This window comes from Schistocerca americana, chromosome 1 (assembly GCF_021461395.2).
Source record: "Schistocerca americana isolate TAMUIC-IGC-003095 chromosome 1, iqSchAmer2.1, whole genome shotgun sequence".
NCBI lineage: Eukaryota > Metazoa > Arthropoda > Insecta > Orthoptera > Acrididae > Schistocerca > Schistocerca americana.
In genome coordinates, this window is record NC_060119.1 from 166,567,632 (window position 1) to 166,639,720 (window position 72,089).

The window sequence follows — 72,089 nt, forward strand, 5'->3', positions numbered from 1 at the left end:
TGGAATAGACATCTTATTTAGTACTCCAGGAGTCAAAAAGGAGAACACAGAATTAATTCAAGTGGAGAGTTGCATGTCTGAACTAGAGACAGAAATGAAACCAAATGATGCAGAAATTGGATGCACTGAGAAGTCTGAAGAGGTCTCACGCAGCATCAACATCATAATGAAGTGAGGGAAGATAATTTGGTGGTTCATGTTGTTGGAGAAGTCTGCTTAGCAATGGGCACATAAGCAGTTGACACTCTAGATTAATGAATCTGCACTGACATAAGCAATATAGTAATGCACAGGAGAGGGGAATCTGATGATTTTCAACATGTACAAGTAATTTATGGTGAATCAGGATTAGGTAAGTACCTACCAGGGGCAAAACTTCAAAATGTTTTACGTGAGGCAGATGTAAGTGTGAGTGATATTGTGACTTCTGTCATGGGCACTTCTGAAGAAGGGATAAGTATGTGCAGTAGATGAGGTAGGGGTGTGTGTGTGTGTGTGTGTGTGTGTGTGTGTGTGTGTGTGTGTGTGAGCGCGCACGCGCAAGCGCACACGCGCGCACACACACACACACACACACAAAAACTGTGGAACAAAAGAAATGCGGTAATCTGAAATAACCCAACTGTGTTCCTAGAAAGCAGTATGTTGTTACTCTTAAGGCAAACTGAAGTGGATCAACACTGTTCACTTTCTCTTGGGATGTTATATGAAAGTGTCAAGAATTTGTCTATTTTTCTCAAGACTGTAGAGTGAAGGACATTCCTATTCCTAATAGGCAGCCACTGCACTGGGAGGCAACAGTGATAATGTGAGAATGTTTATTGGCTCAGAAGAAGGACTTTCTCGAAAAGACAGGCAATTTTCAGTATGTTGACAAGTCTGTAAAAAATATTCATTTTAAAAACAAAAAGTGGAAATAAACAGTTATGTTGTGTATGTTATACCACAACCTAGCAGATAATCTAGGTCACTGCATAAGTAGCAAGTACTTTATCCAGTTCTGAGCAGCAGTTGTCAGATGTTACCAAAAAATCCAGCACTTTGGAACAGCAGTACAATTTGTGAAACAAGAGGAAACATCATTCAAATTGCCGTTAAAAATAGCCATTGTTTTTGGAACACGAGAACAGCTACTATCTTTGTAGCAGGTGTTAGATGTGAGGTAAGAATCTCTCTGTAATGAGCAAACATACACACACCATGTTGATTGGGGTCCCGTAAGATTAGGGAAGGATGGGGAAGAAAGTTGGCTGTGCCCTTTCAAAGAAACCATCCCAGCATTTGCCTGAAGCAATTTAGGGAAATCATGGAAAACCTAAATCAGGATGTCCAGACACAGGTTTGAACCGTAGTCTTCCGGAATGCAAGTCCAGTGTGCTGACCACTACACCACTTTGCTCGGTCACACAGCATGTTATGGCAGAGGTTGCTGCTGTTCTTTTCTGTTTTTGAGCTCATTTCTGTCAACACCCAAAGTTAAAAAAACATTCCTTTCCATAAACTCCTCTACCACCCTCAAAAGAGATTTTTATGTTGTCATGTCTAGAGAACTTTTTGAGACCAAGGATGTCAGGAAGTATCACACATCCCATTCAGTATTGAGGCAGTGTGACATTGAGGAACTGATGTATGTTGTGGTGCCAGTGTAAAGCTCCATCCAACTGGAGCGTGGAAAGTTGTGGAAAAAGTCACATCTGCAGCATTTTGTGATAAGTATCTGAAGTCCCCATGTACATACGTTAAGCTGGTTAGTTGGTTTGTGGGATTGAAGGGACCAGACTACTAGAGCCATCGGTCTCTTTTTCCACAAACTTGAAACACCTACAAAGAATAAAAACAAACAATGGAGATGACAAGAAATGACAGAGAACAAGAAATGACAGAGAACAAGAAATGACAGAGAACAAGAAATGACAGAGAACAAGAAATGACAGAGAACAAGAAATGACAGAGAACAAGAAATGACAGAGAACAAGAAATGACAGAGGTCAAAAAAGACACAGAGACCCGAAAAAAGGAATTAAAATCGCACCGAGTGTGACAGTGGTTGGCCGACAATAGAAACAAAAATGGAAAAGCCAACCACCAAGAAATGCACTAAAAACCCCAGTCTAAAATCGTAGGCCAAAGGCCAGACTCAACACAAAAACAGGACGAACACTTACATCAAGCGATAAAAATCCCCTGCACGAATAAAACTCAAAATTAAGTCTGCCATCGCAACGTCATCTGATAAAAGTGCAGGAACGTATCAGGCAGCGCAAAGCCTGTCTGAGCGGAGTTAAAAGCGGGCAGTCCAACAAGATGTAGGCCACCATCAAAGCTGACCCGCAGTGACATAAAGGTGGGTCCTCGCAGCGCAATAAATACCTGTGTGTCATTCAAGTGTGGCCAATGCACAGCCGGCAGAGGACAACAGAGTCCTTGTGAGAGACCCGCAAGGAGGAGTGCCACGCACCGGTAGCCTCCTCGATGGCCCGAAGTTTGTTGGGTGAAGGAAGTGTGCGCCATTCTTCACCCCAGGTGCGAAGTACCTTCTGCCGCAAAACTGACCTGAGGTCATTCTTCGACAGGCCAATCTCCAAGGCTGGTGCACTGACAGCCTGTTTGGCCAGCGTGTCAACACGTCCATTTCCCGGGATGCCGACATGACCCGGGGTCCACACAAAGACCACAGAGTGGCCGCAATGGGCAAGAGTATGGAGGTACTCCTAGATAGCCATCACCACACGAGAGCGAGGGAAACACCGGTCGATAGCTCATAAACCACTCAGGGAGTCACTACAGATAACAAAGGTCTCACCTGAGCAGGAGCAGATATACTCCAGGGCGCGAGAGATGGTGACCAGCTCGGCAGTGAAAACAGTGCAGCCAGCCAGCAATGAGTGTTGTTCACAATGATCCCCTGGAGTAAGAGCATAACCAACAAGACCAGCAACCATCAAATCATCAGTATAGACAACATCAGAGCCTCGAAACGCGGCAAGGATTGAAAGAAAGCAGCAGCGGAGGGCCTCAGGAGGGACCGAGTCCATCGGGCCCTGTGCCAAATTGAGCCAAAGGCATGGGCAGGGCACGCACCACAGGGGTACACGCAGAGGGGCCTAGAAAAGAAGTGGAAGTGGGATAACCTCAAGCCCAGAGAGAAGAGCTCTGACGCGAACCGCAATCGTACACCCTGACCGGAGCCGCTGTTCCAGAAGATGGACGACAGACTGAGAGAACAGGAGATGGTAATTGGGATGCCCGGGCAAGCTGCAAACGTGTGAAGCATAAGCGGCCAGTAATCGGCGCTGGAATCGCAATGGAGGGACACCTGCCTCCACAAGTATGCTGTTGACAGGACTTGTCCGGAAAGCTCCACTGGCGAGTTGGATCCCACTGTGAAGGATGGAATCTAGGAACTGCAATGCAGAAGGGGATACCGAACCATAAGCCAGGCTCCCATAATCTAGACAGGACTGAATTAACGCCTGGTACAGCTGTAAAAGGGTAGACCGATCGGCACCCCAGCTGATGTGACTCAAGCAACGAAGAGTGTTAAGCGTGCCACCAGCACATCTGTTTAAGCTGCCGAATATGAGGGAGCCAAGTCAACCGGGTATCAAAAACCAATCCCAAAAACCGATGCGTCTCCACCACAGCAAGAGGTTCGCCGTCAAGATAAAGCTGTGGCTCAGGGTGAACAGTGCGTCGCTGGCAGAAATGCATAATGCAGGTCTTGGCAGCCAAAAACTTGAAGCCATGTGCTACAGCCCAAGACTGTGCCTTGCGGATAGCGCCCTGCAGCTGCCGTTCAGCAGCTGCCAGGACAGTGGAGCTAAAGTATAGGCATAAGTCGTCAGCATACAAGGAAGCTGAGACAGACGTTCACACCGCCACAGCAAGCCCATTAATTGCAATTAAAAAGAGGCAGACACTCAGGAGGAACTATGGGAGGCCCCAACTTGCACGCGGTAGGAATGAAGTGACAGACAATTTTGTATGAAAATCAGGAGCGGACCCCGAAGACCCCAACCATGAAGCGTAGAGAGGATGCGATGTCGCCATGTCGTATCGTATGCCTTCCGCATGTCAAGAAAGATGGCGACCAGATGCTGATGGCGGGCAAAGGCCGTACAGATGTCAGACTCCAGGCACACCAGATTATCAGTGACAGAGCGGCCCTTATGGAACCTACCCTGAGACGGAGCCAGAAGGCCCTGAGACTCTAGTAGCCAACTCAACCTCTGGCTCACCATGCGTTCAAGCAACTTGCAAAGAACATTGGTGAGGCTAATGGGGCGGTAGCTGTCCACCTCCAGTGGGTCCTTGCCAGGTTTCAACACGGGGATTACGAAGCTTTCCCACCATTGTGAAAGGAACTCACCCTCAACCCAGATACAGTTCAAAATGGTTCATATGGCTCTGAGCACTATGGGACTCAACATCTTAGATCATAAGTCCCCTAGAACTTAGAACTACTTAAACCTAACTAACCTAAGGACATCACACACACCCATGCCCGAGGCAGGATTCGAACCTGCGACCGTAGCAGTCCCGCGGTTCCGGACTGCAGCGCCAGAACCGTTAGACCACCGCGGCCGGCCCAGATACAGTTGAGAAGGTTTGGGAGGCATCACTGGCAGTCCACCGAGAGGTGTTTGAGCATCTGCATCCTCCCGAGTTCAGGAGAATGGGGTACCGCAAGGACCTGTCTTAAGTGTCTGCCTCTTTTTAATTGCAATTAATGGGCTCGCTGTGGCGGGGGGAACATCTGTCTCAGTTTCCTTGTATGCCGACTACTTATGCCTATACTTTTGCATCAGTGGATGCGATTTGGCTCGGGAGCCGTATCAGGGCAAGTGGTTAGGGCACTTTGGAATTCCCATCGACTGAATGGAGCATTGTACGATTCAGGGTGGCGCGTGTGAAATGAAAGGCTCCGACGTTCCAACCGCTCTTTCAGGGAGCGGAAGGCCAGTGGGTAATTCGCAGAAGCGGAACTCTGAGCAAAATGCTCTGCTAAGTGGTTTGCAATTGTGTCGGAATCAGTACAGACTGCTCCATTCAGTGAAAGTGCAGGTACGCCTAATCTTGGCCCAAACATGCGATGGAGAGGTACGGAGGCCAATACATACCTTTCCCAGCGTTGGCGAATAAGGCGGCGGGCTTGCGCACGGAGCTGTTTAAAGGCAATGAGGTGTACCAATGAGGGATGCTGCTTGTGACGCTGGAGTGCCTGCCTGCGACCTGTAATCGCCTCGGTGATCTCGGCTGACCACCAAGGCACAGTCCTCCGCCGAGGGGACCCAGAAGAACAGGGAATGGCAGATTCTCTGGCAGTAACAATGCTGGTGGTCACCAAGTGAACCACCGCATCAATGGCATCATTGGTAAGAGGCTCAATAGTGGCAATGGAGGTGAACAAGTCCCAGTCAGCCTTATTCATAGCCCATCTGCATGGGCGCCCAGAAGAGTGACATTGTGGCAGTGACAGAAAGATCGGAAAGTGGTCACTACCACACAAGTCATCATGCACACTCCATTGGACAGATGGTAATAGGCTAGGGCTGCAGATCGAAAGGTCAATGGCCGAGTACATGCCATACGCCACACTGAAATGTGTGAAGGCACCAGTATTTAAAAGAGAAAGGTCAAGTTGTGACAATACTTGCTCAACAATGCTGCCTCGGCCTGTTGCCACTGATCCACCCCACAGAGGGTTATGGGCATTGAAGTCACCCAGTAACAGAAAAGGTGGCGGCAATTGGGCTACCAGCGCAGCCAAGACATGCTGCGGGACATCACCATCCGGTGGAAGATAGAGACTGCAGACAGTAACAGCCTGAGGCATCCAACTTAACCGCCAACATGGAATTTGCTTCATCACCAAAAATCACCTGTAGTATAATTCATGTCTTCTTCTCCTCTTCCAAGTTTCTAAGACTGCACTGATGATGGCAACACATTTCCTTCCTTCCTCAACATGAAGAGCTTGCACTAACAGTAGCTGGTAGGATTTGCAGGCCAAATGTCACCTCATCACTCACGAGACAGTCATAGGGGATATTGCAAGTGCTCTGCTTGCATAGTGAATAGACTTTTGTGAACTCTGCTCAAAGGTTTCCCAAATAAAAAGCAAGAGGTCAATCTTGAGTCTTAGCTTTGCACTGAAAACCTCTCTCTTCAAGCTGGCAAAAGAAATGACAATTTACTTCTTTTTTCCCTGCGGTGGGGGCAAACCATTTAAAAATCTAATAAAACAGAAACTGGATTGTAATCACCAAGTTACTCATTGAACTACATCAGACACAAAAACTTTTTGTTGACTTGACACTATGCCCCTAGTTTTTGTTATTCAGTGATGGCTGTTTGCAGTTATAACATTACCCACTGCTTACCAGTGCTCTTACCTTATTATCATAAACTCAATGTCCAAAGAGAGTCTTTCAGCTCTAATAAGAAGTCAAAGTAGTAGACACCGACAAAAAAATAAAATATTTATTCCTTATATACATTTTCGAAGGATAATATACATTCAATATCAAGTATTAACTACAGTGCGTCAAATTTGCTTCCATTGTATTCTACAAAAACTCAAATATAAACAATCCAATACAGTACAGTACTTTGTTATTTTGGAAAGAAAGCAAATACTGTCCACTTGAATACCTTCTAATGCATGTATACAATGTTCATAAAACTTTTGTATCACAGACTGTTAATTATGAAAGGCAGATATGTTATAAAATACACGTATCATGGAAGAACAGTAACAATACAGGTTACACACACATCACAAATTCAAAACTAACACCCTGAAATTACACACAGCGAAAACAATTACTCGTCCAGTTGTCACAATAGGTAACATCAGGAAGATACAGTGCATATATTCTGTAAAAGCCAATTCTTCTAAAATTAAAATTGCTTTCTCTATGTGCGTAGGCCAGATTCATCAGCAACATCTTCAGATCACTTCCTGGTAAAGTAAAGGATATAGCCAATGAAGAGCTCGGTACTACCTCATCCCTCTAACTGTATATTTGTAATCGAAGTACTTGGAAACAAATAATTAACAAGTCAAGGAGGGGAGCAGGGTCAGAATGAAATGTAAATCACACTAGCCTTTAAACATATGTGGTGAAAGAGATCCTCAAGAACAAGCAGAAAACAAACAGGATTTACTATGTTGCACCAGGACACACAGCAACAGAATTTCTTGGTGCAGCAAGACGTGAATGTTCACTTACAAGCTAAGTATAGCAATATATCTGGACAATGATCCTGCAATTCAATTCTTCAGTAAAAATCTTTTGTCAAGTACAACCCACTCCTCCTTATGAATGGCGAATCCAAAAACCCAAAAGATAGTGAAAAAGGATTTTACATGATCAGACTGCCGATACTCCATTGATGGAAGCCTTTAAAATGTGGCACAAACTGGTACTTTTAGTGTACAATATTATGACTAGAGTATGCTAATTTACAAATGGAAAGCAAAGCTGCAATACAATAAAACTCAGTACAGTTTTATATATTTTCTGTAAATAACATAAATGAGAATCAAATGCATTTTTATTCAACTCTACCTTAAATTTGAAACTAGCTTTAAATGAAGAAGAAGAAGAAGAAGAAGAAGAAGCACGTTAACACCATCAGTTTCAAGGTGGTGGCATGTTCATTTCGTAAGGAAGAACGTGAGCTTAATTGACACCAGAGTATTTTTCTATAATGGTTCCACACCACTGAGAGCAACTGAAAAATGAGACATGCTCCAGGTGTAAGTAAAAAGTAAAACTGTCATCAACCTGAAGGTTGGTCTGAACACCACAGTACTTTATGAAGCATGGTCCTATTGGAGGTGATAAGTTGTTGCCTTCCTCAAACCTTTGAACTGACTTACAAATGTAAGGAGGCAATAAAAAAAAAGTAAAGAGAAGTTAAATGCAGGCTGAAGAACTGTATGGTTATGATACTCAGTGGTGCACAATTTCAAATCACATTATGAGAAAAATGTATTTCAACAGGAATACAAACTTTGAAGTAATTCCTTTTCATATATTTGCAAGTTCTCATTCACAATGACAAAAACTCTCGATTGCAGCATTGCAAATGTTAATGGTGATGCAAACCAAATATCACTCAAGTCATCACATTCATGTGATCCCAGAAACCAAAAAAAGAATGGCCAAAAGAGAAATTTTTGCAACAATATAGTGTCACAGCTAGAAATGCTGCTTTTAATTGCTATTCGGTGAGTATTATACGTCTATCAATGAGTCCAAAAATTCCATTACACACGACTATTCAGTTTCATACTGCACAACACGTTGAAATATTACAATACACGACTTAAAAATCTGCAAATTGCAGTATTGTCTTCTAATCGACCCAGAAACTTTTTTACATTTAAGACAGATGAGAAAATTACATACCACAAAATAAAAAAGAATATTTTAGTTTACATGTTTGTCGTCATTAACTTGTAGCATCAGACTAGTTCAGTTTAACAATGTAAGCTGGTTTACATTTAAGTGTTCACAAATTTGGCACATACAGCAACTAAAAAAATTAAATGACATTAAGCTGCATGTGAAGGTAAGCCGTTACCTATCCCAATAATCAATGTACCTGCAATGCCTACTACACATAGTGTAACTGTACTTATTTCAATATACCCAAAATAATGCAGCCACAGAAGAAACAAGGCAACCAAATAATTGACATCAGTACCAAAATATTACATAATAAATCCACTGTCTAAATGCCACAAATTAACGCCTGTGAGGTAAAAAATCTTGATCCATGATAAGAACAGAAATAAATTCAAATAATACCTTAAATAATAAAAGCATGGTTCTGTAAAGAAATCATTTTGCCCCTATCTTTATCTCTCTCCTTATAAGCAGGAAGTTAACTCTAAGCAACACACAACTGTGAATGAAGAACTTCAGTGAACACTAATAATTTAAAAGAACTACTATTTGTATCAGTAACATCAACCGTGACAACCATCAGTAAGCAGCAATGCCCAGCACAAAAGGATGGATTATGGCACTGGTGTGCACAAAATATCTAGTAAACTAATTGAGGCCATGTAAGAGAATGGCACGTCCACGTAATCCTGCTGCGACACCACCATGAGGCAATACATATCCACGGCCATCAGCTGCTCGTATCTGTAACAGGCACATATCCAAGTGTAAGCTTATACGACATCACAAATGCTGTTTGCAATCCAATTTGAAGAACATTTAAAATGGTCAGCCCAAAACACAGAACCATCAGGTTATAGTTAAAGGCATTGTTGTTGGTCATTTTTTAACTACTCCAGCTTTATTTGAAGTTGAAAAGCTTTATTCATAACTGTATCAAATTGGCTTTGGTCATTACATTTGCAGCATTACGGCATTTAAAATTACGGAATTTTTTAGGTGTCAGTTGTCTTATATACCAATAGTAGGGTTAAGTGACTGCCATACTAAATCTTTAGTGCAAAATAATTTGAATATATCTCTATAGGTTCCACTGCTTTCACAAAAACTGTAAAGACTCTGCAATTTGATAAATTTCATTATCTGCTACACCATCAATCACACAGTAGCAAAATGCACATTTTTAAAATGAATAATGGCTGAGTAGCAGTGAGTACTGCAACTAGCTGTTGTTATCCTCCAACTTAAAAGACTTTTCTGGGTATATTGTAATGGGAAGTTATGTACCACATGTTTAGTTGTTTGCTCTTATCTTCAAACAAAATGTCTAAAATTTACTTGCTACCTTCTTTTTTGTTGCCTTATCCCATGTCTTCAGGGGGTCTGCTTGTTATTCTGAATTTGGTATTGTCTGTGGAAGGGGGTGGCCATATACCTTCCACCCTGGGATGGAATTCGTGTACCCAACCTGTTTGTATCTAGCGTTAGCCTACGCAGAAGTGTGAGAACGTTTTTGAAATATTTGTGAATTGTGTAACATGCGCGCCAGCTGGATATTTGCATAGCTGGATGTGAGACACTGCCTAAAAATGACATACAGTGTGGCCAGCACAGTCATCATCATTAATCCGCTAGGCGAATTTGATCCAACATCTGTGTGCCTCTGTAAAGCCTGGAAGCGGCATGCTAAAGCACATGGTTAACCACATGGCTTCACAATTGCCTTGCTATATATTACCCAAACTGTGCTGCCTGACCATGCCTATGGATGCTTGTGTAATTCAGTACTGAAATTAAAGAAGACACATTTCACTAGCAGTAAATTTTTGGCTTGCCATTTTAGCGCAAGACTCAACTTGAATATGTTGCTGTTGCATCTCTATCACTGTAAATTTCTTTTTTCAAGTTGCACCCACCAGTAGCAAACATTACACCTTCTGCCAACATTTTTTGGTACTACTACACATGTACTTCTCAAATAATGTAAGCTGCTATAACCTGACATGATATATTGGACAGTATTTCTTAAACATCCTTCAGTGAGTCATGCATGGAACTTCAAGAACCCATACGTGATTGCTGTCAATCAAAGGCTTTTTTTTTGTGGGGGTGGCTGCATTTTTGACAGTGCGATTACCTGAAGCATCTTACCACCAGTTTTTGTGTACCACACTCACGGAACTGTTTGACCATCAGCTGAGTGCAGTAGCTTCTGGTTCCACTGTGATGGAGAATCAGCATATTTCAGTGTTGATTCATAAACACAGTTTACTGTTTTTGGATAATGGTGGATGAGACTAGCAAGACCTGTTGGCGAGGCTGTGTGTTTAACTGATGGAAACATATTAGAATTTTTTTTCTTTGGGGGCATCCCAAGAGTTGGTTACACTTTACTCAAATCACCAACAGAGTTGAACTGGTCACATTAATTAGTGCTCCCTTTCACAAAAAAAAAAAAAAAAAATAAAATAAAATCCTACAATACTCAATAAATCTGCACAACTACTGTGCAAAGGTTTTCCTTGACAAAGGCTGAGCACCTGTAGTGAATTGATTTAGATATGCCTTAAAAATGTAATTTCTGTGTGAAATTATTCATTCTCAGTACTTTTTGAACTAATTTTCAAAACAAAACATGAACAGGGCGTATCAATCTGCATCTACAGATACAAACATACTCCACAAGCCAGGGTATTGTGAATGGTGGTGGGTACCTTTTACTATTACAAGTAATTTACTTTTCTGGTCACACTTTTTTTCTGTTTTTCATGAGCAAAAAAACCTGTTACAGCTCGGAACTGAGTGCACAGCAAATCAAAGTTGTGAAAAATGGTACTGGGTGCTGCCACAACAAACTTTTGCCGTTGAATACAAGAGCGCTACATATGCACGCTTTGCAGGAGCGAGGCTAAATACTGGCACCAAAACTTCTACATTAGTAAAAATAAATAAAAAAGTAGAAGACGAGACTACTTTATTCTAGTTTCAATCATTGAATTTTAATAGAGCTTTCAACAAAGAAACATAAATTCAGTGTTGCTCATCTTCAAGTGTCAATATGGATGACACTACATCCCCGTGACAAGAGATGTCGCCTATGAATGTTGAATCGCACACACTTTGTGCTATAAGAATGTAAATGTTATGCCATGTAATTTTACATACTAACTGTTACCTCATTTAAATCCTGTCCACCTAACAAACTAGAGTGAGAAAACAGCAAACACAAAAGAAAATACATGTCATTTAATGTTTACATTTGTATTATTGTTATGCTGAATAGCGATATAGTCACGAATGTAGCATGACAACTGACTTCTCGCACTGATTTTTCAATCTTCTACGACTGGAAATTCTATGCAGACAATTTAAGTGGTTTTAAATGTCTGAAAGCGTAAATTAATCTACGAAATAAGTTTCGACTGCTAAACTTATCAGTCAAACACAACTATTGTAGCTCTACCTTGATCCATTCTATCTAATTTGTATCTTGTGTTAGAATGAACCAACTTTGTTTTGCTTTTGAAGTGTGGCCCATAACTTTCTCTCCCCTGAATTTCGAGTCTTTTTTTTTATGCGGCTTATACTCAGGCATTTTTTTTTTCCTCCTTCAGGTGCAGCTTAGATTCGGGTAAATATGGTAGAGTGAGGGAAAAAATGAATTTACGCCTCAAGGAAATGTACTCTGGTAGCATTAGAATCATTCTGCAGTCTGCTTCAAATGCCAGTTCTTTAAATTTTTGCAGTAGTGTTCCACACAAAGATCATTGTCTTCCCTCTAGGGATTCTCATCCGAGTTCACTAAGCATATCCATAACATTCGCGTGTTGATCGAACCAACTGGTAACAAATCTAACAGCCCGCTTCTGAATTGCTTCTATGCCTTCCTTTAGTCTGACCTGCCGGGAATCCTCAAAATTCTAGCAGTACCGAGGAATAGGTCGCTCTAGTGTTCTACACACAGTCTCCTCTTCTAATAAACATTAAGTTGACAATATGCCTTCCCTACTTCCATCCTTAGGTGCACATTCCATCTCATCTTTCTTTGCAGCATAATGCCTAGACATTTAATTAACGTGACTGTGCCAAGCAGCACACAACTAATGCTTTATTCAAACATTATGGGATGTTTTTCATACTCATCTGCATTAACTTAAGTTTAGAGAGAGCTGCCAGTCATCACAATGAATTTTGCAAAAGTCATCTTATATCCTCCAACTGTCACTCAATGACGACACCTTTCTGCCATTAAACTAACCCAATGAAGATGCAGTTTCCAACGGGTGTTGCAAGTAGAGTGAGGGATGGAAAGAGTATCAGAGATAAGCATCAGTTCAATGTGTGTGTTCAAGTGCTGGCCACACAGCTACACGAATGTAGAACATGCAGATACTGTGTGCGTTGGGGCTTCTACAATGATAAGACTCCTGCTGCTGTCGAAGAACACCATTGGAGCTTTCAGCCATATTGAATCCCTTATTACAGAGTGTTTACAAGACTTTTGAATTTTGTCATTTGTTAAATAACAATCATTATTTGCTATTCACTGATGAAGTCACATTGGAATCAACAACACACTTAATCATAAAGGGCCACAGGAAAATCCATGCACTACAGTGGAAAGCAACTTCCAAGTTCATTTTTCGAACAACGTTTGGTACAACACGGTCGGTAACATGTTGACAGGTCCAGCCATTTTCAAAAAGGGAGTGATGAGACAGAATTACATTTTTTTAAGAGAATTTGTACATTGTGGTAGTACAATTAACAGGCCACCAAGATTGCAAGATTTTACACGATTAGATTTTTGTTTAAGAGGTTGGATAGTCTGCGGTGTACAAACAAATGCTGACTATGTAAGATTAATTGCTTGGTCACATCATGGATGCTGCTGCCACCATTAGAGAATGTATAGAGGCACTACGACAAGCAGCTCACCATATTCTCCCAAGATTGCATTGAATTTATTATTGATTGTATGCGTATACATACAATTCATGGCAATATTTTCACACCAAACTATAAAAGAGATATGCAAAAGCTCTAGTCTCAATTGACCTTACAGAGTGATGTTCAAGAGAGGTTATCCATTCCAACGTTGCTGGAGAAGCATCAAACATATCCTCTCAGTCTCCACTGAAACATCTCTTGGGACACTCCTCAAAAATGTGGCCAATAATGGTCTGCTCTGAAGCTTCACACTCACGTAATGCAGAGTAGCTATTTATACATGGAGGACTTAGTTCTTCCAAATCAGATTCTGTTCCGTTTACACCAGGTTGTTCTATGTAGTTGCAAGCCTGATATAAGCGTAGCGTGTTCTACTTTGGAAACCATTCAGAGTGGGGCATATGTCCATATGAAGTTTTTTTTATTTCAAATTATTGTTCCTGTCATATTCCTGAACACTGACCATTCCTCCTGGGACATCCTGTACATGTAGATGTAGTAGGCAAATGCTGAATTTGTATAGTAAAATTACCTTGAGTAATGAGAGTAAATCACATAGCAGCCAAATTGTCCAACCATTTAGACTCAATGGTACAGATCTTATGGCGAAAAATCACAATTTGTGAACATAATTCAGAGTATAGTCCTTCCTTTACTTCAGGAACTCTGCAGTACTTAAATCTTTGAGGGAGGCAGTCTGTTCTGTGGTTGAACAAAGTAGGAAGCATGCTTTTTTCAACAATTATGAATCCAATTCCTTTTATGGAACATGGAAAAGATTTACTGAGTTTCCTGTTAGTTTTATATCCCTTTTTTCTTATCTCTACTCTGCCTTCTGTTTCTATCTGAAAGTGTTTCTTCTTTCTAAATAAACTTTGTAAACAGTTTGTATTATTTTGGTTGCAGTGAGATTTTTATGTATTAGTAAATCTGTCAAACCAGCAAAATCTATCTCATTTTAAATGCTTTTATGTGTACAGGCCACTTTATAGCAAAACAAAGTAAACTGCAAATTTATGAAAGAACCAAACTTAATAAAATAATATGAACTAAAATGTTCGCGTAAAAAAAATTTATGCCTAAACTGCAATTTTCAATACGCAACTACAGCACAATGAGTAATTCTGGTTGTTTTCTACAACTATCTTCTGATTAAATTATTTCTTTTGGAATATTGTTCTAGGAAAAACAGCAATCTATTAATATTTAAACTTATTTCGATGCACACTATCACAATCGTATTTAAGTTGTCTACTTTCATTTTTAAATGACCGGTTTTGATCTATCTTCTATCAGATAATCTTCAGATCTTACATTCCTTTATGACTACAGGAACTGTTGGTGGGGAGCAGCTGTGAGGCATGGAGAACACTGCCAGAACTCCAGTCTGCCTGGCCTACACATTTTTTGCCAGGCAGAATGAACTAGTGCCATTTCACATTTTATAAAGGTGACTATTTCATGACCCATGCTGGATCACTCCTTTGAATGCCTGGCTGTGGAACAGCAGACAATTCTTGTACCATTGCATATATTTTTCTCACTATAATTACAACTGTACAATTACAAATCATGGGCATGTGATGCAAGTTTTAGTAATGCAACCAGCAATTTTCATTCTCTATTACGATCATCTTGCAAGATTATCATTCACAAACTGGCTTGCTCATGACGAAGTTTCTGATCACACACTGTCAGTGTTGTTGGCACACATTTTGAATGCATTTCATTGTGTGACTACAGTTAATGATGATGTTCTTCATCACTTTTTTATGATTTGAACAATCTGAAGACAGTTGTAGAAAACAACTGAAACTAATTGTCATTCTATAATTGTACACTGAAAATTGTGGTCTAGGTAGAAACAGTTTTTTTGCATAATTTTTTTATGTTAATAAATTACATTAAGACTGCTGTCTCCTTCCTGACAATATCAGACTTCACTAACTTCATGTTGGTTAATGTCTCTAGCGAAGAATTTCACTTTCTTTTCCTCCTACATTATTCTGCAAAATACAAGCAGAAACATGCGCTCACACACATTAAGTCTAATAAAATGCAAGCTACAGTACATTAAGAAAAATAATTAAAAATCATGTGGAAGATAAATTTAGTTGCAGGCTTACTAGGCAGAAAGGGGTAGGCCTGCCACTTGTTAATAGATTAAAGAATTTACTCCAACAGTTATGGGGCTGTTAAGACAGGTATAAAACTTTTAAATATGATTAACACTTATATGATCTCATCTCATCACATTCTGTAAACCCCAATTCAGTTTTAGAATTGCTCTCTTATCCAAAACAAATAAGCACTTGTTTAAAATAATTTACCTTGGAATGTTTACATTGTAAGTACAATGAATTGGTGGGAAATAGATCAGAGTATAATGCCATGTTTTGAAGAGCAGTACCGCATATAAAGACAAATCATGGCACATCTGACAATCAAGAGTATGCTGTGGTAAGACTGTGTTGGTTTTACTAACCTCATCTTCTTGTTCCTCACCTCCACTCTTCCTCCAACAGACACATGGCTCTCTGACAACACTGATATATTATCCTGCAAGGGAATGGCAAATTGTGCAACAGTGTTTCCCTGGAAGTCTCCTTGGTTGATATATCATTTTGCTCACTTCCCTGGCTTACAATATGTCCTGAAACCCAGCAAAACCACATAGTCTTAGCCTCTTTTTGAAGCAAGAAAAAGTTGTCCATGGTGTTTAAGACCATTTTGTCTGCTGGATGAATCTGATGAACTTTGAGGAACAGAGAGAACTGAAGTAGGTGAAAACATTGCTCCATACATCAATTCTCATTTATTTCAGATTGTGTGATCTGGTACAACTCCTCATTGTACACTAAACTGATTAGGAAGGAGATTCTTAAAAACAATGTAGCTAAAATGTCTTACCAACAATTAGTTCACAAGAAATAAAGCACATTAATTAAAGACAAATAGCAAAACAAACCACCTATAGCTTGGAGGAAAATTAATCCCATAATTTGCCTAATATGATTTACATTACCTATTTGAACACAACTCCTCCTAAATTTGCCTTCATTCTCACGAACACTGTATTCCATCTAGCTCTGCAGTTCTAGCAGGCATATTCAAGGCCAAGAACTAAACAATTCTCTACATAAACCATATTCCATATATTCAGAAGAAAAGAGAGACATAAAAACAATAACAAAGCTCACACTCTGTTACAGGGTGCACACTGAAATGAAACTACCTACACTCTGTGACAGGGTGCATACTGAAATGAAACTACCTGCAAACTTCAGAAGAGAGCCATAGTGTAACGTAATAGGTTTACATTGGATATAAATTTTGAATGTGCCAGGAACTTCACTGCAGCAGACAGTCCTATTGCGCAGTGAAATATTTGTTGAGAAAACTGCACCTAAGTGCAGCTAAGTCATTCTACGTCATAACCTCCAAGTTTTAATGTCAGAATGTTCTTCATGAATTAAATATTGAATGTATTCCTTTGTAAGACTGTCCAGTTTACAACATTTCTGAATCTCTCTTGCGGCCAGAGATTGTTAGTTCAAACTTCATGGAAATATCAATGTTTTCTTCATCTAATTCTACAATGTGCATATTGAAGCAGACAATCTCGTGATGTACTGACCAGGTGACACAGCACTCCCATACAATAGCCACCTAAGAAAGGCACTGGTTGCACCTTTTGTAGGCACGGGCCCAGGGCCGAGGGGCCCCTGGGACATTTCACCCGGTCACTATCGTATGGCACGAGAATAAACATTCTTAACACTCTTCGCAGATGTCTTCCTGCTATGATGAGTGTGGGAGATGTAGCCAACTCAAACAAACATTTTCAGCCTGGAAAAAAAGGGAATTATCAGATGCAGAGGTGGAGGTGGCAGCTGGGCAACTCCACAGGATGCGAGGCATCAATGTTAAATGGATGACATGCAATTTGCCAGGTGAGAGGACACCTTGTCAGAAATAGCCTTTTTAGCATCTGCATGTACTCTCCTGCCAAGAGAATTCTGAGAATTATTGCAGAGCCAAAACACTATCAAGCTGAAGTGAATAGAGATGTTGGCAGTGGCAGAGGTGACAAATGGGTACGCTGGCAGGTCATAGGACGTCCATTCTTGATTGACAACTTGCAGTTTGATAGGCAAGAGGAATTCCAGCTACAGTAATGTGCATGTGGTTGTCCAGCCATGGGAATTGTGGTGGTTACAAAGCTTTTAACAATGATACTGAACAGTAATTTGACTGGCCATAGGATGAGTTAGCCAATCGAGTGTATGGCCACACCCAGGGAGAGAGCTCTGGAGAACAACACAAGATTGCCCTGGAGGACACTTTTCATCGATACAGCAAAGAACACACCAGTTGCTGAGACAGCAAAGGAGACATTTTCCTGGCAGAGAGACAAGAGGGGACATTTGGCCTCTTGAGTGCCACTGTTGCAAAGTGGGACATCCAAGCCTGGTCGCTGCCAACAGACATGTACTGCTGCTGCATCCATGCCACCACTGGTAGACACCCAACACCAACACACACACACACACACACACACACACACACACACACACACACATCCTGCCTTCACACCACCACAAGATGTCACGAACCTCCAGTTCTGCTGCCAGCAGCCTTATCATCACCTGGTAAAATGCATTTGAAACCCAGGTAATGATGATCAGAATCTTTTTACTGAAAATAGGCAAGCTATTGTTTCATTTCATTAATAATAATAAGTTATAAATTGTACCTGTAGAGCTGCATTCCAAAAGCACTTTTGTTCCTAAAAAAATAAAAGTTCATGACTGATCATCATGCATTCTTGTGGCTGGCACTCTCAATCCTTTATTTAGTGTGCAAATGCCACACTAAGTGCAATTTAATATACCTTCATTATCAAATGCCGAGGTACTTTATATTGGCTCACCTATTATTGAACATGCTAAGGTCAGGTGTTGGTAAATCCAAGTATATGCTTGTCAAATGGGAACTTTCCAAGAAACTGGTTCAATTTGAATGCAGAAGAGAACAGACAATAGATCACCAGTACCAATTTCCATGCTGTCTTGTGTCATGTGGTGATAAAGAGTAAACTAAGGATGAAGGCAGTATTGTTGTTGTTGCTCACTCCTGTGTTAATATCATTTAGTTTATTATGTATACTATCTACACTGTAAATGACAAATTATTGTTTTAGTAGTATTCCCATTAATATTGTAGTCACATGATTTAGTTTTGTGCTACATTACCAGAAAAACATGGCAAGTAGTTATCAACATATTTATGGACAAGATGTATAATTGCATGTCGTATGTTATCTGAAAGTGGTTATCATCTGAAGTACTGTTTCAATTGTAATTTGCTGTGTTTGATATTCTGTACGATTTGTGTCATTTCAGCATTGCATATCAGCATTGTGTTGATTTTTTTTTTTTTTTTTTTTTTTTTTTGAGGAAATTAGCAACCTTTTTGTGTTTAATATTTCCAGTAGCCTAGCAGAACATAGTTAATGATTATGAGACGTGGAACTGAAATCAACAAGCATTCAGACGAAGCAATGCTTGACATGAATGTGATGGAGACTCAGTATTCAAGAAGTTTGATGGACAGTACAGGACAGAAAGAGTGGCAAGAGTAGAATTAAATAAATCATGGGGATACAAAAATTTAATGTGGAACAAAAAGTTACGAGAGTTGTTTGCAATGTTGAAGGACAATGCTGATCGTAGGGATGCACAGTTCATAGAACACAATAATTTGCAATACGTAAAGACAAAGAGAGACTTTGCCAGAGGTATGAAAGATTTCTGGAAGAAACTGACAGGAACTCTAAGCAAGAGCAGAAGGCAAATCTACGGGCGGAAACCCAACAACAAGAAAGTGAACACACACTGGCGACTGAAAAGAAAGAAGAGAATTATGATAGAAGTGTAAGAAAGACACAGCGCAAAATCGCTGTCAGTGTAAATGTACTTAACAAAGCCTCTGCATATATTACTGTAGCACGAGATTTTTATAGGCCCTCACAGAGCTCCAATAAGAGGTCTTTATGATGGAAGATAGTGTTGTGAACGAAAATAACTATGATGGAAGACAGTGTTGTGAACAAAAATAACCACAGATGCACCCTTTTTAAGTATCCCAGCAATTTAAATTCCTTTACCTAGATACAGGCGTACAGAAATTTTAACCCAAAAGCACTTTTCATAAATCTTGAGGCATATTTTCACTTAAAAGGAATTACTGAGGAATAAGATGTTAGTAATCTAACAAGCATTAGACTGCAAGGTATGTGCGTGGTTCGCAGCCTCATTTTTAAAGCAAGCAATGTACCAAGGACTTAAGGTTAAGTTCTTGGCAACATATTGGAACATTTACAAATTTAGACAACATAGTCTAGAGAGAACAGTGACCTGATTCTATATTAAACTTAGAATGAACACTAATGATCACAGTAATATTTGTTTATTTACTGATTTCAACTTACGTAAAAGCCATCTTCAGAATTTTTGGCACCCCAAGGCTGGTGGTGGCAGCTCCTCGGTTGTCTCATGATACCATAATCATACACTCAATTGTACGACTGTGGTATCACAAGACAACCGAGGAGCTGCCAGCACCGGCCATAGGAGCTACGAATTCTGAAGATGGCTTTTACATAAACCGAAGCCGGTAAATAAACAAATATTATTTTGATCTCAACTGCTCATTCTAACTTAATTATATTGGAACATTTCTGCACAGTTAGCCATAAAACGGACAATACAATGCAGATTCAAGGCAGAATATGGCAATCTATGTCTCTTCACTTCGCCATTCTTGCAGGTCATTTGCATTGTAAAACATCTGAACAAGAGTGATGTGATGCTACCAGGTCACTTTTCCAGACAATGTGCACTTGTTGGCACAAAACCAATCAATGACATTATTGAAGAGCTTAGATCTTTGGATGGCTTGAAGCATACGAGTGGTCAGCAGTTGCGAAATTACATAACCAAGGACGTACAAGACTACAAAGATTCATCCACAATAATAACAATAGTTCCCGTAGCATCTCTTGTGACAGAAGACAGGAATTGAATGGAAGTGTCCCGCGAAATTTCAGCAGAGGTTATAGAGAAAGATGTATCTTGATACCAACCGCCATGAGCTGATGTTTATAAAGTCTGTCAGATTCACAAGCAGCTGTGTCACGCATTGGGTAATGCTGATCCAAGATTACGACCTAGAGATTTTATTCTCTGAAGGTAAACAAAACAAGCTAGCTGACTGGCTCAGCTGTAACCCAGTGCAGGGCACTGGTAATAATAAGTATTTGTGGCATAGTGATGAGGTGTTCATGGTAATGACAAAGTGGGACCATACCTGCTTTCCATAATTAGGGAAGGAAGAGTGTTACAGTACAACACCTACAGCCAAACATAAGAAGGATAAAAGACTTCATTCACAACTGTGTCTGGTGATGCAGATTTATGGCTCTAAAAATGGCTTTAATGTGCAAAATTAAGAGATGTACCTGCCTCACATAGAATGTGATGGATCGAAGCCACCAGAGGAATTAGTAAAGGATGTTGAAAGAATGTACCATCGTCACCTTTGTCACATCAGTACCAAAAACTTGTAAGAACTATTTGTATTGAAAGGGAATGCAAGGCACTACAAAACTGGATCGCAACAATCATTAACAGCTGTGACCTGCATCAGCATATGTAGCATACACTGTGATTTGTGGTAAGTTTCAGGCTACAAAACCATGTGCGCCGAAAGAGTTTCTCTGCTCGGATTTCTATAGACCACTACCAAAAGGGCAATTTGGAGGACATCACTTCTTTGTATTTTGGATACATTCACTAAATACTCACAACTGTATGCAACTAACTGTTCCACAATGACATGGTATCTCCAGATTCTGAAACTGTGCATACCAGAATGCAGGACGCCAAAATGTAGTTTCCGAGATTAAGTCACAATATTTACACAGTCAATGCGGAAGAATGACTTGGCAAAGAATGGGATAAAAGTAAAATTTTCATTGATTTACATCATTCAATTGAATATGGCTGAAAGATATACACATCATTTGGGTGTATACTTTAGGATATTACTATGGGACAAGCACTCAAGCATGGGTCACATTTCTTCCAGAAATCAAGAGATATTTCAATAAAGTGTTCATTGCAGTACCAGATATGGCCACTCTATTTGCATTTCTTGAGATGAAATCAAACTATGGGCACAAAGCTTATAAACGGAGAAATGGGAAATGAAGGTGAAAATTTTGACGAGAGAATTGAAAAAGCATGACAATACATACTAAAGAAGGCTGACAAGAGAGAGAAAAGAGGGGGGAGGGGGGGAGGTGCAGAAGATGACTTTCAAAGTGGGAGATCGTGTCCTCATCAAAAGTCATGAAGTATCTAAAAAATGCAAACAGAAATAGCAAAGTTATTCCATTTATGCACTGGGCCATATACAGTCCAAAAGGCTGTGGCACTGAATGCTTATCTGTTGGTAGAAGGTATGAGGCAAGTAGAAACCTTTAGTGCGAGAAACATGAGATAATATTTCCTAGCATAACGGCATATTTACGAAAGGCAGGTTAATATCAAGTAGAAATGAGGCAGCATTATATCTACTGATACTTTGTAAGTTCATGATATGAAGGTTGTACGTTTGCAGTATTAAACCGATGGATGAATAAAGTTTTGTAAGTCTATGATTGCTGCACATGAAGAGAGCAAAGCCCATCAGAAAATAGTGTAAAGTGCAATTCCTTGTAACAACCAATACACTGAGGTGTCAAATCACAAAACAGCTCCTCATATAGTGCCAGATATCCTTTTGCCCAACCCTGTGCGGCAACTTGACATGCCATGGACTCAACAAGTCATCTGAAGCCCCTGCAGAAATACTGAGCCGTGCTGCCTCTATAGTGTCCGTAATTGTGAAAGTGTTGCTGATGCAGGATTTTGTGCACCAACTTAACTCTCTATTACGTCCTATAAATGTTCAATGGGATTCATGTTCGCCGATCTGGGTGGTCAAATCATTCACTTCCATTATCCAAAATGTTCCTCAAACCAATCGCGAACAACTGCAAGCCAGTGACATGGCGCACTGTCATCCATAAAAATTCCATTGTTCTTTGGGACCATGAAGTCCATGAATTCTGCCAGTGGTCTCCAAGGAACTGAACATAACTATTTCCAATCAATGATAGGTTCAGTTGGACCAGAGGACCCAGTCCATTCCATATAAACACAGGCCACACCATTATGGATCCACCACCAGCTTGCACAGTGGTCTGTCGACAACTTGGGTCCATGACTTTGTGGCATCTGTGCCATACTCAAACCCTATCATCAGCTCCTACCAACTGAAATTGGGACTCATCTGACAAGGCTACAGTTTTCCAGTCATCTAGAGTCCAACCGATATGATCATGGGCCCAGGGAGCTGCTGCAGGTGGTGTCATGTTGTTAGCAAAGGCACTTGCATCAGTCTGCTGCCGTAGCCTATTAACATCAAATTTCACCACGCTGTCCTAATTGATACGTTCATTATACATCTCACATTTATTTCTGCAATTATTCCATGCAGTGTTAATTGTCCGTTAGCACTGACAACTCTATGCAAATGTTGTTGCTCTGGGTTTTTAAGTGAAGGCTGCCAGCCACTGCATCATGTGTGGTGAGAGGTAATGCCTAAAATTTGATATTCTCAGCACACACTAGTCATTTTGTATGTCTGAATACTGAATTCCCTAATGATTTCCGAAACCAAATGTCCCACGAGTCTAGCTCTATCTACCATTTCACACTCGAAGTCTTAATTCCTGCCTTGCGGACATAATTACATTGGACACCTTTTCAGATGAATCACCTGTGTACAAATGACAGCTGAGTCAACACACAGCACTTTTATATCTTGTGTACATGGTACTACCGCCATCTGTTTATGTGCATATCACTATACCATAACTTTTGTCACCTCAGTGTGTAGATCAATAAACATTTTAAGTAAGAAAACAGTACAAATGACAGCAAAAGGACTGTTACTTGTGCTTACTTATGAGTGTTAATTATTAATTAATACGTTTAATTTTTGCTTGAATTTTGTTGCATTATTGTATTTATTTTCATTTACATATCTTTATTTTTGATTCTTATTGTGTTTCTTTCATTTCCATTTTATAACAAAATGGTACGTATGTAAACACTGGGGGTGAAAATGTCGCTACAACACATGCAAAATATTTTGATTCAATGTAAACTGTATCTAGACCTTGGGCCATGGAACTTAGGAGCACTCTTGTTTTCACGCTGTACGTGTCTACAGCTACTTCTACATACACATGCTGCAAGCCACCAAATGGTGCATGGTAGAGGGTACCTTGCAGTATCATTAGTCATTTCCATTCACAGGAGAAAACTACAGTCTGTACACCTCTGTACTACCCGTAATATCTCTTCTCTTCATGGTCCGTATGCAAAATGTACATTGGTGGCAGTAGAATCATTCTGCAGTCTGCTTCAAATACCAGTTCTCTACATTTTCTCAATAACATTCCATCTTCCCTCCAAGGATTCTCACTGAAGTTCACGAAACATCTCTGTAATACTCACATGTTGACTGAAGCTACTGGTAACAAATCTAGCAGCCCATCTCCCAATTGCTGCAATGTCTTCCTTTAATATGACCTGGTGGGGATCCCAAACAATCTTAACACCTCTCAAGAACTGGTAACACTACTGTTCCCAACATAGCCTCCTTCACAGACAAATCACAGTTTCCTAAAATTCTCGCAATAAACAGAAGTTGATCACTGTCTTCTCTACCACCATCCTTATGCACTAGTTACATTTCGTATGACTTTGCAACATTACACCTAAATACTTAATCAAAAAAATCTACTCACCACGCAGCGGCAGGAGAAGACACATGTAAAGGTATTAAAGTTTGCAAGCTTCCAGAGCCAATGGCTCCTCCTCCTAGAACAAGGGTTGAAGAGGAAGGAAGAGGAGTGAAGTAGAAGGACTGGTGAGGCCAAGGAAAAGGGATACAGTTCAGAAGAGTCACGCAGAACACCGGGTCTGCAGAGACTTACCAGACAGGATGAGAAGGAAAGACTGACTGTCAGCGGCTGCACCGACAGAGATTTGAAAACCTGAGAAGCTTAAGCGTGGAAGATACGGTACTATGCAAGACAGAGATTACTGCCAAAACATCGTGTATGAGTTAATAAGAGCCTATAGGTGGGAGAACGGCAGTGAAAAACAGACAAGTCAGAAATATTTACACACACACACACACACACACACACAAAGTGTAGCTGGAGTCAGCCCACACAAATATTGCTCATTCCTATGCCCATTTTACAGAGCAGACTCAAAGTAATCCAGTGTGATATTCACTTTACCCGTACATATTAACAAGGACAATAAAACAAGAAGTATCACCAGTACATTAGTGGCACTCCTGCATAGCGTTAGTAGTCAGCGCACGCCAGGGCAATGCTGTCACAGCTGGAGTACTGGTTATTCTCCATGTTTTATTGCCACTGTTAATACATACCAGTTAAATAAATATTGTACTTAACAGTTTTAGGACTGCTCTGTTGAACTGGTACATAAAATTCCACTTCAAAACCCAGTTTCTTTATAACAAGAAACAAATCTGTGCTTTCTGTTGACAGTAAGTGACTTGATGAGCAGAATTTGGGCAGACTCCAGATACACATTGCAAAAACAAAATTGCAAATATCTGCCAAAACACCCGAGAAAATGTGCCCATTATCTCTTAAGGGAGAGAGAGATAGAGAAAAAGAGAGGGGGAGAGATGGAGAGACAGAGAGAGAGACAGAGAGAGAGAGAGAGAGAGAGAGAGAGAGAGAGAGAGAGAGAGAGAGGGAGGGTGGAGTCCTCTCTGACTTTCCTGGGGCACTTCTGATGACATCCGTATCTCTGATGATAACTTGCCCTCGAAGACAACGTACTGTGTTCTATTACTTAAGAAGTCCTCAATCCACTCACTTATCTGGTAACTTATTCCATATACTCGGATGTTTATCAACAGGCCAAAGGAAGCACCATGTCAAACGCTTTCCGGAAAGTTATGAATATGTTGACCTTCATTCATGGTTCACAGGATATCATGTGATAAAAGGGAAAACTGAGCCCAGAATGAATTTTTCACTCAGGTAGCAGAGCATTCACTAATATGACTTTCTGGCAGTTTAAAACTGTGTGCCAGACCGGCACTCGAACCGATGATTTTGGCCTTCCATGGGCAAGTTTGTAAACTGAGGTACCTAAGCACAACACACAGCCCAACCTCACAGCTTTATTTCCACCAGTACTTCACTTCATCTCCAACCCTCCAAACTTCACAGAGGCCCTCCCACAAATCTTGCAGAAGCAGTACTCCTGGCAGAAAGATATTGGGAGATGTGCCTTAACCACAGCCTGGAGGGGGGGGGGGGGGGTATTTCTAGAATGAATTATTCACCCTGCAGTGGTGTGGGCACTGATTATATACAGACGCACTAATCGGCCAGAACATTATGACCACTGACCTACTATCAGTATAAACCGATCCAGGCGATAAGCAGTGTCACCTGGCAAGGAATGGCTGCTAGTCAGACACACGCACGGTGTATGTAGTATCATTGAGCGTTCTGTGCATATGTAGTATGAGGAAGGTGTGAATTCTATCCGGGTTTGACCAAGGGCAAATTGTGGCAGTCCAAAGGCTCAGCATGAGCATTTCAGACACTGCACGACTTGTCGGGTGTTCGAGGAGTGCGGCGATAAATGTCTCCAAACAGCAAAATCAAAATGAAATCATGTCCAGATGTCATGGGGTCGGGCAGCCACCACTCATTAGAGATGTCGGACGTCGTAGGCTAGGCAGACTGCTAGAACAGGATAGGTGGCGAACTGTGATGGAACTAACATCAGACTTTAATGCTGGGAAGAGTACTAGTGTGAACACACAGTGCACCGAATGCTCCTAAAAATGGGCCTCTGCAGACAATGACCCAAGCATGCACCAATGTCAACACCATGACATTGCCAACTACAACTGAAATGGGCATTTGACCACTAGCACTAGATGTTGGTACAGTGGCAGAGCTATTCCATCATGCCGATGGGAGTGCGTGAATCTGTCCCCTTCCAGGAGAGCAGTTCCTTCACACCTGAACAGCAGGACGGAGACTAGCTGGTGGTGGCTCCATCATGCTCTGGGAAACATTCATGTGGGTGTCCATGGTTCCAGTGGAGCTTGTGCAATGTCCTAGGAGTACCATACAGAGGTTGCAGACCACATACACCCCTTTATGATGCACATGTTTACCGAAGGCAGTGGCATTTTTCAACAAGATAATGTGCCATGTCACAACACCAGGAGTGTGATAGCGTGGTTTGAGGAACACAGTGGCCAGTTCCCACTGACGTGCCGGCCCTCTCATTCGCCAAGTCTGAATCCAATCAAACACAACTGGGATGTGATTGAACATGGCAGCAGAGCTCGTCACCCCCCTTCCCCCCAGAATTTACAGGAATTAGGTGTGGCTTCTGTGTGTAGATGTGGTGCCAACTACTTCCAGTGACCCACCAAGGCCTCATTGCTTCCATGCCACGATTTGTCACCGCTGTTACCATGCAAAGGTGGACATACTGACTATCAGGTACGTGGTCATAAAGTTCTGGCTGATGGGTGTGTGTATACGTTTTTTTATGTATTTCTGACGATGTTTGCCTAAGACTCATGAATGGCTGACCATTTATGTATTTCTAAGAATGTTCAAATTTTGTGTTGCTGCACAGGTAAACATATAATTTTCTTTATAATGCTACAAACAGTAAGAGATGCCCTAGTTCAGAGACATATCTCCACAATGGCTATGTTAAGTGCAGACCTGGATCTCTTTTAGACAAACATGAAATGCAAATAGTTACATGTGAGTTGAAAGATAATTTACAATTTTATTTGCAGACCTCTGCAGCCTAAATGGAAGATATTTTGAAATCCTTAAAATTAAAGTTTAGAGTTGTTGGATACTATTTATGTAGTGATACTTTTTTTAGGATTTGATAATAACAGTATATTAAAATGCATTCGAGTGCATCATTTGGACATTAAATTATGGATTGGGAGCACTAGCTGAAATAACATATGGAGTCTCATCATGAACCTTTCTTTTTTATTAACAGAAGTGCTTTTGGACGACAGTTCTAGAAGTACAATTTACAAATTACTATTATAAATTAAATTACATAATAGTTTTCCTATTATCAGCAAAAAAATACTCAGCGTTACCAGGGTTTCAAGTTGTGGTTGTTAAGACACATACTGAACTGGCAGGCAGACTTGGATGACAGACCTGTAGTGCACTTTACCAGGTGATGATAATGCTGCTGGCAGGAACTGAAGGCACATTGGAGTTGGTTAATAGCATCTTGTGGTGGCATGAAGGCAGTGAGAGTGTGGGCTAAGGTTGGATGTCATCATCTGCCAATGGTGGCATGGATGTGGTAGCAGTCCATATCTTTTGACAGCCGCTATCTTGGATGTTCTGCTTTTGGAGCTGTCACACTCAGAAACCAAGTGCCATCTCTCAATTCTCGCCAGGAAGATGTTCCATTTGCCAGGGTGTTTTTAACATATCGATGAAGATTGTCCTCCAGGACAATCTCTTCTTGTTCTTCAGAATTCTCTCCCTGGGTGTGGCCATACACTCAGATGACCAGCTCATATTCTCCTATGGCCTATCAAATTATCGTCCAATATCATGTTAAAAAGTTCTGTACCACCCACAATTCCCACAGCTGGATGACCACATGCACTTTACTATAGCCAACGTTTCTCTTGCCTATCAAACTGCATGTTCAATTAAGAGTGGATGTCCTGCAACCTACAACTTGTCTATTTGTTTCCTATGCCACTGCTATAATCTCTTTTCACTTCAGCTTGACAATTTGTTTGGTCTGTGATCAATCCCTTTTTTTTTAACACATACAGACGCTAAAAAGGATATTTTGAATATGTGTTTCCTAACCTGCATACTACCCATTTAAGTTTGGGTCTGGCCAGGAGTGGTGCAGCACGGATAGCCAAATGGTAAGGCGCGTGCTCGCGATAAGTGGGAAATCTGGGTTTGAGTCCCAGTCCGGTACAAATTTTCATTATCATCTCATTCTACAGCTGATGGTAGTCATTATTTGCAACTGTGAATTCATCTTATGTATTTAACATTGATATCCCGCAGTCTGTGGATTTGCCCAATTGTCACCTCCACCCATCAATATGATAACATCCCCTTTTCTCCAGCTTGACAATGTGTGCGTGAGTTGGCAACTTCTGCCACACTCCTCACAGCAGAAAGACATCCATATGCGGTGTTAAGAATTTTCACTTTCCTGCTGTCAGTGGCAGCTGGGTGAATCACACTGAGGGTCCCTCACGTGTGGCTGCAATAAGTGCTGCCAGTCCCTTTCTTCAACAGCTACTGTATGTTAGCACTGTATCATCTGGTCAATAAACCACAACCTCTATCTAGTCGATATGTCTTATAGCCTAAAATTTAGAATTTTGGACTGCTTTATGGCATCAAGTCTGCAGATTCTTTTGGTTTGATACTAAGGGAAGCATACAAACATGTGATACCTAAAAACCTCACAGAATCTATAAACAAATGCACAACTTTGCAGATGATAAAGTGAAACTAGTTCTGTCTATCCAGTTCTCCTGACTTCTAACTGTCCATGGTCACTGCTGACAACCTGATGTGGAACAGAACATATAGTTGTTCATAAATGTAAACAATGGCCATTTACCATATTTTACAAAATTCACCGCAACAGCAGAAACAGTTACAGATAAAGTACTATCTTGACGTATCATTCTCAAACAAATCTGAAAAGGTATTTTAAATTTGGGGTATCTAAAATACATCTGAGATAGAAAAACCACAGAAATATGTGAAGACAGTCTTCAATGATATGGATGCCAGGTGTCTAACGATACTATGCTCCAGCAAGTATCACAGAGCATTTAAAGGTGAAAGGAAATACTTAACGGTTAACCCCTGCATAGAAAATCATGTAGCACAATGAAAACCAACTGTCTACCAATACTGTCTTAATTTTTTATCATTACCAGGTGGCCACAAGCATCTAATTTGCCTTACTGAGAACTAATTTCAGTTGCTCAAAATGGTAAGTGAGAAGTGTCCAGTGGAATATCACATGCTGAATGCACTCGTGAATAAAATGTCAGTTACAGTAGTAAGTAATCTCCTTACTTGTTTGTAATACATCTTACACTTCAGTGAATATGCAAATTTCTGATGTAGACACTCCATAAAACAGTAAACAATGATCAGGCTTTTACACCCATCAGTCACTATACAGCCATCTTGGCATCCTGAACAGGACTGAGGTCAAATGAAGCTAAGAGCCAAACAAGTATCCTCATGTCTGAGTGTTTGCAGACACATAATGTGGTGTCACCGCCAGACACCACACTTGCTAGGTGGCAGCCTTTAAATCGGTCGCGGTCCGTTAGTATACGTCGGACCCGCGTGTCGCCACTGTCAGTGATTGCAGACCGAGCGCCGCCACACGGCAGGTCTAGAGAGACGTCCTAGCACTCGCCCCAGTTGTACAGCAGACTTTGCCAGAGATGGTTCACTGACAAATACGCTCTCATTTGCTGAGACGATAGTTAGCATAGCCTTCAGATACGTCATTTGCTACGACCTAGCAAGGCGCCATTACCAGTTTATATTGAGATTGTAATTAATGTATCAAGAAGAGCGATGTTCTCCAATTGTGGATTAAAGTTAAGTATTCCAAGAGCTTCGTACTTTATTTATTAGACTCAACTCCTTTAACTGTTCCAGACCTCACGCCAGCCTGTGTGAGCTTAAACGCGTGCATTTCGGCCTCCTCTAGCAACACGGTGTTGGCTCTTCTGCCAACACATCACATAAGATAGGATTGAGTTGTGCATTATCTTGTTAAATCCATTTATCTAGGGCAGTGTGTTGCAGACAAACAAATAGTGTGTTTGGTCTGCCAGTTGATTCCTATATTTTTCACTACTGACTGATGATAGCAGATCTACTTTCCCCGCAGTTTCTTTGCCACATTGAGAGGAGAATGCAAGGAGCAAAGTGATGAAGTCTCATCCCAATTTACAAAATATTGCACACAGAGATGCAGTGTGGATGGGCAAGGTGCATATTGCTCATATACTGATGGTAACAAAAGTTAAAATGACATACAGAACTTGCACACATTTGCCTGTCAATGTTACTGATGATAGAAATGCCTTTTTAATTAGCATAATGTAATATTGTTATACTACATCCTCTACTGTCAAAGTATTACTTTGCTGCAAATGTCGTCAGTTTCTGGTGCAGGGGTGCTATCTGTAAGAGATAATTTCTACTGTCAAGAACTGTTGAGCTGAAGCACATAGAAATTAGAGTGCAGGTAATATCCTTGGTACTCTCTCATCTGATATTAAAAAAGTATCGAGTGAGGACACAACTACTAATCTGTGCTCTCCTCTGCTTGCAAGAGAAATCCATCTCCTCGTACTGTGTCATTCACACATTTCAAATGATAACATGATATGTCCATCTAGGCAATGTTCTCTCTCTCTCTCTCTCTCTCTCTCTCTCTCTCTCTCTCTCTCTCTCTCTCTCTCTCTCTCTCTCTCTCTACACGGCAGGGTTCCTGTACTCGTGCTTAACTCTGCAAGCTGTAGCATATGATGAATGCAAGTGCTCATGTTGTCTGTCAGTGGCTTCCATGTTCCAAAGCAAGCTGATGTTTCTGCGTAGTCTAGTTGCTACCACATTTTTGTTATTCTTCTAGTATAACACTTAATTAGCAAATAATTTGTCAGGGTGTCTGACTCAATCAACTGTAGTCACTATAAGAGCTATGTAGTAGCAATCAATATTATTCACATGCTTTTCACCAAGGCACCTGACCTGTTGGTAGTAGTTCCAGCAGAAGGAAAGTACTTGTGGCAGACCCTTGACACAACTGCCCATGGACAGTCCAGTATTGGTGATTTAGCCGTGGTCAAATGCAATAAAATCTCACATCTTTCCCATCCTACAGATCACTGTCATACAGCTGGTCAAAATAAAGTTTTACAACACCATTTTGCTTTGCTGCATTAACTATTCCATTCATCATGCAGATACAAGAGATCCCTCTTAATAAAGAAACTATCTCCAATGCAACTGTTCATCAATATAAATCTGACATTTTCCTTTGTCCATTGTTTACAATCATAATAATGTTTTTCATTCCCAAGTCACTTCCCCTCTTTCCCATTTTTGTTTTCATTTTTTAAGAGAAAGTCAGTAATTGAATTTTTGTGAAAAGATCTTGCTGCAATGGAAAATGTTTGCCACCCCAACTAATGTATTGTATTTGTGCCACACTTTCCCCTATTTCACTATAATACAAAATGAGCTGCCCTTCTTTAAACTTTTTCCATGCTCTCTGTCAATCCTATATGGTAAGGATCCCATACTCCAGAAGACCGACAAGCGCATTGTTGCAGCTCCTATAAGTTCTGCCAATAGAACACAGTCTTGGGTTTGATTTCCACACGACATTTTCCATGTCGTCATTCCAATTTAAGTTGTTTGTAATTGTAATCCTATTAATCAAAACAGATACATTTAACCAAAGTTCAACATGTAGTGAATGAAGCAAAATGATAGTAGAGGGAGCAGCACTAATAAAGTCATGGAATTGTCCTGGATACATTCTCAGAAGGCATTCTTTGACAATATGCTCACTGGTTTGTTATTGCAAACTGCAGGCTGCAAAGTTTTGGAGCCCCCACTTGTGCTGCATAGCACTGAATCTGGTGCAACCAGCTATCCTGTCTTGTCCACTCCTCTTCAGATCAAATCCTGGTACGCTGGCTGATGGATATTTTAACTCTTTATTGTTTTATTGTTGAAGCATTCCATCTCTTGCACCACATTTCTTTAAAGTAAAACTACCTGTTGTTTCTTCCATTATGCCACAGGTTGTTTCTTCCATTATGCCACAGTGGAGTGCATGATATCAAGCAGTCAGGAGGGGGAACATTTAAGACTGTATGAACTGGAACATCTTGGGAGTAGTAAGGGTTATGCAACTTTCTCAATTGTTTGCTTCTTGGCATCACAATTCAGATGGTGAAACTTTACTGATGGCTTGCAGCCAAGACATCAGTGTGGATTTTAGTGTACCTGTAATAATTCTCACTGCTCCATTCAGATGCATGTCTAGTTTCCTTACATGAGCACTGTGTTGCCATATTAGGGCATAGTATTGACTATGTGCTGACAGATTGTTTTCTTCAAGTTAATTCATAATGTTTGAACAAAGTATATGTTCTAAAGTTCTAATACAAATCAATGTCAGTGATATTGTATTTCAGCAGATTACTTCTGTTTCCTTTCTTGTATACTGATATGACTTTTAAAACTTCCTAGTTGTTACATATAAATCTTTCACTAAGCAAGCAGCTTTACACATTGTTACATCAGCACACTGTGAAAGAAACCTAATTGGTATACAGTCTGAAATGGAAGATTTGTCCTTATTAATTAATTCACATTACTTTGCTACAAAGAGGGTGTCTACTTCTGCTGTTCTTGGGCTTTATAAAGCTCCATCACAGCTGAGCAATTATGAAGCAAATTAACTTCTGTCTCTGTGTAGCACAGAAGGGAGTTTACTACTGTGTCATCTTGCAATACTCCAAAAATCTTCCTGAATGTATTATAGCAACACTTATTTCCACGATTTTGTACTTCAGGTCCACCAAAATTTCATCAGCAAGATCAAGTGTGACTGTCTCTGCACAGCAGCCTTTACACAAAATAAACTAAGAAGTTGTCAACAATGTATTGACTGGGATGTATCACAGTCCATTTTCTCAACTTCTGATGGCTGTAATGACATTTCCCTATCCTAATTTCATCCATTTCAACTAATGATAGAGTGTGCACTCACAAAATTACCGTATTTACTCGAATCTAAGCCGCACCTGAAAAATGAGATCCAAATCAAGGGAAAAAATTTTTCCCGAATCTAAGCCGCACCAGAAATTTGAGACTCGAAATTCAAGGGGAGAGAAACGTTTTAGGCTGCATCTCCAAATCAAAACAAAGTTGGTCCTTTGTAATATGAGACACAATTTAGGTCGTATGAATGACAATACAGCTACAATAGTTTGGTTCGAGTCGTAAGCTTAGCAGTTAAGCTTTACCAGGTAGCCATTGCTATGCGTCAGGCGGTCCATCCGTATTTGTACGGGTACCCTTCCTTTTTCATGTGCTTCATCTGGTTTGAATTGATTGCTTATTTTTCTTTGATCTGAGAAGCGCCATTTTCTTTGTTATAGGTGTTTACGTCACTCTAAGCTGAAAATGCATTACTGTACTGTGTCTTGCATTGTTTATCGCATTATGGAATTATGGAAACAATGGCAAGAGACTGCTATTTGTTGTTACTTACACTGCTGCTTTCTTTGATAATGATCAACAAGAACCAAATAATAGACTGCGTATGATAGAAGATGTTCTGAACCAGAGTTTTGCGAAAATTTTTCTCCTTTTGAAAATCTTTGCAGGCGCCTCTTTAGAACATTACATTCTGCACAGAAATTAGAGTCATCTTAGATTTAAAAATCTAGTCAATTGCTGTGCTTCATTTCTGACTGTATCACTATTAGGCATAAGAATAATACGAATATAAACATGACATGATACATATATTCTTCCGCATTTGCTGTTGTCTCACTCTAGTTTCGTAGTTTATTAGGCAGACAGGATTTAAATGAGATAGCAGCAAACACGAAACAATACATGGCAAAATGTTTATATTCGTATTATTCTTATGGTGAACGGAATACTGCATGTGATTCACAATTCATAAAAGTTCCTATTAGCAACCATCTCTTCTCACAGGTAGGAAAAAATTCAGAACGTAGAGTTGGCCATATCGACAAACATACCAAACAGTCTTGCCAGTCGGATTTTCGTAGTACATTGAAATGCTGCTACATTCGAAGATAAACAATATGGAATTTGTATTCACTTCATTGGATAATCTATGAAAATGCAGTGGTCGAAACTTGGGGCAGAGAAAAAAGCTCGTCTTCCGCCTTTGTTTTTTTTTTAATTTATTTACTAACGCTGAGGATTTGGTGTCAGTATTTATCTTTGTGCCTACAAAGCATGCCTGTGTAGCGCTACATATATTCAACGGCAGAAGTTAGTTGTGGCGGCACCCACAAACATTTTTCAGAACTTCTGCTTGCTTTGCACTCGATTCTAAGCCGCAGGCGGTTTTTTGGATTACAAAAACCGGAAAAAAGTGCGGCTTAGATTCGAGTAAATACGGTACCATGAATTAGTATGTTTAGTTAATTTGGAACTACAATGGCCTGAAAGTAAAGAATCATACTTTAATACACAGAGCAAAAGAACTGACTTCATCCTTACTGAGAAAACTTACAGTTCAGATTAATATAAGGGTCACTTTTAAGTTTTTAGAAATACCCACAAGATAGTCCCACTGAAATGTGGCACAACTATCATTTTAAAATTTGTCATTTGTTATTGTTTCAATGATGATAGCTTAAAACACTGGGTAATTTGTTTACAGTGCGTTTTTAATGTGGAAATTTCACAGGAAAGTTGCTTCTGGATTTGTTTTTACAATTTTCGTAAAGGCCTTACTGAACTACAATGCCACAAATTCATTCGTTCAACTTTTGGTAATCAGCTACTTATAGAAATGACTGTTTGCAATTGGTATACATGATTTCTTCACAGCTGTGCTTCTGTCAATAATTAATTTCATGAAACAAGGAAAGAAGATTAGAGTTTAACACCCCATCGCCATCGAGGTCATTACAAATGGAGCACAACCTCTGACTGTTTCAAGGATGGGGAAGGTAATTAGCTGTGCCCTTTCAATCATCCAGCATTTACCTGGAGTCATTTAGGGAGATCACGGAAAACCTAAATCTGGATGGTCAGACGCGGAATGGAGCCAGCATCATCACAAACGTGAGTGTGCTAACTGCTATGCCACCACACTTGGTAACTCTACCAAAATCTGTGGCTGTTACAAAAAATATGAGTGTTGGGTGCAAGATGATTGAAGAAGATCAGCGCATGACTCACCGTAGGGGTACAGGTATACTTCAGCATATTTAAGACTTGCAAATTTGTTTGCCACAGGTCATCAACAAAATCAGTAAAAACAACCTAAGATGCTGTACCTTTCTCCACAATGCTGTCACATAGCATGTCAAACAACTGAATATTTAACTGAAGACTTTGTTGGCAATTTAAATTCTTTTGGCTCTAATCGGGTACAGTCATTCATACTACACAACTTTTCAGGTGCCATTAGTTGGCCCACTGCTTATTCCTCTTAAAAAAGGGTACACAAATGGCCTCACTCTCCCCATTCCTCAGCAGTTCATTGAGGATGTCAGCAAGACTTCTTGTTGAAAATTTATATGACATTAATGACTACTGGCTGAATACCCAAGAACAATTAAAATGGTTACTTGACAGATAAAAATGACACATCAGTAAATAATTGCTTTCTTTTGTTCCCTTATTTAAAAAATTGTGGACAGTGAGATTAACCATACCAGAAAGCTGCTGAATCTTTTCAAAACAATGTTGTTATGTACCATCATCAGAGTAGATAAACTCAGAGTATTTTTTAATGCATGCAAAAGTGTGTAAATTTTGAAGGCAAATAGGCTGAGAAATAATTTGCACCAAAAACATATTTTATCTACACCTTCAATCTAGAGACGATGGAAATGTATATCACAGGGAACTGTCCACTGTACCACAAAGTACAATTTCTCCCCATTCCACTTGTTTGGCTCATCCTTTAATGTTGCTCAGTTGTGTGGAACCAAACAGGACTAATAGGAGATATTGAACAGCTACATAGAATACTAGGACGAATGGTCACAGGTTTATTTCACACTAGGGATAATGTCACAAACATGATTAAAAAAAAAAAAAAAAAGAGCTGGCAGATTTTTAACGATAGACACAAACTATCCAATGAAAATCAATTTACATATCACTTCCACAGAGAACGCGAAGACAAGATTAGATTAATGTGTGAATGGAACTAATAACTGGTACAATGGGATGTACCCTTTATCATGCAATTAACAGTGGTTTGCAGAGTAAATATGTACATGTTGTGGAAGTATATGTATATGGAAATGGAAAGAATGATTGCTTAAATGCCACTATGCACACTGTAATTAGTCTAGTCTTAATTTCATGGTACCTGCAGGAGCACTTTATATAGATGGTTGCGGTATATTCCTGACTTCACTGTAATTTTTTTTTTTTTTAATAACTTATAATATAACCCTCATATTCATTCTCTTATATTCTCTATACACGAACAGCACATGAAAACTAAATTTCTATGGATAATATCATTTCACAATTTCAACTTTTTTACACAATCTGAAGCAACAGTTATATTGTAACATGCAATTAATGTGTTATTTAAATGGATGTAGCATGATGCACAAGACTAAAAATTCAACAAACCGGATCAAGCTCAATGAGGTTCTCATTGCTGAGGCGGAGTTCTTCATATGACCACAAAGCCAGTCGACGACTCTTTCCCTGTCGAGCAACTACATAAACAGCAGATGAGTCCAGTCTTACTGCCCCACACACAGCAGCCCAGTGAGCTTTGTGTCCACGTCTAAGACATGGTGCGTGGTTAGCATCTGCATCATAGCTAGGAGAAGGTAAGGATTACAACTCCTTCAAAGGCAATAAAAAAAAATATTTTTCAAAATTATTGTTTGACATTTAGTTTAAAAAATGGGGTGGATTTTTAATCCATCTGAAAATGGACAGTTACTTACAAACAACACAAAATAGCTCACTACTACAAACACTGTGCATTAACTCACAACATTATGGGATCATAATAGAAAAAATGTGCTCAGAATATATTTCATTTTTTAATTCCCTGAATTCCTCTTCACTGTCATCAGTTTTATTGTGCACCACATATTCTGTCATTTTATATTCTACACTGTGTCACTTTTACGATCACAGCATAATTCTATAACGCCCCATCTAATTTCACAGAAATGCTATTTCATGTAGCAGTTGAGAGAAATCTACTGTGTTCATGTGAAAATGGTAATGCTGGTTTATCTTAACACGTACTAGTGACCACCACTATGATCTGGTGGCTAGTGTTACTGGTGCCTGATGCAAAACGAAACAGGGTCAAATCCACAGATCCACCTCAGCTCAGAGAGAGGTCTGGAAGCGACCAATGACAAGTTGCTTCTGGATCGAACACAAGTGCAGTGGTAATGTAGGAAAGATTGTATATGGTGTGGGTTCTTTGACAGGTGCTCTGCTTCTGATGAGGCAGAAAACAAAAGTGACAGGGCTGTAATAGAAGCCAGTGGGCAGATCAATGGAAGATGGCTTGCACCTGGGTCTGCCACAAGGATATGACCCATGGATCAAGATTTGAGAGTACGAAGGACATTATGACAGAAAATGATATTCCATAGGTAGAGTGTAATAGCACTTTTACAGGGATGCAAATAAAAGTTATGAAGGACATACACCAGGTGGGGAGGCTATATGCCAGAGATAATCAATGCCTAGCAGAGTGTATGGTTTAGCGTTTTCAGTTGTAACATTGCATGTATTTAGGTGAGAATTGACCATCCAGTATTAATTCAAGATGAGATGAATTTGTTGCACGACTGAACACTAGCAGGCCCAGGTTTCAGGGCATGCCATGGCAGGTCCGACTAGGTGACTGGTACAGTTAAGTCCAGGTACAAAGGCGAGAAGCATCACTGAAAATGAGTAAATCTCAGTATTTGGAATTTTGGTGATGATGGTCGCTTAAGGGATCAGACAATGCTCTACGAAATGGTGGATTGTCAGACTAGCTTCTTCCAGCTCTTTACAATCTTCAGTTAGTCACAGTCAAGTATTAAAGCAAATCTGAATACATCTGCGATCTCATGAGAGTGAAGTGCATCCAATGACCCAACAATATTCCAGTATCTCTAAAGTTACAGAAGTCAGTGTTTCACAGTAAATATACATTTTCGTAATGAACCTCTGAATTAACAATTTCTTAACACTACTTGCAACTGCAACATACAATATCTTAGATAATAGCATAGCCTTATTGCCGTCATTCCTGGAAGCTACCTGCCTGTATTTATTTTATTTCTTAATTTACAATGTCTTTTATTCTGAAGAACAAACAGTTGGTTGCTACATGCTTGACTATGGATTCTCTTAATTGATTGTTTACCTATGCTAAAGATGATTTCATGAACAACTCTTCAGTGAAAACCTGTAGATAAGCCACACTTCCTGAAGATTCTAGATAAACAGCATTTTTGCAGAATCTGCAACAGTTTCAAAGGAATGGAGAAGCCAGGAGCAAGTGGAAGTTTGAATTGTTCTATGAACTATGATCACATTCTTGTGGAGAAATGACACGAGGAGTTCCACAGGGCTCCATTTTGGGTCCACTCATATTCCTTGGCTATGTGAATGACCAACTTTATATTCAACAAGCATAATTGATACTTTTTTGCAGCAGAATTAGTGTTATAATAAATCCCATTAGAGAGAAAGCCATAGAAGGAATTATTAATTTTATTTTTCAAAGAATTATTAAGTGGTCCTCTGACGATGGAATCTCCCTAAATTTTGTGAAAACACACTGTATTCAATTCTGTCCAACAAATAATCATACCAACAACTGGTGTAGCACGTGAACAGGGGTCGATAAATGGAATGTTCCAAATTTTTTGAGTCTATATACTGATGAAAATTTTAACCGGAAGAGGCATATTACTGAGATTCTTAAGCAACAAAGTTTAGCTATGTTTGCTGTTCATATAATTGCTGGTCAAGGAAACAAATGAACCATCCTGCTGACATATTTCCTTTCAATAATGTCATACAGAATAACTTTCTGGGGTAGCTCTTCACTTACAAACAAATTGTTGACTGCAAAAAAGTGAACAGAAAGAATATTATGTGGTGTTCACCCATGATCACCATGTAGGTACCTCACCAAGGAGTTAGGCATTTCAACTGAACCATCACATACATATATTCACTTGCAAAATTTGTTGTAAACAATCCATCACAATCTGGGAAGAATAGTGATGTTCATTCCTACAATAATAGAGGAAAAATTGACCTTTGTTACTCATTTTTAAAGTTGGCATTGGCTCAGAAAGGAGATCAATATGCAGCAACAAAATGTTGTATCATTTGCCCAATAACAAAGTGTTTGACAGGAGTAGCAAAGCATGTTTTAAACTTAAACTAGAATCGTTTCTCCTGGACAACTCCTCCTATTTCCTGAACAAATTTCGTTTAAAAAAAAAATGGTAGCCATGGGACGGGGAGGGGGGGGGGGGGGGGGGGGGAGGAGGTTGGGGGTTAAGTGTAGATGCACATGTAGGACTAAAAAATATGTTAACTAATTTTAACACTAAGCACGCATACATATCCTGTAAACTGGCTCATTTCACATCATTCTGATTTTAAAAATCATTCAAATGATCTATTGAGCATATAACTACATAACTATTACAGTAATTGGTAGTGCACTACCCACAAAAGCAAGCATACAGATTTCAGGGCCAGTCAGGCAAACTGTTTTAATTGGTCATATATAGTTAAATGTACATTTAGAGCTTTCTTCAAGTAAACCCCGCTTATTTCTGTTTATCACAATAAAAAAATGGCAGCTCCCATCCCTCTTTCCTTTATGCATGACGTCCCTAAAATTTTTTGCAACCATATTTTCTCCCTACTGGTCACCAGTAATGCAGTATTTGCATGAAATGAGAACATCACATGCAGATTCTGTATTACTGGTGAACAGTAGGTCATTTATGTGTCTTTCATCTTGTACTTTGTTCGTGTTTTCAACATATATAATCAAGTCCACCTATGGCCAATTCATTTCTTTTTGTGCACTACTGGTACCTCTTTTTTCTAGCCGAGTATTTTACCAGTAGTTTTTTTTTTTTTTTTTTTTTTTTTTTTTTTTTTTTTTTTTTTTTTAGGGCGCAAAACTTCTATGGTCATTAGCGCCCAGCCCGTGACTTAGGAAACAGGAAAAAACCGAAATTTAAAACCAGCAGCAATGGGAACAAAGTCATAAAATTTGAGAAACTAAAAGCAGAAGGAATGCTTAAAAATCCACTACAGAAAGGGGTTGGTTGTCCCCAAAAAAAAGCTTCAAATAACTGAAGTCATTTCACTGTCACTAATAAACTGGAGAACGCGATCGGCTGAGCGCGTGTCATCTGCTAAAATCGACGATAGATCAGGCGATAGCTGTAGACGAGAGTGTAACTGATTAAAATAGGGGCATTCAATTAAAAGGTGTCTGACCGTCCACAGCTGAGAGCAGTGGGGACAGACTGGGGGAGGATCGCCGCTTAAAAGATGTCGATGGCTAAAAAGACAGTGCCCTATCCGGAGTCTAGCTAAAATTACCTCCTCCCGACGACGTGTTCGGGAGGAAGAGGTCCAAGCGCAAGGAAGGGCTTTCACTTCCCGCAATTTATTATGGGGAAGTGTTGACCAATACGCATGCCATAAATGAGCAACTTGGCGACATAAACCGCTCCGTAGATCGGTGAAGGGAAGCGACTGAATAGCTGGCCGAAGAAGAGAGACTGCAGCCTTGGCCGCTATATCGGCCGCCTCATTCCCACAGATACCAGCGTGTCCCGGGAGCCAGAGGAACGCCACTGAGACGCCCCCCAGGTGGAGCAAGCGCAGACAGTCCTGAATCCGGTGGACCAGAGGGTGCACAGGGTAAAGAGCTTGGAGACTGAGGAGAGAGCTGAGAGAATCTGAGCAGATTACGTACTGTATCCGCTGATGGCGGCGGACGTAGTGGACAGCCTGGAGAACAGCGTAACGCTCCGCAGTATAAACCGAACACTGGTCGGGAAGCCGAAAGTGATTTGGGGTGTCGCCAACAATATAGGCACTCCCTACACCTAACGATGTTTTGCGAGCCGTCGGTGTAAATAAATGTGGCGTCAGTCATTTGTGCACATAGAGCAGCAAATGCCCAACGGTAAACAAGTGTAGGGGTACCATGCTTGGGAAATTGACATAGGTCACGGAGCAAGCAGATCCGGGGACGGAGCCAAGGCGGTGCTGTACCCCAAGTTGTCAAGAAGGTTTTAGGAAAGCAGAAGGAAAGAGAATGGAGCAGTTGACGGAAGCGGACTCCCGGGGGTAGTAGGGAGGAGGAGCGGCCTGCATACCCTACATCAAAGGAGGCGTCGAAAAAAAGGTCATGGGCTGGATTAGCAGGCATGGAAGACAGATGGCTAGCATAACGACTCAGAAGGACTGCCCGCCGATTGGACAGCGGAGGTTCAGCAGTCTCAGCATAAAGGCTTTCCACAGGGCTGGTGTAAAAAGCTCCAGACACTAAACGTAATCCACGGTGGTGGATAGAGTCGAGACGCCGAAGAATAGACGGCCGAGCAGAGGAGTAGACTATGCTTCCATAATCCAATTTCGAGCGCACTAAGGCGCGATAGAGGCGGAGAAGGACCACTCGGTCCGCTCCCCAGGAGGTACCATTCAGGACACGGAGGGTGTTAAGGGAACGCAGACAGCGAGCCGAAAGATAGGAAACGTGGGAGGACCAGCACAGTTTTCTGTCAAACATAAGACCCAAGAATTTAGCGACGTTGGAAAACGGAAGGTTGACAGGACCTAGATGTAAGGAGGGCGAAAGAAACTCCTTACGTCGCCAAAAATTAACGCAAACGGTCTTACTGGGTGAGAAACGGAAGCCGGTTTCGATGCTCCACGAGTGGAGGCGATCGAGACATCCTTGAAGACGTCGTTCAATAAGGCTTGTCCGTTGAGAGCTGTAGTAGATCGCAAAATCGTCCACAAAGAGGGAGCCCGAGACATCAGGAAGGAGACAATCAATAATTGGATTTATGGCGATGGCAAAAAGTACAACACTTAGCACGGAGCCCTGGGGTACCCCGTTTTCTTGGGAGAAAGTACGGGAGAGAGTAGTGTTCACCCGCACCCTAAATGTGCGCTCTGCCATAAATTCGCGAAGAAAAAGGGGCAGCCGGCCTCGAAAGCCCCAAGAGAACAGTGTGCGGAGGATGCCTGTCCTCCAACAGGTATCGTATGCTCTCTCCAGATCAAAAAATATGGCTACCGTTTGGCGTTTCCGGAGAAAATTGTTCATGATATAAGTGGAGAGAGCAACAAGATGGTCAACTGCAGAACGATGCTTTCGGAATCCGCATTGGGCAGGTGTTAAAAGACTGCGGGATTCCAGCCACCAAGCTAAACGGTAATTCACCATACGCTCTAAAACCTTACAGACACTACTCGTGAGAGAAATGGGGCGATAGCTAGAGGGGAGATGTTTGTCCTTTCCAGGTTTCGGAACGGGAACGACGATAGCTTCCCGCCATTGTCTGGGAAAAGTACTGTCGGTCCAAACTCGATTATAAAGGCGAAGGAGGAAACGCAGACTATGGGTGGATAAATGCAGCAACATTTGGACATGGATACCATCCGGTCCTGGGGCGGAGGAGCGAGAAGAAGAGAGGGCATGTTGGAGTTCCCGCATGGAGAAAACAGTATTGTAGCTTTCGTGATTTTGAGAGGAGAAAGCAAGATGTCGCACTTCCGCTGCACGTTTCTTCGGGAGAAATGCTGGCGGGTAATTGGAAGAGCTCGAAATCTCAGCAAAGTGCTGACCCAATGAATTAGAAATTGCGACGGGGTCCACTAAGGTATCATGCGCGACAGTGAGCCCAGAGACCGGGGAGAAACTAGGCGCGCCTGAGAACCGTCGAAGCCGACTCCAAACTTCCGAGGAGGGAGTGAAGGCGTTAAATGACCTAATAAAGAATTTCCAGCTTGCCTTCTTGCTATCGCGGATGACGCGACGGCATCACGCACGGAGCTGCTTATAGCGGATACAGTTGGCCAAAGTAGGATGGCGACGGAAAATGCGAAGAGCACGTCGCCGCTCACGTATTGCGTCATGGCATGCCTCGTTCCACCAAGGAACTGGGGGGCGCCGGGGCAATTCGGAGGTGCGTGGTATTGAATGTTCCGCAGCTGTAAGAATAACAGCGGTAATATGTGTGACCTCATCGTCGATGCTGGGAAAGCGACGGTCATCGAATGTCGCTAGAGACGAAAAAAGTGTCCAATCGGCTTGGGCAAACTTCCAGCGTCGCGGGCGCATATATGGCAGTTGAGGCAGCAGTCTAAGGACACATGGAAAGTGGTCACTCGAGTGTGTATCATCAAGGGCGAACCATTCGAAGTGCCGAGCTAGTGGAACAGTACCGACCGCAAGGTCCAAATGAGATAAATGTGTCGTGGAGGCAGACAAAAATGTGGGGGCCCCAGTGTTGAGGCAAACTAGATCCGCTTGGTGGAAGACGTCTAGCAATAGGGAGCCACGTGGACAAGGATGTGGAGATCCCCAAAGCGGGTGGTGGGCATTGAAGTCCCCAACCAGCAAATAGGGGGGTGGAAGCTGACCAAGAAGATGAAGGAGATCAGCTCGTGCCATTGGTGTGGACGATGGAATGTATACAGTACAAAGAGAGAACGTGTATCCAGAAAGAGAAAGACGGACGGCAACAGCTTGGAAGGAACTGTTTAAGGGGATTGGGTGATAATGGAGAGTTTCATGGAGAAGAATCATGAGTCCTCCATGTGCTGGGGTGCCTTTAACAGAGGGGAGGTCATATCGGACGGACTGAAAATGAGGGAGAACAAAGCGGTCATGGGGACGCAGCTTTGTTTCCTGAAGACAGAAGATGACCGGCGAGTAGGATCGTAAGAGGATCGACAATTCATCCCAATTGGCTCGAATGCCGTGGATATTCCAGTGGATAATGGACATAGGGTGAACAGAAAATTGAGGACTGTGACCAAGGTCGCGGTCAACTCAACGACTGCTCAGAGCTTGCGACCGACAGCATGGAATGGCATTCAGCCGAAGGCAGAAGATCCTGATCCATAGGTTGGTCAGGAGCAGCTCCTGCCACCAGCGATCGGCCGGTTGACCGGCCGCCAGCAGTGCGCCTCGGCGACACAGAGGACGGCCGAGGGCGATTTCCGCCAGGTGGTGCTGTAGATGGGACACGCCTTGGCGGAGAAGGAGAGGAACTGGGTTTCTTTGTAGCCTTCTTGGAAGTATGATGTTTAGATGAAGTAGGAACCGATGGTTGTGAAGTTGCGGTACGTAAAAACTCTTCACGAATATGCTCTGTTTTCGAAGACTTCGTGTCTGACTTGTGGGCTCGAGATTTAGCAGAACCCGACGAAGGGTGAGCCATAGAGTGAGCAGGCGAAAGCGGGGAGGTTGAACGGGCGATCTTTGCACTGGCCGATCTGACGACCGTGGCACTAAAAGTGAGGTCGCAAGTCTGCGTGGCCGCCTCCTTTGTTGGCCGAGGAGAAGCAAGGACAGTGCTGTATTTTCCTTTCTGAGGCACGGTGGGCTGTCGACTGGCGAATAATTTTCGAGCAGCAAAGGTCGACACCTTTTCCTTTACTCTGATCTCCTGGATGAGCTTTTCGTCCTTGAAAACGGGACAATCTTGAGAGGAAGCAGCGTGGTCACCCATACAGTTGATGCAGCGAGGGGATGGAGGTGGACAAGCACCCTCATGGGCATCCCTGCCACACGTAACACATTTGGCCGGATTGGAACAGGACTGGCTGGTGTGATTGAACCGCTGACACCGATAGCAACGCGTAGGGTTTGGGACGTAAGGGCGAACGGAAATTATCTCATAGCCTGCCTTGATCTTTGATGGGAGTTGAACTCTGTCAAATGTCAAGAAGACAGTGCGGGTTGGAATGATGTTTGTGTCAACCCTCTTCATAACCCTACGAACAGCCGTTACGCCCTGGTCAGACAGGTAGTGCTGAATTTCTTCGTCAGACAAGCCATCGAGGGAGCGTGTATAAACGACTCCACGCGAGGAATTTAAAGTACGGTGCGGTTCCACCCGGACAGGGAAGGTGTGTAGTAGTGAGGTACGCAGCAATTTTTGTGCCTGGAGGGCACTGACTGTTTCTAACAACAGGGTGCCATTCCGTAATCTGGAACAAGACTTCACAGGACCTGCAATTGCGTCGACACCTTTCTGAATAATGAAAGGGTTGACCGTGGAGAAGTCGTGACCTTCGTCAGACCGAGAAACAACAAGGAACTGTGGCAACGATGGAAGAACTGACTGTGGCTGAGACTCAGTGAACTTACGTTTGTGAGCAGACAAAGTGGAAGGTGAGGAAACCATTGCGGAAGAATCCCCCATGATTACCGGCGTCTCCAATGGCGCGCTCCTCCCTTGTGGGGGCCCTCTCTGAGGGCACTCCCGCCTTAGGTGATTGTTCACACCTCAGGTCACACCTCCCGACAAACGGACGGAGGGACCAATCGGCACTTTCGGAAGGTATCAGCTCGGGTAATCACCCCTCCCTGGGCCTGGCTGTTACCAGGGGGTACGTACGTGTCCTACCTGTCTACCCGGGGCGGGGAATTACGCGTTACCCCGTCACCGGCTACGCATGGAAGTGCGTGGGTCGGCCTTCAGACACGCACAGGGAGGAAGAAAGAGAAAGGGAAAGGAAAGAAGAGGGGGTCTCAAACGCCGCAGCGGAGAAAAGGGTAAAGAGAAGAGGTAAGGAAAAGAGAAGGACAAAGGAAGGAAGAAGACATACAAGCAAGGAAGGCGAAGAATGCGGTACATTTACAAGCGTCCGTCTCCGGACGTAGGCGCAAACCATACTCCCAGAGGGGGAGAAAGTGAAGGAAAGAGCCAGAGGTGGGGGGGGGGGGGGGGGGGCGAAGACAGGGGATGGGGAAGGATGCGGAAAGGGAAGGTATGCAGCCCGGAAAGGAAGGAAGGCCACATTAGCTCGGGGCCCCGTGCTCGCTACGCACGTATCCACAAAAGAGTTGTGGATCCCCTGGGGGGACCAGTAGTCCTGCCATCATATCCAAGTCTTTTTTTTTACTTTCTGTTCTTCAACTTTCTACTCCAGCTATGATTACAAACTGTGAATCATTACACACATTAATGTTTCAATTCAACTTGTGAAACTGTATGCTTTCGCTCCTGCTTTTCACTTGTGCTTATAACCACATAAGAAAATGTGTTTGCAGCAACATGTTTTGGGGTCAAAACTATAAAGAGAAGACAAGTAAGAACTCTTGGAAGATGTGAACAGAAGGCAGTTAAAAAGGATGGAAAAAATATGAAAACAGTTCTAAAGATATAACTACGTTTGACTGAAGATAACTACAAAGGGAAAACTGTAAGTTTGGTATGATATGTTTCTGAAGATATAATCCTATGCAAATAAAATCAATGATAAGTGTTATCACATGGCTTAATGGCTGCATATAACTCTAAAGTATGAGGTGTGACTATAAAATAACAGGACTGAGGCTGCCATAGAGTATGTATGCATGTACCAAAGATTTACAAACCAATAGCTGAGTAGCATGAAGCTTTCTCAGTCAAATGCAGCATCACTGGTATCTGTAGACAAATCAGTGTGGCCATGGTCTCCATTTGTGTGAGAGCTCTTACTTTGTTTTCCCAGAAAAATGATAAATGTAACAATAGAGCAATGAATTGTCTTGAAGTTTCACACGAAACTTTGAAAAAGGGTTACTGAAACATTTCTTTTACTAAAAGAGCTGTATGCTAAAGACTGTTTTTCACATACGTAAGTTCCTGAGTAGTTCAAGTATTTTCAAGATGACCGCCGATCGATTGATGAAACCGTAAGAACTGATACAGAATGCATAAGGCAAATTTTACATAACCAATTTAAAATAAGAAAAATGTGTGCAAAACTGGTGCCGAAAATTCTCATATTGCACAAAAACCTCCTGAAAATGTATCCAGAAACTTCACTGAGAGCGAGAGAAATTCAAATGAGCAAATCAAGATTCAAAGAGGTGGTGAATGATTGGGTTTTTTTTCCCCAAGACTTCAGTGTTCATGTAACGGTATCTCCACTGGGTTTCCGAACGTCAAACTATGAGGTTGTTGCTCCATGAGAAAATAAGAACAACCTGAATTGTGGAAGGACAGGGCATCGTTTCTGCATTAAGACACAACACCAGCTCATACTGTACTTTCTGTTAAGAGGTTCCTGGTGAAGTACAGCATCCCAATGTCAAACTATCTACCTTATTTGCCTGATCTAATGCCACATGACTTATCTATCCCCCAAGGTCAAATCTGCTTAATCAGCCCACTGAAGCAGTGAAAGAAAAAATGACAGGTGTCATCAAGACACTCACATGGGAGGATTCCAGCACTGTTTCCAGTAATGGAAAATTCACATGAAGTGTTGTAAGGGTAAAGGTGGGGTGTACATTGAGGATGACAATAATTGCATATGTATGTTTTTGAAATTAAATATTTTACCACAATAGTCCCATTATTTAATAGCCACATCTCTTATAGCATATAATTCCTTCGCTTTTAAAACCAATGAATACAAACAGAATAAGAGGTGAAAACTTACTGGCAGATTAAAACTGTGTGCCCGACCGAGACTCGAACTCGGGACCTTTGCCTTTCGCGGGCAAGCGCTCTACCAACTGAGCTACCGAAGCACGACTCACGCCCGGTCTCACAGCTTTACTTCTGCCAGTATCTCGTCTCCTACCTTCCAAACTTTACAGAAGCTTTACTTCTGCCAGTATCTCGTCTCCTACCTTCCAAACTTTACAGAAGCTTCTGTAAAGTTTGGAAGGTAGGAGACGAGATACTGGCAGAAGTAAAGCTGTGAGACCGGGCGCGAGTCGTGCTTCGGTAGCTCAGTTGGTAGAGCGCTTGCCCGCGAAAGGCAAAGGTCCCGAGTTCGAGTCTCGGTCGGGCACACAGTTTTAATCTGCCAGGAAATTTCATATCAGCGCACACTCCGCTGCAGAGTGAAAATCTCATTCTAGAATAAGAGGTAGTTAACCAAGTCTGGGGGCCACCTCTGTAGCTTGAATATCAGCCTACGACTGATAAGTGGGGGACTTCAATTTGAATTCACTTACTTATGAAGACTGGTACTTACTGGAAGATTATTCGCTGGGTTTAATCAGCTTCACATATATTAATAAAAGAACTACCTGAAGGAGAAGTAATGGCTCTGGTTTGATGAAGATGGTATTAATTGCCAGGATTGCAGAGTGCTAACAAAGTGACATCCAATGATATTGCTAGATTATGACGAAGTGACCGACTGACAGCACAACACTGGTCGATTGTCGATGTTTTTAGTTCTTGTGTGCGAAGTCGATGGTATGCTACAGGAACAACAAGTTCATCAAGTGGAAGAAAAAAGCAATAGGAATTACAAATTAAACAGACTATTGAAAATTAAAGGAAACCACACACTGATTGGATGAAAAAGTTCAAAGAAGCAAAAAAGCGACAGTGAAATAGTGAGATCAACAAATGAAGAAATAAAAAACAGAAGTATCAGAGGAAAGGACAGAATTTATGCTGTAGGGATTTTTTTTATGATTTCACATCTTCTGATACAGTTATTATAACTCTAATTTTCCTTGTGCTTGGCAAACCATCATTTAATTAATACTATAGTCAGTTAAGTCTTTTACCAATACATTTTTCATCAAATGTATCCCAGAAAACAGATAACTCTTCTATTTCCTAATACCCTAACATACCACAACCAGGTTAGCATCACTGCCTGTAGACTGCGGGGTCCCAGGATCGATTCCCAGCTTGTTTGAAGATTTTCTTCATCTGGGTACTAAGTGTTGTTGCTGTCCTAATAATTTCATCCCATCTTCATCACAATGACGTGGACATCACCAGAGTGGCATCAAACAGAAAGAATTGCACCAGGCAACCGAACAACCGAAAAAAATGGGGTATCCTGGTCAATAACACCATAAATATGATCATTTCAGCTTTACCTCCTCTGTTACTTTTATTCTCGGCTTTCTCTGTCATCACATTTTGGGAAAACTCAGCTGGTTTTGAAAGGAGGCACTGATTATTACTGCTCTTCACCATTTAAAACTCCAAAACAGCATTCTGCAGAATGTAAGGATTCTTGAAAACCCAATAAATATTTCACAAAATGTGGCACAGATGACTATCGTAGAAGCCTACAACATTATTGATGACAAAATTAAGACAAGTTACATGTAGTATAGATGCATTTCATATTTCAAAACTTACACTAAATACATACATAAAATGTCTTAACAAACAAATTCAATGAATTGAGAAAAGGATACGGGACAAGAAGAATTGCACCATGAGCAAGATGACCTAAAATGTATGTCACATCATGACCAAGTCCTCTGTTCAGTACCTCAACTTGCTGACAACTGTCTTGCAATGTTTCTGCTGCTAGTGCTGCCATATTGTCCACAGAAAACATCTCTCCATGGTGACTGAAGCCACGATTAACTGCCTTCCAGAAAAGTTGCTCCACAGACAGCGGCTGCCTTGTCAAAGTCGAAGCCATACTGAGAGCGACAAGCCCACATCTAAGGATTAAATAAGTTGTTATACTAACAACAACAACAACAATGAACAACCACCACCACCACTATTGAAATTATTTTTCCCTGAAGCAACGCTACATTAAAAACATATCACACAGTCCTGCAAAATTTCTGCAAGTGTTGAAAACAGTAAAATGCAAACAAATATAAGGGGCCATCAAATAAAAATAATGACAGATGGAAAGAAGTGGGCAAACTGTTCATTATTTTTAAAGTTATCGCCGTAATTTCGCACTGTGAGACAAGATGGTCAATGTCTTCACACAAAAATGCTTGAGGTTGCCTATGGAACCATGATTGTATCCAGGCAGGCACCTCTTTGTCTGCAGTAAATCGACAACCATGATCGTCTTTCCTCAGGGCTCCAAAAATATGGAAACCGCTTGTGGGGAGATGGGGACTGTATGGAGAATGTGCAAGTGCTTCTCAGCGAAACTCCTGCAGCATTGTCTAAACAACCTTGGTGGCGTGGGCCCGCTAACATTTTTATATGAGTGCACTGATTATCTTGTCTCTAAGTAAGACAAATGTAGTAACAGTTATGTTGATTATTGTAGAAATACTACACAGTTTACTTAGGTTTTTCCCCATCTGTCTCATTTTCATTTGACTGCCCATTATGTCAGATAATGGTAGGTATTATTGTAAAGCCTCTGCTGTATACTATGACAAAAATGAGTTGTGTAACAACTATCAACTCCTTTGATTATTAACTTTCTTCTCCATAATTTGGAGAAAGGTATTGTATTTAAAGCTGGTTGAGTATATCTGCAAATATAACCTTCCGGGTGTCACAATTTGTATTACAAAAGGGCATCACCACTGTACATGTCATCTACCATTTCACTGATTATGTATTAAAACATCTGAATGATAAGATTTCACCTACCAGCACATTTTTGATCTGTCTACAGCACTTGACTGCACAAATCACAACATCCTTTTATAGAAATGTTAATGTTATGGATTTTGAGCCACTGTGTAATTGTAAGTGATTCACTTCATAAATAACCGATAGGAAGAGCAAACTGTCATGTTAATTACCTTACACAGCTCTTGAGATGAATCTTCTTCTCAGTGGCAGAAATCACAACTGGTATTTCAAAGGGCTTAATTATGGAACCATTCCAGTTCTTTGTACATATAAATGACCTACCATCTTATATTGATAAAGCAGGAATAGTGCTCTTTGTTGTGATGCACGTATCATAACTACACCCACCAGGGCATCAAGAACAGGAGGTACATTAAACAAAATTATTCGCAAGTATTGACTGGCTCTTGATGAAAAGCGTATCACTTAAGATAAGGAAAACATAGTTCATTCAATACTGTAAAAGGTAATTTGTTCAGAACTTGAATTGGGAATCACACAGAGCCTATCACAAACACTTTGGTCCAGCAATATTTACTGTACATGTAACCACTGATTTTTGGCAATGACAGCATTACAAAGTTAGCTTACTCTGCACACTTCCGTTCATTGTTGTGATACAAAATGATTTGCTGAGTCAATTTCACAAAGAGAGAAAGTATTCACTGCATAGAAAGTTACTGTAATATCTGCCATCTATCTTGAATGAAACTGTTCTGGCCAGCAATTCTGTCTCATAATGCCCAGTACATTTACAGGCCTATAAGGTTCGTTGAGAGGAACAAGGCACATGCTGACAAAATATCATTCATAAATTCAACATGAGTGACAAAAATAGCCTCCACTACTAACAACTCAACGTTAAATTTTCACAGAGATAAGCTGATAATGCTGTCATAAAAATATTTGACCATCTCCTTTAAGAATCAATCTAGAAAGAATAGTGATTACAAAACACTTGGCCACCTCATCCTAGACTACTGCCCAAGTGTGGGATGCTGAAAGAACTAAATTGGCAGACACTCAAAGACGAATGTAAAGTATTCCATGAAACCTTACCTAGAAAGTATCTAGGAACAACTTTAAGTGGTGAATCTAAGAATATGCTGCAACCCACTACTTATCATTCCCACTGGGAGTGTGAAGAGAAGATTAGACTAATTGCATCTTGCACGTTAGATATGTATGGAATATGTAAATCAGCCTATCTCTGATTTTGTTGCTATTTAAGAAGAAGAATTTAGAAAGCTTCCTAGGCTGCTCAAGAATACAAATAAGGATTCCACATCATCTGCCTCAAAAGCCAGAATTCGAATTGTTTGCAGATGATGCAAGCATTGGTGTGAAGCTGAGCAAAGAATCAGCAGAAGAAATTGTAAATAATATTTTTTTTTGTGAATGTTACTGACTGGTTTTACACAGATTGGCTATTTTTAAACTTCTGGGAAAAAAATTGTCCAGTTTTATACTGTCAAAAATATCCTACCACATATTAACCTAGTTCACCAACAAGAAATAATAAACAGGGTAGAAAGTTCTGAAGTGTACATACTTGCAAACTTAAACCTGGAAAAACCATAGAGTGACTATTTTTGCATGTAAAATATGAGCTGAGTACATACAAATGGTGCCATTAACTGAGCATTAATTTCATCCCAATTAAAATTTTTTTGAAGAAGGAATTAATCAGTTCATACAATTTGCTTGGGTGCCAGCTCTGATTTTTGGTTCAAACCTTGTTTGATGTAATGTAACATAACTACAATAAGACAGTTGTTTGAATGGCTATACAAATGTTCGTTGGTATGGGCTAAACCAAAACCTTTTTACTTCGTGTTTCTAGTTCAAATAGGAACCAAGCACCAACATCCTTCCCCTAAAACAATGGTTTCAGACACTCTTGTTTCAGTACTTTCATGCTGTAGTGATACATATGATGTAGTTCATGATTCATTAATGTGGGAAAAGAGAAGAAAGAGAGCTTCGTTTGATTATTGAAACAAATCGCCCAGGAAAGAGATGTAATAAGGAAATTAAGAGACTGCTATGCAGGGACTTATCTGACATGAAAGATGTTAAATTAAATGAACTACTGGTATGCATATAAATGAAATGTATACAGACTAGTTCAGTTTTTTGTGTGTTATGTGGACCAATACAGATTCTTTCTGTTCTAACATTTATTTATAGAGTAGGTGGTGTTGTCATGCAGGTTTGATTTCATTTTGTTTTATTATCTGCTGGTGTTTTTATTCCAATTCCAGACTTTAATCTGGAAACCACTGTAAAGTGTTCGATACTGGGTACTTCCCATTCCACCAGTTATTTGGACTTTTTTGAGTTCTGTTCACATATGGTATGTGGGAAGAATGATTGCTCATATTTCTAATAGAATATTATGAGTGATACAATCAACGACCTTCAATAAGTCACAGATGATCTCAACTAGTGATATTTTATCATTTACATACGCTTACATATCGGCCATCACAGACCCTGAAGATCAAGTACTGACCTTAAAATGTTCCTCCATAGAGGGCAATCTTATACACTTTGGACCCACTTCGCATAGAAACCTAGTCACTGAAGATCCTACTGCAGTTTGTCCTTTCATCAGTTCCCTAGTCTTCTTGCTGGACGGGTTCCATGACGTTTTCGTGAAAGCAAAACTTTGGGGTAGTAAGTGTCCGGCCCCCTGGCAATGTGTCCCCAGTCTTATTCTACGTGTTCCCATTTTCAGCATGATGTTCAATTGTTTCATCAAGTTGCACAATTCCTAGTTCTTTCTACATCTCCATGTGTCCTATTCATGGGTTGGACAAAAGATTTTTCTCCAGATTTTCTGTTCATAAATCAAGAGGTTTCCTTCATCTTTTTCTGTTCAATATAAAAACACTAGTATTATCACTGCATTATAGGTTTCAAGTCTGGTTGTAATATATTTTTGATGACATCTCTGCTCCAGACAGATATAAGTTTCAGACTCAATGACAGTATGTTATTAACTTCTTGTTTTATGTAATTACGCCTGTTGAACCAGATGCCATCTACTCTGGCCACCTTCCTCACTCCTATGTGTAATGAAAGATTATTAGTGGCTTCCCTGAATACTCCATTTCTGCCTTCTTCGCATTAATGCTCAGTCCAACAATGGCATTATTTGCCAAGTCTACTATAGTTCCTGTCATCTCCTCCTCCGACTCAACTATGGTTGCAATGTCATCTGCATATTCCAATAGCTGTGTTCTTACATTTAGCTTCATTCCTTCGCCTTATCTTTTCATTTCCCAACTACTTTCTCCACGACCAAATTAAAAAGCAATGGAGAAATGGCATCACCTTGCCTCACAACTATACTGATGACAATTCCTTGGGCTGGTTCCCCTAGTATTTCACCTTAGCTTTTGTCTCAGCTGTACACACCTTCACCAAGTTAATTAGCTCCTTCAGTATGCCCTACTTCTTCAGGACATTGTACATACTTAATCTGTTTACAACATCATAAGCCTTTGAGAAATTTACAAATGTTACCAGAAACCAGTAGGTTAATTCCAAGTACTTCTCACAAATTTGTCTCATGATGAAAAATTCATCCACAGTTGACCTTCCTGCCTGAAAACCTGCCTGGTACACTCCAACAATTTCTTCAGCAAAAGGCTTCAGTTTTCAAGAATTATTAATCATAACACTTTGTTTTGTACAGTCAGCAGAGATAGCCCTCTATAATAGCTACAATTCATTTTATTGTTCTTTTTGTGCAGTGAGACAATGCCCACAATCATTTCCTTGTCTGTCAGCATATTTCCATCCTGATCATTAAAAACCAACATTGCATTGTTATCATTCATAGATTTTACTATGTGCTCATCAAATGTACAAATACCTGTCTCAGTAGAGTGGCCCTTTTGAAATCCAGCACTGACTGGCTAAGTATCTCATTACTACACAGGTAGGTGATAACCCTGGTATCCATTAGTTTCCAGATATTCTAGTAAACAATGTAAGGAATGACACTGGGTGGTAGTTACTGATATCTGTGGAAAAATCTTCTTACAGAGAGGCCCAAGAATGACGAATTTTAACCTGTGTAGGAAAACCCCTTGAATTAATTGCATTACATACGTGACTAATAACATGACATGTTATTGGGACACAAGTTTATAGTGAGTTATTGGATCTGTTGTGCACCCCATAGCAAAAATTTATTTTTTAGTGTCCTGGTGACCTTTCTTGTTTCAGATGGGGAAGTGAAATTAATTTTTATTTCATTAAATGTCCTCTGTATCACTTCATTGGTTTTCTGTTTGTTATATCTCCTGAACTACTTGCACCAATTTTCTCACTTATTTCTAAAAAGTGATTATCACATCTGCTACACATCACACATCAACTGCCTTTCAATATGTTCCCACTGTCTTTCATAGAAATAGTGTCATATTCTATAGCTTCTTTTCCTGTCTTTCTTACCAATATTCCATATTAACCTGATTTTACTGTCTGATCTGTTGATCTCAGACAAAATGTTAAGCAACACAGATAAGCAGTAGAAAAAGCAACATAGATAACAACTCTCTCTGCCACAACAATTGACCAGATATATACAAACACAACTAAGACGTATGACCATAATCTTGATGACTGGTTTAGAAGACCACACTGCTGCCAAACATTTCTGCTTAATTAAATGCTTATTTCGAAACACAGTTACGACACAGACCCGGCCACCACACGAACCAAAACACCCTCCATGAATACCACCCAATACAAAGCAAAAATACATTTGATTACAATGTGCATGCATGCCATGCTCATAACAAAACAGCTCACACACACACTTTTTTTTCTTTGGATCTGTATTATTCTCAGGGATGTAGGTTAGGGTGACAGACTGGTCTGTAGCACAGCCCAATATCTAGATTAGGTTGAAATGTGAGAGTTTGGTTGAGAGCTGGTAAAGCATATGTGATGGGTTCAGTTGCCCAAATTATCAATCCCGTTCAAAAAGTATTGAATTTGCATATGATACAAATCTACTAATTTAAAGGAAGACTGTAGATCCTACTGAATGAACAGTGGTGTGTGTATCACAGATTGCTGTGTGGTTATCCTAAAACTAGCCGTTTAAGGAAAAAAGTTGCAACGTGTTTGTGTCTCTCACGAAGATTGAACCATATACCATAAATAATAAATTAAGAACCAATTGGTATTGTATGAAAAAATGTGTACTGTGCACAGACAAGACTTCTTGTTAAGATGTTGATTTATTTTGTTTACGGAAATTTTCATTTCAGTGGATGATTTTAACACAAAAAGATAATTATTTGAAAGAGACCATCCAGAAACTCGTGCAACCATTGTTTTAAAAATTACAATTTCTTACACTGCCTTGCTTATGTATCTTGGAGATCACATAATTTGTGAAAATAATTATGAGGAACAAACACAGCCTTGTTCATACAAAACAAGATGTTCACACATACAATACTGTGTGAAAGATGCATTTACACAGACAACACAAACAAAAATTAAGGAAAAGTACCACTGTAAACGAGTAACCAGTTTTATAAAAAATATTAACTGACGAAATTACAGCACTACATCTACCTTTCTAAATAAGTTCTATAATAATAATAATAATAATAATGATAATTTTTTAATGGAACTTAATAGGCTAATTGATATTGGTGACCTTCCAGACTTTCCTGTATATCCTAATGTTTCAAATAGGCTACTTTGTTAATTTTTAACCTTGACACAGTATATTTTTCTACTGGCTGTAAAAGCTGTAAAGTGGCAACTGGAATTTCCAACTGTGATTACAAAGGAAGATGCTACAGCTGTGTCAAACAACAAAAACAATGATACACTAACAGAACACGGAAGGATACCAGCTGTTAATGATTTGGTTGAAACACAGACAAACAAACTTCTGCATGAAAATTATTTTCAGCTATCATATAACGAGGCAACAGTTTATATATACAGACACAAGTATCAACAACAGCTGGATTCATCTGAGTTACAGCTTTTGTGTCGCTTTTCACAATCCACCACAAAACCAAACAACTTTATTGGTTAGTAATCAACTACTATTCAGTCTAAATTCATTTATAATTCCTGATAGTCCTTTGAGCACAATGGTTGGTTAAAATGGCTCTGAGCACTATGGGACTCAACTGCTGTGGTCATAAGTCCTCTAGAACTTAGAACCACTTAAACCTAACCAACCTAAGGACATCACACACATCCATGCCCGAGGCAGGATTCGAACCTGCGACCGTAGCGGTCGTGCGGTTCCAGACTGTAGCGCCTTTAACCGCTCGGCCACTCCGGCCGGCTGAGCACAATGGTCGTGCATTCGCTATACCTTCAATTCTGAGTAAGATAGATAAAATTTTTGTGCCAGAAAACTTACTTTGGTCCATCTTGAAGTATTGGCTGTATGTGGTTGTAACATAATACTTCTGGAGGATATTCGCTTCTTTCTCGTTCCCACAGCAGTCTCGTTGCCTCAAATAACTCTTGCTCCGGATGCTGAAATCCGCATGGTATTACACTGACTGGTACAGTAATGAAGCCACACGCACTAATCGGATTTATCGGCGGGATGCTATTGAGCAAAACAGGCATAACAGGTGGAGGTGGCGGTGGGAAGTACATGTCATCTCTTCCAGACATCTGAGCAGCTTTATACAGGGTTGACGGCAGCTAACAATTTGATTTATAGTGTCAAACGCTGTCAGCTAAAAACATTACATTTAAATGTCTGCCGATGAAGCGCGCCGTAGCCATCAGACATATAAAAATCAATTCATAACAATGAAACTTGTGATCTACATTATTCAAAAAATATATACACCATTTACTCTAGTATTCACTATTCACCTACACTCTTCTTGCATGCTATTTGACACCTCCACCACTGCATCCCACTCTCAAAGAGATAACAACTAAATCTCAGAAATCGAACAATGTTGTTTGAATTGTGACTGCATCTCTTCATAAAGAAACGCTTTGCTAGCTGTTTCAAATCCACAATCGTCGTTCTCACCCACTCTCTACTACTCAACCGAAACTTAATTCCTATAAAATAACGGTAAAAAGTCATAACTCCTGATTTTGACCCCTGGCAAACTGACGTCAATATTTCCTTTTAGAAGGGTTATAAATCGACTGCAACTAAACAGCATATTTACAGTCCGCCTCCACTTCCCTATGGAAAAATCAGTAGATTTTATTGTAAGTTTTTCATTCAGTTTGCTGATCGGTTTTGTCACTAACAGTCACTATGGCAACAACGAAATAAAGAAGTATACATTTCGTTCTATGAATAGATCGATAACTAAAGAGTGGAAGCCAATTAAGTAAAACATTTTATTTTAAGCAAACTAGCCACACGTGCGTGCAAACACACACAGAATGTCGTTGTATAAGTTTTCACTGAAAAAATGTGTAGCAGATCTTCATTTCAACCTCTCCTGTAGAAATGAATAAAGCAGGAACAGGACCAGCAGCAGTGTCCAACGAGGTTAGCAGAAAGAAAAATTTGCCTCCTTCCCACCTGAATAATTTTTATTAGGAATCAGACTAGAGAAGAGCATAGGAAAATGATAGTCAGGATGTTATATGAGGTAAGTGGTTCATCAGAAGTGACTAGAAGTAGTAGTCACAATAAGCAACACAAAACCAACTTTCTCCCATTTCATACAACACTCGTACAATACATCATAATGTTCAATCATATTACAAGAAACTGCAAATAATACTAGACTCCGATCTGAAAGTTAATATCTGCGTAACAGAGCACCGACTAAAGAAACAGCAAATAGAAACTGTATACGATCCCTATACAAAAGCCAATGCCAGGATATCAACCTATCAGAAAAGTGTTCTTCATGGAGACAAGCAATTATATAATCATGACCCCCAACATCAATAAATTGTTAAAGGAAGGAAGCTTATTGAAAAATGAAGCTGATGCACCACAATTTCCAGTATTTAAATGAATTCTTCACTAACTGAAATGGAATCTTATTATGTAAAATTACCAAACATAATACAGGAATTTGTGTGATACATCACACTAACTGCATATATGATACTGTATTAACATAACCATTTTCATTTACATCACACTTCAAAACAGTCACTTGTAATCAATTCTATTATTGTTATTATATACATATGTAATCTTGATCTTCTCTGTATTTTTATTACCACATATATATCTTTATAAGATGTCACAGGACCAAAAGTAAATAAATAAATTGTTATGTTGTCATTTGACCTAGAGTTTTATGGCATCATCAGACATACATTATATTAGAGCTGTCAGAAATCTAGATAGCACTGTGCAAGGTTATCACTAACTAATCATCTTGGGACTCTGATAGCCATGGACAATAAACTGTGTAGCGACATAGACTGTGACAGTTCAGTGAACTATTTATCTGAATTAATGAATTAGTCATTAAAATTAGATGACATAATCTGTCTCTCCGAACATCATGTGATCAACAGTATAGATGTAACAAGTGTTACCAGATTTAAGTTAACATCTCACTTCCGTGCAACAGAAATGGAGAAAGGAGGAGTTCCCAGATTCGTCAGGAATTGCCATAAATTTAAGAAAATAGACATCTGTAAATTCTGCTGAGATCATCATATGGAAGCATGTCTGACAGAAGCAGATATCATAATAAATCCTTTGTAATAGTTAGTGAATACTGGGCACAAGCTGGTAATTTTAATGTGTTCATAAACCACCTTGAAGCTCTAATAGTGTATTTAATAGTAACAAACAAGGAAATAGTGGTTGCTGGTAGTTTTAATGTAGAATTTCTCGTTAACTTTTTTTAGCAAGAATTCATTTCAGTCACTAGTATTATCTACAATAATTAATTAATTAAAATTTGTACCAGCTCTGAGACTTGAAACCATGTCTCCTGCTTAATAGGCAGATGCACTATCCATCGCACCACATTGGGACTCAAGGCACTACACCTGCACAGACTACCTAGTATGTCCCCCCCACAGATAGCACAACTGCCTACTAAGCAAGAGACCTGGGTTCAGTTCCCAGCACTGGTAAAAAAATTTAATTCATTGTTTCAGCAAATATTATTATTGTAGATAAAAGTGAGACTCAATATGTCTGAGAAACACGAACTGTATATGGTTCATAGCATTACCATTGAGCTTAATTTCTACTGTAAACTACCCAATTAGGGCACCTAATTGCCCAAACACAGCAAATGATAACATCCTTATACAAAGGTCTAATGGAAATCACTCTATTACAAAACCATAGTCAATTATCTCAGACCATGACATGCAGGTCCTATGGTTAAATGTTAATAGAGTACTGTCAGGATACAAAAACTCCCAGAACTGAGTTGCAGAGAGTAGTCAGTAGATTGTTTTAGAAAACTCCTAAAATACATGAGTGGGAATGACGCATGACAAGAATAAAAAATTCAACACTTTTTTAAATGACGTCCTTGCGTTATTTGAAAGCTGTTTTCCCCAAAAAGTAGTACAGATTAAATCATTGTCTACAAAGAAGACAAGTACTACTTGAGAAATAAAGATATCTTGTATGACAAAAAGGAAACTCTGTCAGTCGGAAAGAGCTGTAATATTGATGCTAAAACCCATTATAAGACATGAATGGGAGACACAGGGTAAACAATGGGTGATTGTCGACTGAACTTTGGTTATTTATCATATGTTCTCTGCTTCTGTTAAAAATATGAAAAATATATCATGCTGTGTAAAAGAACATTTTACAGAACAAATGGAAAAACTGTATTGTATATCTTCTGTAATGTAATTTTAAGATTTTATTTTAAGTTCAGGACAGTACATTATTATACTGTGGTGCAACACTGTGTATGTTTTATGCTACAGTACATACAGTATTTCCATATTTAGCTCACCTGAAATGAGACCTACTGGCCTTTTGTTTTTTGTGTGTCCCATTTTTTTCTTCAAAAGCTCGTTACATATAGTATACACATTTATAATTTGTGCAGTGTAGTACGATTTGTTGCTTTCAGAAATTTTGTAAGTGTATCAACAGCGGCAGTTGCTTCATTCCAGGTAGGTGGAGGTGTTGAGTTTGTTACATCAGTCCCTTCATCTTCATAGGATTTGATGTCTATTAGTTGAATTTTTGTTGTGGCCCTATATACATTTTACTATCAGTTTGACTGATATTCTTCAGCTACAATTTCTTTATTGCCAGTGTCTTCATCTTGCAGGAAATTTATTTCATTTTGAGCAGCATCTAACATTTTAACAACAGCATCATTTTCGAATGGAATAGTGGAGTCTGTTTCTTTTCCAAGACTTCTGAAGAGTAGCAGGTTTAACTTTATTCCACACCAAAGTGGTTCCAAAAATAGCGTATTTAATGTCAATTTTTCTTAATCTGCCTCTGAACAGTCTGAATTGATAACCTCTTGAAGAAAAGAAGCTGTGTAAAAACTTCTGAAATTTTGAATAACACCCTGTTTTACTAACTGAATCAGTGAAGTAACACTCACATCAACGTAAGTCACAAATATATAACGTGAGATCAATTCAGAAGCTAGAGAGTGGGCTCTACACTTACCTAGCAACTGTAGAGCCCTTCTCTGTTTAGGCAAACAAAGTTCTTTTTCAATTGTCGTTCACAGAATGTACGAAATTATCGAAAAACTAGTCCTTATACAATTCTGAAGTCACCTATGCATTGGAATGAGCTCCATAAATTACAGTAAAATTTAAAAGTTCTTGCATTTTTGGAAATGCCAATAATATAAGATGTCAACATATAGACACCTGAAGATCACTATGCATCTGTCAAGTAATACTTAAAAAAACCTTTGTCTCACTTTTCATCTTCACCTGCCACAGCTGAACTAGGCGAATGACGCCAAAGTAGCCTGTTTTGTTGGCATTGGATTATAGATTTGACAGGAAGTTAAGTTATGGTGTCTAAACAAATTGCAAACAGTTTCTTTGCATTCTTCAGCTGCATTTTGATCTACCGATCATAACTCCCCACCTACAGCAGGCTTCTGAATTCCATGCCTAGTTCTGAATCAGTATAACCAACCATAAGAAAATACATCACGGTATTCCTTACTTTTTCCATAATCATAGCTCAGTTACAGGTTCCCTTCAGACCTTTTGGCACAGAAGCACTTGTACAAAATTTCATCCAGCTGATCTAGTTTGGGCTTTTTCAAAGAGTTTCGTGATTAAGTTTGCTTTACTGCAAATGCCTGTGGGGCAAACCGTTTTTTTTGTGTGTCCTATTTTTTCTTCAAAAGCACATTACATATAGTATACATATTTATAATTTGTGCAGTGTTGTACGATTTGTTGCTTTCAGCAAATTTTGTAAGTGTATCAACAGCAGCAGCTGCTTCATTCCAGGTAGATGGAATGATGACCGTAATTTTTTTTAATATCACAGATTTTTGAAGAACCACCTTTGTACTCTTCTATAATCTTATTTCTATTCTCACCTTTCTCAGCCTGATTAATGATGTCAAGCTTTTGTCATATTATAAGCATAGCATATTTACATTTCACTTTCACTTTGTTTGAGGGAGGTTTGGTTGAGAAAACATTCCCATAATAATACACAGCGCCACTGTAATTGCAATATAGAACAGCTATAATGATGATTACATCATGATTACACTTTAAAACATCACTTTTTAACTGCTGTGGACTATTTGTACATTACAGTAGCTGTCTGGCAGGTTACTGAAACTATTGTTGGCACTACACAACTCGAAATTTATGAACAAGACCAATTTACGCCAAACACATCTGAAATACTCAGTACATACAAGACAGTGGATTACTGAATGTTGGATTATTGCCAGATACGAGACAGACTGGCAGATACCAGCAAATTATTGAACATGATGGACTGCCAGATGTCAGATTAACAGGTTTTTACTGCAATATGAAAATTATCTTCCTCACACCAGTATACATAATACCCACAATAAATCTTTAAAACCAAGAAAATTTAATTAGTTATGATAAAATATCAACATAGTTAATTAAAAAGTGTTCTTCTGAGTTTGTTCATTAAGTTATTTGTGCAACCAGTCATTTGCCAGTGAAACATTTATCAAACATATGAAATTTGCTGAAGTTAAGCTTTTGTATAAGAAACGAGGTAAAGAAATACTGTCAAATTTCACTTTTGGCAGCATTCGTCAAAATTTTAGAAAATATGTTGTAGAGGCACCTGACTAAATGTACTATATTCTCAAAATCATAGGTTTCTAAAGGATTCTGATATTGAGGTTACTTAAACATACAGTGAGAATGTACTTCATTTCTTAGACAATACATTACAAGGTGTCAGTGTAGCCTGTGAAATTCCCAAGGCATATGACTGTGTAAACCACAAAATCGTTTTAAGTAATTTAAAATGTTATGGTGTAATGGGAAAAGCTGCAAAATGGTTCAAATCCTGTCTCTCTAATGGGAAACAATGGATGTTAATAGGAAAGAGTTTTACCTCAAGATATAAGCTGTCATCCAGCTTTCAAAAAGTTACATATGGTGTCCCACAAGGTTCTATCTTGGTGACCTTATTTTTTCTTGTATACTATGTCAGTGACATTACCAGATGCCAAGTATGTTTTGTTTGCAAGTAATATAAACATGGAAATAAATAGAATGTCAAGTATAGTTTCAGGAAGGTCGATTAAGGGAATTGTCATGGAGATTAGTAAATGGCTCCTAACAAATTTTTTCTCACCAAAGTTCGAAAATCACATTTCTTCAGTTCAGAAGAGGTTTCCCCAACTATATGCCTAAAATATCACAACAAGCAGATAGAAGAAGACGGCAGTGTCAAAGTCTTGGGATTACTCCTTGACAATAAAATCAACTGGGAGCAGTACACCAAATAAATTTTGAAGCATGTAAAGCATCTCTGTTTGCAATGTAGATTTGTCATACAGGATGTCCTCACTATGAATCCATGCAATGAAAAGCACATCTAATCTAATCTAAGGGCCTCATTCTATTGACCTTGCAGAAAGCTGTGATAACAATAACAAGGCAGTGTAGACTTAGATAATGCAGAGCTGTTACACAACATTCAACTACTATTATTCTTGCATCAAATATGAACATCCTAGAATAAATGGACAAGTAGAACACCACATGTCATAGGTTATGAGTAATTTTTAAGCATGGAGGAAACTATGTTTATGTACTGCTTATAAACACTATGTTTATCCAACTTCACTGCAGTCCCCCTTCCACTAGTTCACTCCCTTAACGTTTCTAAGAGAATTGTGTTTATTTAATTATAAACAAATCCCATTATTAATGTGTTGTTATAACTGTGTATAGAAAAATGGAAATACAAGCAGTCTCAACATAAAAAAATGCTGCTGTACTGACACTCTTAAATAAGTAATCAAAATTGCATAAAAGTCATCTAATTATTAAATACATATACAGGGTGTCCAGAAAAGGACTCCCTGAATTCAAAATTGAATATCTCGAAAACAAAGATCGATAGAGGAATGCAGTAAACGGTATGTTTATTGTGAAAGCTGTAAGAAGTTTAGACAGCAGTTTGAAATAATAGTTACAAAACCTGCTAACAGATGGCGTTGTAATCACCATACATAATGCCCAGTATAAATAGTGATCCGAAGCCCAGAGCGATCAGTTCCACTATTGAAACGTGAAAGGAGGTTAGCGTACCGAAGGAAGAGATTAAAACCATGTATTCCATTGAACAACGCGTTTTTCTGGTGCTAGAGTACCACAGGTTAGAAGAGAGTCCTATGGCAACAAGGCCAAGTTTTAAAGCACGATTTAATGTTCCAAAAGGACTCGATGCGAAACCATTCGTACGCTCTTCGCAAAATTTCAACGAACAGGCAGCGTAACTGATGTTGGCGGCAAGCAAACCGCAGTTACGACTGAAAATATTGCCACAGTTTCTGGACTTATTCAGCGAAATCCAATGTCATCCGTCCGTAGAATTGCATCTGAGACTGGTTGAAGCGTTCCGGCACGCAGAAAATACTGAGAAAGAGCCTACACATGTTTCCATTCAAAATTCAAACGCACCAGGCCACACCCGCACGAGCTGTGCAACAAAGAGTTGCCTTTGCAAATCAGACACTCACAATGGTTGATAGTGAAGGATTTGATGTTGGCTGCATCTGGTTTACAGATGAAGCACACTTCCACCTGAGTGGATACGTGAATAAGCAGAACTGGCGATTTTGGGGTTCCGAAAAGCCATATAGATGTGAAGCGAAACCTCTGTATTCTCCTAAAGTTACTGTGTGGGCTGCAGTATGCAGCAGAGGCATTATTGGCCCTTTTTTCATTCGAGAAACGGTCACTGGTGCGCGTTACGTTGCAATTTTGGAACAATTTGTCGCCACACAGCAAGCGTTAGAGGATCGACCAGGTACTGAATGGTTTATGCAAGATGGAGGCCGACCTCATCGGACCGAACAAGTGTTTCGCTTTCTTGAGGAATACTTTGGGAATCGAGTTATTGCTTTGGAATATCCCAAATGTACTGGTGCAGGCGTGGATTGGCCTCCATATTCGCCGGATTTGACTCCCTGTGACTTTTTTTTGTGGGGCACAGTGAAGTCATGGTCTACCCGAAGCATCCCGTCACGCTGGACGAGCTTGAATCGGCGATCTCTGTGGCATGTGATTCCATTTCGGTTGAGGCACTACAAAATGTGATGGTGGATTTCATTCTTCGTTTGCGCCACCTCTGTAGTGCCAATGGTGAACATTTTGAAAACACTGTGATGTGATTGTTTGCAAAGATTGTTTTCATACGATTATTTCACTTATGTATGCTGATATGAGCTGTACAGCGTACAGCGCCATCTGTTAGCAGCTTTTGTAACTATTATTTCAAACTGCTGTATAAACTTCTTACAGCTTTCACAATAAACATACCATTTACTGCATTCCTCTATCGATCTTTGTTTTCGAGATATTTAATTTTGAAATCAGAGAGCCCTTTTCTGGACACCCTGTACTTGTTTGTAATATGGGCCCACAGCTTCTCTAAAACTTTTAAATCTTGTCATCTTACTTTCACTGGTTAGAATATTATTTTATGATTTGAAATTAATTACTGAATGCTCTATAAGATATTGAAATTTATAACTTCTTCAGAGAACAACCACAACACGTACTCTATTAAAAAACAGGCCTCAAAAATAAAAACTTTCTCGATTGTTTTAGACATTTACTCAATGTATTGTAAGTGCACACTCTTAAATACATGATATACGCAATCCATTCAAAACCACACAACATAAAATGAAATATTGACTAGTATTGCTGACTAGTTGTACCTTGATATGTTTATTATGCTGTTACCCCTGCCTAACGTAAACCTATATGTCACAATCTCATAAGTACAGTATGGGAATGTCAGAAAATTACAAAACTTGATTACATACTGTTTATACCACTTTAAATATTTCTCATTACATTGCATTACATTTAGAAAATGTCTGGAAATGGCTTAATGCCGACATTGCAATCATAAAATACAGTTCCATTAATTGAAATTAAGGTGATGTTGTTTAAAAAATTATTAAATATATACACTAGTAGTGGGTAATATAGATTAGCAAATAGTCATGGCGTGGCCACAGCTGATCAACATGTTTGCTAGAGAAAATATGAGATTTATGATTAGGGCCAACTAACACACACTGGTTGCTTACTAAAACTAAGGTAAGATAGGTGATTCAACATTAGTATGACACTGTAGAGGCCATTCATATGGAACTGAGATAAGTAACTGTAGTTAACACAGATGTAAAATGTAAATAAGGGTGGATGAAATTCACTCAGACAATTCTCCATGAGACATAATTCCTGAACAAATTAGGGATAAAAATTCTCCAAGTGTAGGCTACATTGAAACATCCAATTGTAAGCTATTATTTTTTAACATGCAAACTCTCACAAGATCATCTAGAACTGTTTCTTTTTTCTTGCATCAGATCTAGGTTTGGTTGGAACAATAATCCCCACCACATTACAGTTCCAGTCTGCTCCGAGGACAACCTTGTTGAAGAACAATGTTACTGCAAGAGACAAGAACAATGTAGATGTCATTGCGAAAGTGATCTCTTTCAGTGCTCATGAATTCATGTGCTATAAGAAGCAAAGTGATAAGTTCACTGATGATAGTGAAGACACTAGTTACTTTGAGGCTCTTGATTCAATACTACTCAGTAAATACCAGGAGAATACTGTTTGTTGCGTATCAGGATATGTTGTGAGAAAGATTGTGCAAATGCTAAGATTTGCTGAGTGCAAATAATTTATTACTGTTCCCTACACGTGCCCAAATGATCACACTTACTGAAAGATTCCTGTGTCAAACCAGTTACCATTACTAGAAGGTTGACAGAGGTTGTTTGGTTCACCCATCTGTAGCAGTGTTTGAAATAGTGCGTCATACAGAAAAAGTCTTTCGTTCTGATCCAGTGAGACTTACCTTAAATTCAAACAATTTTTATGACAGGCTTATTAATTCTATTTGTTGTTTCTTTGGTGAACAAGTCAATGTATTTGGCAAAGTACGTTAGCTAGTCTCTACCATCGACTGTGAAGAGATGCATGAGTCACAGTTAATATGACACATTTTTCCTTCAGTTTATAGTAAAGGCACGCACAAAGAAAACAACTGCTACTGCACAGGGTAATTATTCTGGTATGGGGTAGAGACTGAGGAAGCTAATTACATTTGTGAATGTATGACATGTGAATATATACTGAATAAAGCAAAAATATAAATAAAAATTAAAATTTGATATTTGATCACCCCGTTGCTTTCTCAAAGTCCTTGCTTTAAACTACTAACATAACAACCTGTAAAGTGATTCATATTAACATTAAAGATTTTTACACTGTTAGCAGCTTAAGTTAGCAAAAAAACAATGGTTTAGCAGAATGAGATTTTCACTCTGCAGCGGAGTGTGTGCTGATATGAAACTTCCTGACAGATTAAAACTGTGTGCCGGACCGAGACTCGAACTCGGGACCTTCTGTTAAGTTTGGAAGGTAGGAGACGAGGTACTGGCAGAAGTAAAGCTGTGAGGACGGGGCGTGAGTCGTGCTTGGGTAGCTCAGTTGGTAGAGCACTTGCCCGCGAAAGGCAAAGGTCCCGAGTTTGAGTCTCGGTCTGGCACACAGTTTTAATCTGCCAGGAAGTTTCAATGGTTTAGCAGTTTTGTTGCCTAATGATGTGTACAGAACTTTTCTCGTTAGGTGTAGATAGATATTTTTCTTCTTTAGGGCCAGCACCGTAATATATGTCTGACACAGTGGCGTAGCGTGAGGGGAGACTTTGAGACTTAGTCTCCCCTGTATTCGTGCTTAAAAAAGATGCAATAGTAATTCATAACAAAAATATAAACAACTTTCTACTGAGAGCACTAAATGTGCGAAGACACCAGCTTTGTAGCCCGCACCGCCCCACCCTGAGTATTGGTGTATCTGCCTGCTTGAGACTCGACTGCTCTCAGTCTCTGCCTCCCTTCCCTTACCTGGCTGTGTGTGCCTGCGCCCCCTCCACTTCACCTCTTCCGTGAAGGCCGGTGCGGTGCACTTGCTAGCTAGTATCGAGACTAGTCTCTGCCGCTTCTATGCTGGCTTTTAACGCAGAAGTGAAGTCGCGCGGTTTGTGTTCATAATCATTATTGTGTGATTTTAGTGCATATTTTCGTTGTGTCGCCAACATGAGTGAGCCAGCAACTGAACACCTTATATAATTTTTATTAAAAACGCCTTTTTCTACATTAACGTACGAAAAAAGTGAGAATTGAAGGACAAACGGCCTACTCCTATACTCAGTGTAGTTTTAAGTGAAGCCAAACAAAAACGCACTTTTCAGGCAGCCTGGTACGAAAAGTATGCTTGGCTGACTGCGAATGCAGTCAATAACATATTGTATTGTTATATATGTCTTCTGTTTAGTGGTGAAAAGGAATGATCCAATGAGGGCATTTCTACAATAAAGAACTTTGACAGGAAAGCACAAATTCATCAGATATCAAAACGTCACCTGCAGAACAAAGAATCATTTCAGTTATTGGGCAAAGTAGAACTGAGCACGCCCTTTCTGAAACAGCTCGTCTGACAGCAATAAAATACAACAAACAAGTTGCATCCAGCAGGAAAGTATTGGCTCGTCTTATTCAGGCAATTGTATTTCTTTGTAAAGAAGAACTAGCCTTTTGCAGCCACCGAGAAGACGAATCCTCCAGCAACAAAGGTAACTATCTGGAATTGTTGGATTTACTAGCTCAAGGAGAGCAGTTAATCCGAGACCATCTGTCATCATCTTCTACCTTTAAAGGAACTTCTCCAGATAAACAGAATGATGTAATAGAAATGATAACTCTGGCAGTTAATGAGAAAATAAAATCTCAAATTCAGAACTGAAATTTCATTTCGATTCAGGCTGATGAAACATTAGCCGTGTCATGCAAGAATCAAATGAGTATAGTATTCAGGTACTGTATTGCAGACTAAATTGAGGAAAGATTCGTTGGATTTTACGATGTTTCTGGCGATACAACTGCTGAAGGTTTGTCAAACACTGTTCATGCAGTATTGAAAGAATGGAATGTGGAAGGACAAGTGATTAGTCAAACATATGATGGCGCTTCACTAACGGCGGGCAGAGAAAGAGGATTATAACAATTGGTGAAGCAGTTCTGTCCCTATGCGATGTTTATTCATTGTTATGCACACCAACTGAATTTTTTACTGTTACATTCCTCCAAAATCAAGCGATAAGTAGGCATGTTTGTAAGTGATCTTACTGCATTCCATTCGGTTTTCAGCAAATCATCAAAACGAACTGTATTGCTAACTGAGAAAGGATTTAAACTGCCACATGCGAGCAACACTCCCTGGAACTTTCGTTCCAGGGCAGTTTCAACAACATCTAGTCATTTCTCAGGGCTATATAGTGTTTCTAATTATATATTTGACGATACAGACTCTCGGTGGGACCCAGAATCTTTGAGCTGTGCTGTGGGAATGAAACAACAGATGGATGATCCTACGTTTGTCTACTTGCTTTGCTTCTACCGAGGGTGCTTTGTTTATGTTGATCATCTCTTTAATGTTCTTCAGTCAACATCTGTCAGTATAATTGCTTGTCAAGACGAAATAAGAATTTTTTTGAGAAACTTACGACAATTAAGAACAGAAACATTCGTTGATGAATGCATTAAATGCAGCTTGTGTTTGAATGGCAAGTTATCATTCTGTGACAGTCAAAAGACATCTCTATGGACACTAACTTACGAGATACTGGATTTGCAAATTGCTCAGACGGAAAGGTTTCAAGACTTTCCCCAAATTCAGTTTGTTGAACTTTTGAACGAAAAGTGTTTCCTGAACTATCAAAAAGAATTCCCAAAGTTGAAACTCCTTCAGTTATTAGAAGAGTACCCTTTTTTCAAACAAGAAGAACTTGAAAGCGAACTGTGGAACATATACACTGATGAGAAAAAACACTATCTCCAAGAATCCTCTTGAAGTACATTGTCAACAATGATTTAGACTCCGTTTATGAAGTAACAACGAAGTTCCTGCGTATGGTTTTGACCTTACCCGCAACTACAGCAAGCAGTGAGCGAAGCATGAGTACTCTTAAACGAGTGAAGAATTATTTAAGGCAGGGCTTCCCAACGTGTGGTCCGCGGACCCCTCAGGGGTCCGCCGGCTCTTTCTAGGGGGTCCGCAGCCACCCTTCACCAAATCGTGTAAACTAATGAGTAAAATTATTTAATAAAAAAGTGAAAATCAAATTAATCACAGTTTTTCGTGTGCAAAACATGTGTACTTTTACTTCAGGTCGTATTCCCAAGCAGCCTTTGCGGTTCCTAAGTGAGAACACATACACAGTTTAGTGCTGGAGAATGCGGCTCCTCTGATTGTTTCGCAACAATACGGGGGTCGTTTGTGCACCGGCACAAGGCGGTAGATGCGCTGAAACCTTTTACGCATGCGCAGAGCGAGCTTTGTCGACCAATCACAGCGCCCGCTGGCATGTATGCGGCCCCAGGCATCATTAAACGTTAAACTTGCTTTGTCAGTGGACTACCTATTCCGTAAGTCGATTTTTGGGCTTCAAGTTGTTTTCATACATCTCTAAACCAAAGACTATTGGTACTTCGTGATGGGTTCAAAATGGTTCAAATGGCTCTGAGCACTATGGGACTTAACATCTATCGTCATCAGTCCCCTAGAACTTAGAACTACTTAAACCTAACTAACCTAAGGACAGCACACAACACCCAGCCATCATGAGGCAGACAAAATCCCTGACCCCACCGGGAATCGAACCCGGGAACCCGGGCATGGGAAGCGAGAACGCTACCGCACGACCACGAGATGCGTGCCTTCGGGTGGGGGGGGGGGTTCATTGGGAACATGGAACTTGCATTAAGAAGCTTCCAGTTCCCATAGGTTTCGCTCTGAAATTTAAAGTTACTGTGCTCTTGACTGACTAGGGGTCCGCCATGGATTTTCTACTGAAGAAGTGGTCCACCAGCTGAAAAGGTTGGGAAGCCCTGGTTTAAGGAATTCAATGTCCAACATCCAGCTGTCGTGTTTGAGCACGTAGGAATAGAAAAGACACTATTTGGAGAGCTATCCAGTGATCAGATCTTTGTAGACCGAGTTATAGACTTATTCATGGAAAGAAAAGACAGGCGCATTGCACTTGTGTCCAAGAAAATATAAGTGGTTCTTCTCTTGCTGCTGGAGCTCTACAAATTTGTCATCGTTCCTTGAACAAGTTATTATTATTATTAGTGTCGGTGGTAGTGGTAGTAGTAGTAGTTGTTGTTTTATTTGATGCACTTTGTTTCATTTGTTTAAATTATTGTTTATTGCAGCATTTCGTCTCCCTATAACCTCTGCAGAGTTTCCCCAACCTTTTCAACCACGCTACGCTACTGGTCTGATAACGACATGATTGTTAGAGTAGATACATCAAATAGCTGCTTACAACAAGTAATCTTTATTTATTCAAGATCTGCAATTACAATTTTGATGAGAACAAGTAAAGATGCCAAT

General features: G+C 40.1%; 1 protein-coding gene and 2 non-coding genes across 3 annotated transcripts; 1 reads left to right on the plus strand and 2 right to left on the minus strand.

The window, feature by feature from the left end:
* Positions 1-6,454: 6,454 nt before the first annotated feature.
* LOC124551963 (UPF0692 protein C19orf54 homolog) lies at positions 6,455-57,898 on the minus strand. Its single transcript, XM_047126480.1, has 4 exons — positions 57,370-57,898; positions 49,808-50,062; positions 37,015-37,210; positions 6,455-9,164 (listed from the first exon to the last, which is right to left on the minus strand). The coding sequence occupies exons 1-4, from the start codon at positions 57,630-57,632 to the stop codon at positions 9,069-9,071; spliced, it is 810 nt and encodes a 269-aa protein (XP_046982436.1). The 5' UTR covers positions 57,633-57,898; the 3' UTR covers positions 6,455-9,068.
* Trnas-cga lies at positions 48,087-48,161 on the minus strand. Its single transcript has one exon. It is a non-coding gene; the product is annotated as a tRNA-Ser (tRNA).
* On the plus strand, positions 48,353-48,427 carry Trnas-cga. Its single transcript has one exon. It is a non-coding gene; the product is annotated as a tRNA-Ser (tRNA).
* Positions 57,899-72,089: the final 14,191 nt, after the last annotated feature.

Bases quoted from the DNA above. Each gene is read 5' to 3' on its own strand.
- LOC124551963 (XM_047126480.1), bottom strand. From the start codon at position 57,632: ATGTCTGGAAGAGATGACATGTACTTCCCACCGCCACCTCCACCTGTT. The intron at 37,211-49,807 runs GTATCCTTTTCT...ACCTTCTCCTAG, and splicing joins GGTGCAATTCTTCTTGTCCC to CTATGATGCAGATGCTAACC. The intron at 9,165-37,014 runs GTTTGTTGAATT...TGCCTGTTACAG, and splicing joins ACCTCATTGAGCTTGATCCG to ATACGAGCAGCTGATGGCCG.